Here is a 72,089-nt window from a genome sequence, read left to right as displayed (position 1 = left end):
CTCTCGGTTGATTACAAGATTCTTAGTAAGATCTTGGCCACACAACTGTTGGGTCATATGCGCTCTCTGGTTCATTCGGATCAATCGGGGTTCATCCCGACTAGGAACACTGCGACGTGCATTCGGCGGTTGGTGAGGATAATGGGAGATGAGGAGGAGGGGAGGTCGGATGCCGTGGTGCTGTCGGTGGACATTGAAAAGGCGTTCGACAGTGTGGAGTGGCCGTATTTGTTCCGGGTTTTGCGGGAGTTTGGCCTAGGTGATAACTTGGTGCGCTGGACCGAGCTGTTGTATAGCTCCGCTACGGCTCGGGTCCGTACGGGACGTACTATTTCGGCGGCGTGCCTGGTGGGGAGGGGCACACGTCTGGGTTGCTCTCTCTCCCACTGTTGTTCGCGTTGGCTGTGGAGCCCTTGGCGGCCCACGCCCGGCAGGGGCGGTATTACGGGGGGGTCTGGTTGCGCGAGGAATTCCATCACATCTCGTTGTATGCGGATGACCTCCTGTTATATCTGGCTGATATGGGGTGTTCCCTCCAGGGTGCCAGGACCTTGCTAGAGGAATTTGGTCGCTTGTCGGGGTTGCGGGTGAATTGGACTAAGACCTGCCTGTTTCCTTTGTCCCCGGGAACGCAACAGCCTTCGGAGCTGGCTGACCTGCGGTGGGAGCCTGTCTGCTTGCCGTACCTGGGCGTTCGTATATTCCACACCCCAATGACCTTTTCGAGGGGAATGTGGGGGGCGCGCTGAGGGGGCTCAGGGGTAGCATGGCGTTCTGGCACACCCTTCCCCTCTCGGTTGCTGGACGGGTGGCGCTGTTGAAGATGATAGCGCTGCCGCGCCTGCTCTATTATTTCCGTACTTTGCCGGTCTGGATTCCGGCCACCTTTTTCAAGACGCTTCGGTCATTGATGACAGGGTTCATTTGGGGAATTGGGAGGCGACGAGTGGCGCTGTCGACACTGATGAGGCCGCGGGAGGCGGGGGGGCTGGCGGCCCCAGATTTTGAATGGTACTATTTGGCGGCACAGCTGCAGTGGCTGACGCAAGCAGTGGCGCGTGAGTTTCGGGGCCCTGAGGGCCCGCAAGATAGGGTCATCCCGCGCCATGTGTTGTCGTTCATTGTGCTCCGGCAAAGGCTCAGATTGGATCAGCTTACCCTTGAGGAACGCACGCTTCGGCTATGCTGGATCCGTAGTCAGAAAAGGGCAGGGTTCGCTAGGCCGTATGCCCCGGAGATACCGCTGGGCATGTGCACGGCCCTCCCGCACGGCAGGAATTGGTCGGCCCTGGCTCACTGGGAGGAGTGTGGGGTACACATGATTGGGGACTTATACGGAGATGGCGTCTTGTTGTCGTTCCAGGATCTGCAGGGGGCATATGACCTACCGAGGGGGGACTACCTTTTGCATGCTGCCTTGGTACGTGGGATCCAGAAACAATGGAAGATGGGGCTGTCGGAACCCCCAATTTCCCAGGGATGTCAATACGTCACTATGGCGGCGGGTACAGTTAAGGCCATCACTTGTCTCTATAGACGGCTGTCCACGGAGAGGCTGGCAGCCTTGGATGTCTTGCGGAGTAAATGGGAGGGGGATCTTGGCAGGCCCATTCCTGAGATGACTTGGGCGCAGCTTTTGCGGCGGGCCTGGAAGGGCACGCGCAATGCTAGATTTCAGTTGATCCAATTTTACACCCTTCATAGGGCTTACCTCACTCCGGTCAAAATTCTGCGGTACTTTGGAGGCTCTCAGTCGCCATGCCCGCGGTGCGGGGTAGAGGGGGCTGATTTTGGTCACATGTTCTGGTCCTGTCGGGGCCTGGGCTCGTACTGGGCAGATGTGGTGGCGTGTCTGAATCAGGTGACTGAGCGTGAGTTGGAGGCGGAGATGGGGACTTGCCTTTTGTTGTGGTTTCCGCATACCCCCCGTACCAAAATCACGAGCAAGTTTTGCGATTTGGGTCTGATACTAGCGAAGCGGGAGCTCACCCTGCATTGGAAGGCCAAGCCCGGTCCGAGTTTTCGGAGATGGAGGGGGAGTTTCCTGGCCTGGGCGGGAAGCGAAGGGACGCTTCGGCTTCAGATGGCCAGGCGGACCGCTAATGATGAGGCGCTGGACGTGGCTAGGTCGTGGGGGGTGTTTGTGGAAGAGCTGCGCTCCTGGGAGACGAGGAATGTGGAGGATGGGGATTCTGTAGACATGGACGGGAGAGTAGAACCTGGGACGGGGTCGGCGGGGGCTTCGGGGGAGTTCATGCAGGGCGGGGTTACTTAGTTACACTCATGGAGGACTCGATATCTGCACTCTACCTTGACAGCTGATGAGGAGCACGGGTGGGTATAGGGCTGCGGAGGGAGGTCACTGCGGGGCCCCTTCTCTCGTGCAGAACACTGACAGGGGTTTGCCCGTTTCTCCGGAGCTGGGATATCTCAGGCCATAGGGCCCGATGGACGGCGATCGATGAGGGGTTGCTGCGGGCACACTGACTGGGGGGGGGTGGGGGTAGAGGGGGCGGTGGGTGGGGGATATAGGGTAGGTGCATAGCAGAATGGATTTCTCCTGATGTGTATTTTGCTGGGGGATTCCTAGTATGATGCTACCGTGTGTAATGTTGGTCCACAGGACTTTGGGTGTGAAAAAATCAATAAAAATCTTTTAACAAAAAAAAGATATCTGTTCATCCTACGGCAGATACTCAGGCTATATGATTAACTGGACGAAATTGGTGTTGTTTGTTCTCAACGGTTCCACCCCCCGCGCCTGCCCAAGGGAATAACGATACAACTCGGGAGAGATGGTTTTAAATACTTGGGCATCCACATCACACCTGACCATACTAAATTCCATGAGTGAAACCTTGTGCCCCCTTTCCTGAGACTTAAAAACGACGTGAAGCACTGGCATGCACTGCCCTTGACACTCCTGGGCCGGGCAGCTCTATTCAAAATGATGGCTCTCCTGCGGTTCCTTTACGTCTTACAAAATGCACCTACTCCGGTCCCCACCTCCTATTTTAAGGTCATTGAGGCTGAAGTGGGATTGATCCTCTGGGGCTATAAACCACCCGTATAGCCCTATCCAAACTCACTAGGAGCTGGTACGATGGAGGGATCGCCCTGCCAAGTATACAATTGTATTACTGGGCCTCGCAACTCATAATAATAAACCAATGGCTGCATGCTCCGCAGGAGGAACCAGCCCTCCTACTTGACAGGCACACTCTTGGGACCGATGAACCCCTGGTGGCACTTTACAATAAAAACAAAAAACACGCATGGATCGGCCCTACTGCACACACAGTAGGTACATGGTTTGCAGCGCAACGAGTGCTGGGCTGGGAGAGAGTCCTCACCCAACTCACACCCCTATGGGACACGCCAAAATTGGGTAGGCTCCGTTACAGTGAAGGTTTTGCTCAATGGGACCTTATTGGCATCTCCAGAATCGGGGATCTCTGGAAGAAGGGAGAGGTGGTGACATTTGCTCAACTGCGCACGACGTATCAAATGGCTGACTCAGAACAGCTGTGCTATTCACAAATTAAACACACACTCACCAAGGCCATACCCCAAGGTACTGATCTCCCCGAATCATCGCCGCTTGAGGACCGGCTCCTTACGGATCATCTCACTAAAAAGCGATTTCTCTCACCTAACGTAAACTAATTAACAATCAGAAAGACCCTGCACACACCCTACGAGACAAATGGCAGGCTGACCTGGGGGACATGGATGACCAGGACTGGCAGGAGGCTTTGGCGTCCCCACGGGAGGTAGCAATTCCGTCCCGACTACAATTGGTGCAATTGAAGATCTTACATAGGACGTACTACACGAGAAACGCTGCTCCACAAAATCGGTCGGACTGAGACATCTCATTGTCTACGGGGATGCGGGCAGGAGGGCACATTTTGCCACACGCTATGGGGCTGTCCTAACATAACACGCTACTGGGAGGTAGTCATTGAGACAATTACTCGTGTTTGTGGCTTCAAGGTTCCACCTGAGCCACGGAGGTGCTTGCTCAATATTTAGGAGCCCACAGACCTCAACCATGCAGCACAGGCCTGGGCGACCCTAGGGATTACGCTAGCTAAACGTAACATAGCGCAGCACTGGGGCACACACGCTACCCCCAACATCAGCGATGGTGTCAAGACCTAGATAGGGCGATGGTGGCAGAAAAAGCAGTCTTTATGCACAGAGGGTGTCCCAAGAAGTGGGAGAGGGTGTGGGGCAAGTGGAATTCGTACCGCAGTAACATTTGTGCCCCCCTACAGAGGAAAAAGACCCAGACCTAAGCGATTAACCCATACCAACCATTACAGAACCAATTACACACCAGGGATTGGGAACCCAGACATTCATAAATGTTATGTTATGGACTGAGGCAACTACGTACTTTGTATTTATTACCAGTGGAAATGATCCGTAATGAATGTACTATCTCAATGGACATTACAATGTGTACTCAGCAAGGTTTCAAATTCATGATAATATTTTATATTTAAAAACATTTTAAAAAAAGGAACACGTCTGCATGTGCAGCACTTGGCCACGCGCAGTGATCCGGTACAGGAGCCATGTTACGCAGGTACGGGGAAAAAGGCACTACAGTCCCTGCTGAGAAAGATATTGGACAGACATGACTGAGACGGATGCTAGAGAGGGAGGAATGCTTGAATTGTTGGTTAGTAATAGGGCATGCATTGGCAGCTGGGGCACCGCTGTGCTGGTGTCATTATGCCGCCACTTGTAATATCTCTGCCAAGAGTCGGGTCAAGATCCGAAGGTTGCAGCCTTCCTTAGCATCACCATGAGACGAAACTTGAGAGAAAGACTGAACGTAAACCAAGCGCGCCCATGCTGATTAAAAACAGATGGCTCCTGCGTGCCGCTGCTGGCTTCCGAGAGCACACGCTCTGGGAGTAAACCTTTGAAAAGAAGCTGGGACATCCTCACGCCTTTGGCCAATTGCGTACTGAAGCCAGACGCAAAGGCCAACAGCGTGTGAGCACAACATGCATGCGCTTTGAAGAAAGCTGAAGTGATTCCTAGAGGTCGATTTCCTATGCAGCGCATGCGCGCTGCCATAGGCTCGACCTAAAAATGAGTAATCTGTGAATACATGTTCAATCAGCCAGAGTTTACCTGTGAGTTTATAGAAAACACCTTTAGGTTATAAATAGTCTGATTAGTTTCTTTTATGCTCAGATTTATCGTTCTCTTGTTTTAAGTACAAAAAAGGGGTTTCCAGAATTCTCTCTCAGTTCCACTGGCCTTCAGGACTGATTTTGCCCTTCGGTAGAACATTTAAGAACAAGGTAAGTGGTCATATTTGTTTAATGTCGTATTCACCCCATTTTATGTTTCGCCTGCACAGCGCTTGAGAAATCTATTGTTTTTAACATACATCTTAAAAGGGGCTCACATCCCGCCACCTCGCTTTCCTGGCTTCTCATTAGTTCCTATGTGCGCCACTTTCTTTTACTCCATTTCTATTGGCTGTCACATATTTTCCTGCATTTACCAATGCTTGTTCCTCATCTGCTTCTCCTATCAGTTTACGGTTGCTGAAATAACAAGACACCCGAGGGTATTCGTGCGCTGTACAAATGTTATTAACATGAACAAATACTGTTAACATTCGCATAGGTGGAACTATTTATTCCATAAAGTTTTGCCTCTTAAAGCTTTTTAGGTCTCACGAGCCAAAGGCTCGAAGAGACATTTTATATGTGGGATTTTCAAAGTGCTACCCACAGTCTTTTGGCTGGCCTAAACCTTGAGTGCACGATCACATGCACGTGCACAGCTGCTCCTCTGCTAATTGCATTCCCCCCTCCCTTCTCACCCAGCCCTTTGATGCTCTGCTCGATTACTTTCACTTTTGCCGCTTTGATGTTTGATCGCAAACGCGATCACTTCCGCTATGCATAGCCTGTACTTGTTCTCTTTGTCATATGCTCTTCCCTCTGCAGTTTTCTTTTACTATTGCATGCGTCTTGCGTGTAGGATGCATTCCCTTCTATTGTTCACGTTTACCTTAATCTATTATCGGCGCGTGGGGCTTGTGGCGTTTTTGTTTTTAAGATTGCGTGTGTAGGCTTACCGAACCGCTTGTAACTTTACCTCACACGAAAAACAATCTTCCTTTACGTCCTACTTTTTCAAATTTTTATTTAATCATTGACCTTTCATTTATTTTCATATTTAATTAATGAATATTAATTGTCATCGCCGTTCCCCTTGTGTGCCGTTGCTCTGCGGTCTTCTTTGAAATGTGTGCTCTTCGTGTGGCTCCTGTCTTCTCCTCTCCTGTGAAGTCAGGTGTGTACTTCTGTTTCGCTATACCGGCTCCATAATGCGCTGCTGTTTGTTCCCTTGGCGTCAGTATTTCTCGGCGCCTTTTCTAGGATTTTCTTCCTCGCTTTCTGGTCACAGCTGCCCCCTGATGGTCCCTTCGATAATATCAAAACGGTTTTCAAACACAAGCCCACGTGGGCCCTGTAAGTTGGTCGGAGAATGGAGGGGGTTGAGGCCGACGTATATGCTCCATGCCCACTGTGCAAACAGATGTGACCCCTTTTAAGGATGCAGGGGCACCCCAAACCACACAGAGGCCTTGATTGACACCTAACTAAACTACTGAGGAGTGAAATTAGGGAACTGCTGTGTGTAAGCTAATGACGACTGTGGGCGACTGGGCGTGTGCCCGCCACCACGGACGGAGCCTCTTCTGGGGTCAAAGGTCAGCTCGCCCACCTTTAATCACTGGGCCCTCTCATCTCCACTCTCAAACTCGGATTAGTAGTTAGGTCCATTCCATCTAATCCATCACCTCTTGCGCGCCTAGGTTTTTATTTCAGAGCGCCGCAGTGCTGCAAAGATTTCTAGTTCTCCAGTGTTTGGTATGAATGGTTTTCTCAAGCCTCTTTTTATGACTTCATTGAGATGACGCAATTGCAGTACAGCGTTTGTCAAGAGAGAAACAAAACTACACTTCGGGTTGTTTCCGGGAAAGCTATGTTGTTTGATTTGCGTTGGCACATATTTCTTTTTTAATTCGCAAGAAGGCTTTTAAGATTGTTGTGCAGCTTGGAGATCGGGAGATACTGAGAAATTGTGCAAACAGAAGCTACTGGCCAGGATAGATTAGTCCTTTTAATTAAGGATAGAAACGATGTTGACACCGTCTGTGGCGCTTAACAGGAACCCAGGGGGAAACTCCTGCTGACTATTAAATGTTTTGCAGTGGAATAATTCATTTTGTATATGTTTTTGAAAAAAAGACGGGGATTTCCACTATTTCATATAAGAGAAAATTGAAACTAGCAGTCGCTAAAAGAAAGTGAATGTGTACATATAACTATACATATATATTTATATATGTCCGCATATATATGCAAATATATATATATATATATATTTACAAATATATATTAATACATATGTATGCATACATAAATATTTACACATATATATGCTAATAAATATATATATGCATACATATATGCAGATGTGTACATACATATGTATGTGTATATATATATATATGTGTGTATATATTAGTGCATATTTATAAATATGCATACATATATATGCATATATATACATAGATCTATGCATATATATATATATTTCCAAATATAAATGCATACATATATATGCATAGAAAAAAATATATACACATATATGCATATATATACATCAAAAACATACACTAATAAATACAAAACTAAAAAAACAATACCATTTACAAAACAAATTAATTTAACAAAGGCGAGACCTATTGCATTTCCAATGCTTGTGTTCTTTTTTCACCCCTTCTTAGAGCCCCTGCATCCTCCACTCTGTCTATTGCTGGATGAATTAGGCACCTCCTCCCCCCCGAAATTTTTATTACCCCCTCCCCCTGAAATTTGGCTCTAGTCCTTCCTCTGTCTTCCACCCTTGCACATCTGAAGTATTTTTGTTCGAACGAAGAGGGCGGTAATCAGTCTGGAAATCTGCACAGTATTTTCTGATCTGCAAACCCCACCCCCCCTAGGCTGTCTCCTTGTGTGTGACGAGTGGTGCAAACCCAGTGTCAGGGAATTACAGAGTGCCCCCCGGGCGCAGACTAAGATGTGTACGTTTCTCGCAGTTGCAGTCAGCTGGTTAACAAACAAGCATTGACAAAGGTAATAGAGAGTGTTTTTTTATGCGTCACTAACAGTGCAAGCGTCCCTCACCCACTGAACACATACAGCACAACGGCAGTTCAGCGAGTATAAGGGTTCCAGAAGGTGAAAAAAAACAGAACAAGCATTTACAGTGCATTAGGTCTCTTATTTATGAGAGTTTGAGCTATTGGCATTGTAAATGACAATGCCTTTTATTTATATGTTGTTTTTAAAACGGGTAAATGAAAGGCATTGTCATTTACAATGACAATAGCTTAAAATCTTGCAAATGCAAGACGTATTACATTGCAAATGTGTGCTATAAAAATAAAATAAGCTATTAGCATTGTAAAGGACAATGACTTTTATTTATGTTTTGGGTTTTAAAACATAAATAAAAGGCATTCTCAATTACAATTCTAATAGCTTAAACTCGTGTGAATGCGAGACCTATTGCATTGCAAATGCTTGTTTATCTTGTGGCAGATTTATATAGCGCAGTGTATCACCAGGAGAAATTAAATGGTTTGCCCAGAATCACAGGATGTTGCGCAGCCGAGACTCTTAACTGGGATACCCAAGTTGTGATTCAGCAGTTTTGGTCATTGCACCACCTCCTCTCGGCTCCCATTATACTTACTTGCTGAGCGGTTGTTCGTTCTTTTACTTATCCAGCTGATTTTAGTGATCCGCTAAATTTGTAGGGTTTCACTAGGAGCGCGCACCTGCACGCTTGGGCTGATAAAGGGGCGCACGGGTATAGTTTGATGTACTGGTTTGTGTGAGCTGGATTCGTGCCCGCTATGCACTGCCCATGTGTTCATGCCAGCTCACCTTCCAGTCCCTGCACCCCTCCCTTCCCACAACATGCTTCTGGCACGCTAAGCTTTTAACACTCCACTGCCAGCCACAGAGCAGCAGAAAACAAAGAAAATACACTGCCAGGCTTGGACTATGATGTATGTGTGCATGTATGTGTATAATGTGGGGAGTTCAGAGGAGTATCCAGTAGCCGGGAACAGCCCACTGGCCTAACAAAACTTGAGTGGGGCCCCCCTGCAAGGCATGTGGAGGGGCCCCTCCGGGCTCAATTAGGAGCTCTCCGGCCAGAGTACTGTCCTGAAGTGGCCCCTTGGTGCTTTGGGGCCCACACGCACCACGGGGGCTGCGGGGCCTGTGTTACACCACAGAAACAGCCCTGTCCTGCGCCACCACTCCTCTTGCAGTTACACGGTGCTCTGTCTCTCTCTACGTCTCGACGGTCAAGCCACACTTTATTCAAACTCCCTCTCCGTACTCTGTGCCTGCAGAGTGCCTCCGAGGCAACCACATCTGAAGCCCACATAGCCGAACGAAGGTGCAGATTTCTAGACGAATGCAAAAGAACAGTTGATGGACAGAATGCAGAACAATGTCATACATTCACCCCAGTACAGAGATCTGGGCCTAAATCCATCGTTTTTTTTGCTCCCCATGCCATTCCAGTTTCAACCCAGCCATATGCAAATCAGTCTTGACCCTGTGCCCAATGGGAACAGTCCAGCCCGAACTGCCAGGCCAAGTCCTCCCTGGACCGGAAACAAGCATCCTAGGACCGGTTTCGGGGTGAATGTTTGCCGCTGACCGCGGCCCCCGCAGGGGGCCACTCGGCGGTCGGCGCCTTAGTGGCCCCGGGGCCCCGGTCACCCCTCCCCACTCCCTCCTTCGGGGGGGGCGGGGGCAGGGATCCTGATTGTTGCCCCCCTTCGTGTCGGGGGCCGGAAGTGACGCGCAATGCGCGTCACTTCCGGGCCCAGGTGTGAGGGGAAGGCTATTTAGCCTTCCCCCACCCTCACTGGCGACCTCTTTGTCGCCCACCTCGCCTTGAACTCACCGCATCGGTCCGTCGTCCGCGCCGTCTTCGTGCGCCTCCGGCCCCCGCGGCACTGTTGTTTGTCGTCGCTCCCACGCTTCTTTCTGGTGAGTCTTGCAGCACCCACTCCGCCCCGGCCCTGTCCCTGGGCAGTACCAGGTCGACGGGGCCCTGTGGCAAGGATCGCCACGGGCGGAGGGGGCGCAAGATGGGTGCATGGGGGTTTGGAGAGGCGGGGTTGGGCTAACGAGCATGCGCAGTTGGGGAATTCGCTAGGACCGTTGCGGAATTTGGGGAGTGCGGGCCACGCATGGCTGATGCCATTGAGCTGCGGCCCCATCCCCTTGTGTCGATGGTCGTGCCCTGCAGCCTGCCTGCTCCCGGGCGTTGAAGAGCCTGGGGCGGGCCTCGGCCTGCGTCCTTTCGTTGAATCGGGGGAAACGGGGCGAGTAGTGCAGGGCTGCCCTCGCGAGGGCGGCGCCGCCCACCGGTGGGGGTTGGCGTCCAATGAGCTGCTGAGGCTCGCGATACTGACAACTGTATTGCCGGAAACGCAGGGGAAAGGGTTGTGGTCCGTCGGCTGCGCGGCCGCCTCTGGTGCAGTAATACAGAGGGGGCGAGACGCGAGGTCGCGTCCACATTCTGTGTCACTTAATCACTAATTGACTCAATTTCCCGTGCCTAATTATATGTACGTAAACATGAATTTAATTATGGTTCTATGTAGAGCGTTCGCTACGATGAGTTGGCCTAACGGCCAGGGCGCTCGACCTCGGACCTCGGGAACTAGGTAAAAGTCTCGGTAATGCCGCTGAACTTCCTGTGATTCGGGGCAAAACACTTAATCTCCCCGTGCCTTACAAAACGTGAATGTGGGTCCTCATGTAACGTAACGGGGGCTTTATAAGGCGCTGTAATACTTAATTGGTTTCGGGTCAAGTTCGCGCTATATAAAACTCGGCAAATATTGTCAATGCCTTCGGGTCGAGCTCGCGCTATCTACAATATGCGTAAAGGCGTAACCTATACATGAACCGAGGCTCATGTCCTCAAGGCCCGCTAGGAGCGGTGCCAGTTCACTGAGGCTCGGAGAATGGACGAGAGCGGTGGGAGCATCCCAGTCCCATGGTGTGTCCTCCTGTGCGGGACCCTAATCTCTAAAACGGTGTCTTTTTCACCAATATCAGCGTGAGAAAAGAGGTTGTGGCGTAACGGCCAGAGCTGCCGACATCGTAAATAGGAACCAGGTTCGAGCCTCGGCGTCGGCAAAACATCCCGTAATTCGGGGCAATTCACTTAATCTCCGCGTGCCCAACAAGAAACAAGCAACCTCGGAGCGGGGGACCAGGGTGCGAGAGTCGGTATTGTCTTTAATATTGAATGCGGAGACGATTCATAAAATATGCATAAAAGCATAATCTAGACATGAACCACGCCTCATGGCTTCAGGGTCCGAATCTGGTTTGTGTTTTCGCGGCTCGGGGCCGCTTTCGCATCGCGAGATAGGCCAGCCACTGATTCTACTAGGGCCTGTGTAATGTGACGCGCCTGGTTTGATCCCTGGTTCGGCAGACACCTTCATCCCCAGCGAACGGATATGGCCCAAGGGAGAGTGGGGAGCGGTGCCGGTTTCTGAGGCCGGGCGTATGGACGGGAGCGGTGGGAGCATCCCTGTCCCATGGTGTGTCCTCATGTGCAGGACCTTGCCCGCCTGTCGTGGCATCTCCTCACCCCCGCCGCACTGACTCAGGGGGTGCGAGGTCTTAGAGCTTCGGAGCCGCGTCCGCATCGCGAGTCGATAGGCCACCCTGATTCCACTCGTAGGGAGCAAATGCGTCTGTCGGCTTTTACATCGGTGCTCGGGTACAGCGCTTTCAGACCTTCGCGATGTACAACTATAGTTGGGTTGTGATTTGAATAGCGAATGGCCCTTGGCCCTGACAACGATACAGGGTACTTAACCAGGGGCGAGCCGCGAGGTCGCGTCCACATTCTGTGATTCGGGGCAAATCACTTAATCACTCCGTGCCCCAATGTGTATGTAAATACGGTGCTACGGGATATATGCATAAAGAGCGAAACGTATACAAGGACCGAGGCTCAGGTCCTCAATCTCAATCTGGTTGGTGTTTCGAGTCTCGGGGCCGCATTCTGTGATTCGGGGCACATCACTTAATCTTAATCCCCACATTAAATAGGGTAAGTGGCTACTGAGCTCCCCGTGCCGGGCGTAATACTAATACGGGCTCATGTAAACGCGCCCGAGGTCGGTTGCTTAATCTTTCTGTGCCCTGAAAGGGGTTTTAGAACTAACTTTCAGCCGTGCAAACACTTTCCTGCGACATAAAACAACATGTCACAGGATGCAAGGTGTTAGCGGCTTAAAAAGAATGACGCGCATAGTGCATAGCGACGGCAACCGGCCACTCGGCGGGGTGAAACATGTGACGGGGTGAATCGGTGTAGTTGGCCTACGGGCTCAGGCGGTCTTTATAGAATGGGGGGACCCGGTTGCAAGCCTCGGCAATGGCGCTGTACAACCCAGTGATCATGGGCAAATCACTTAATCTCCCTGTGCCGGATATAAAAGGAATGGTGTCCGCAACTGTGCTCCGCCTCGCTATGATACCCGATGTTCCTCCAAGCGCCTGAGCCCACCCCCACTCACTGCCTTATAAGATCTCATCTCACGTGGCGATAAAAGATGTAGTTAATAAATAGTGATTATTTGGCATATATCCTTTGTAAAGACCTAACTAAAACGTCAAACCTGGTAGCTAGAGGGCGTAGTGTTCAAACACTAGTACCATCAAACATATAAGGCGCTGAAAGGGCTGTGCAAAGGGGGTGACCAAGGATTGCCTGCATAGAAGGTGACATCGCTGTAATCTTTCTGGTCAACTCGGAACCCAATACACTTTAAATCTGCATCTGCACATGCATAATATTCAACTTTTTACGATGTGATGGTTGGACGCTAAGATGTACAATTTTGGGTCGTGGGTGAAATCAACAGTCTCCACTTTGTGATTTAATGCAGACTGTTGACGAGTCAGCCTGCAAAGGGACTAGTAGAAGTAGTAGTTATCGTTTATTCGATCATTTTTTGACCATTCCATAAAAGCAAATGAATCAGGGTGGTCCGCATGGGGGCCATGCCCATCCTTTTATGCCCATCTGCATTCGTGGTGCGCCCCATCCTTGGTGATTTCGGCCAGTATGACACCCCCTGCTCCGGAATGGGCGGTGCTAGTGCCCGGCGCTTTAGGGTTTTCGCGCACAGTACAGGTTTGAAGGAATTTCGGTATTCCACGCGGCTGGGGCGAGCGGGGGCAAGGGGTAGGCGTTGTAACCTGTGAGTTGGCTGTTGGTTAGGGTAACCAGTCCGGCCCGCAGGGTTGCGTCCGCATTCGGCCATTACTATACCCCCCGCACCTCACTGGATAATCGGGTGCGGTGCTCGTGTTATCTGTTACACTCGATCACGTAATATTGTATTTTGAATTAAGCGCCCAGTGCCTGGATGTGTAACGTAAATAGGGCACTCATGTAAAGCGCTCCAATACCTTCAGGTCGATCTCGCGCTATATAAATATGCAACATGTAATTGCGGGCTGCCTATATAGGCAGATCCATGATACCAGTACATGCATGGCTCGCAAGATTTTGCTCCATATACTCGAGCACGTAGGAGACTAGCGTGGGTTCACGGCCCCAAAACACCAGCACTGCACGGCTGGGAGCTGCCTGGGTCCCCGCTGATCGCGGGAGGTGCAACACATGTGGCGCTCCCTGGTTAAGGTTATCGCCCCCCCTCCCGTCGGCTACGCCGCCGTTGAGGGTGGGGGGGTATGCAGTGGGCTGCGTGCGGCAGGCGCAATGGACCTGGCACGGGGATCGTTTAGTATGATACGAATCTTGTAAGCTCCCCGTGCTTGAATGTGTAATGTAAATAGGGTGCTCAGGTAAGGCGCTCCAACACCTTCAGCTTGCGCTATATAATTATGCAACATGTATTGCTGGCTTCCTATAAGGCAGATAAATAATACAAGTGCATGCAATTTTCACATACGCGATTACTGGCATTAATAAACCCCCCCGCACCTCAATGGAGAATCTGGTGCGGGACTCGCGCGGTTCGGTCGGGGAGCGGGCAATATGGCATGAATGTCGTAAACACCCCCTGCCTGAAGAGGTAATATAAATACGGTGCTCATGTTAAAGTGCTCCAATGCCTTCCGGTCGAGTTCGCGCGATATAACTATTCATCATGTAATTGCAGGCTTCCTATAAGGCGGACACATGATACCAAGACATGCACTGTCCACATCACGCGATTACGGGTATTACTAATCCCCCCCGCTCCTCAAGGGTTAATCTGGTGCGGTGCTCGTGTGGCCGGGCACGGCGATCGTGTTATATGGTACGAATCCCCTATTCTCCCCGTGTCGGCTTGTGTAAGTACGGTGCTCCTATACAGCGCTAAATGCCTTTGGCGTCGAGTTTACGACTCCTCCTGCACCGGAACGGGTTATTTGGTCGGTGCTTGTGTCCGGCGCTCTAATTATTTGGTGCGCAGTACGGTTTGAGCTAATCACTAATCGACCGTACCCGAATAAGGTATGTAAATACGGGGCTCATGTTCTGCACTCCCAACACCTTCGGGCGGGTCACGCGGTGACTCTGGCCAGATAATTATTATCCACGTGCCTGATGATGTATGTATATACGGTGCTCATGAACGGCGCGCCATTACCTTCGGGTCGAGTTCGCGCGACATATAAGGGCTAATTACAGTAAGGGTCGCGCAGTCCGATCCTGACCACACGTGACCACGTGTCGCTCGTCTCCAACCTTTTGCTGAAAGGGGGCTTGGGTCGCTTGTCATTGTTGTTGTCTCGTTACCCACCCCCATTGCTTACGGCCTCGCCCTCCCAGGTGCATCAGTCCTTGGGCAGGGCGGACCAGTGTGGGGATAGTCCTAACGTAGAACTGTCATTGCCATGTTAGTAACAGTTAAACACGGGTCGCTGCCGACAGTCTAAAAGAGGTATGCTTAAGCCCGCAACTTGGCCCCGCCAACATGCTTATGTGGGCCGCCTTCAACGGTCACTGACATGGGGAACTCACACATATCTAACTGTAACCTAGACACCCGGGTGGGTGCCTAGTCGGGCAGGGCAACGCAACCGAGATAGAATGGTAGTTATTATCTAATGCTAAAGGAAGTCTGGATTGAGCCACTAGATGGGTTAGATATGGGTGCAGCTCAGCGCCCCAATCGCATTGAATTCGGGGACGCACTGACATAGCGGCAAAAGAATAAGTGGTCACCACATAGCGCATCACTAGGGCCTAAATCACGGCACAAGGTTACCGGCGTGATTGTCCAAGTGGTTGCGGGTGCGCCGCTCGCGAGCGGATTGCAACCCGTGGTTTACCTCTGTCTCAAATCGACCGATAGTTCATGGTTAAGCCGATTGGCCTGCAGAACACTGAGCTGGGCACCATAACCAAGAGTTAGGCCTGCAGGAGGAGTAGCTGAAGGAACCATATAGGAATAGGTCCAGATGTACTTTGGGGGGCATTCCCCTGCAACCAAAGACAGATTTCGGGTTGCTTCAATGAAGACCTTCCACCCGGCTGGTGGGTGGTATGGTTGTTATATAGCAAGTGTGCGGTCGTTCAAAGCTTGGTAAAGACCACGTAGAGCCCCAGGGCATCAGGGCATTATTGACCGTGCAGCACTCGCTACGCTCAGAATAGGGCCGGTATTTGCACCAAAGTTTCCGGTTGGTTCCCACAGACTTGTCTGTTCCAAGGTTATCGTCTAGGGGTAGAACTTGAGACTAAGGGGGCATGGCCTGCTTCGGCGGCACAAATAAGCGATAGCTACGCCGGGATGGAGTTACCATGCAGGTCCTGCCACCACTGGGTTCCCCCCAGGTGATGGGATCAAGTTAGGTGGGACCGCGAAGTCTACGGTTCTTGGGAAACTCCCTGCAGCAGGGCATTTAGCAACAGATAAGGTATCAGCGTGTGAGTATCAGATATCTGCTTTCCAGCAGCACCGTGCCCTGGGAGCACACGCGTTGCCCTAACTCTGTGGCCCTCCCACAAGGGAGCCGGGTAGCAAAACAAGTGAATAGGCTCCTTAGGCGGGCCTCTGACCTTCAGCTGGGTGTAATCACCATCAATTGGAGAGAGGCCCAGGTAAAAATGGGCTTTCCGTAATGCTTGGAGGACCATTGCGGTTGGTGGCACTCCCCACCGGAATCACTGGTCGCGTACGGCAGCTGCAGGAGACTGGTGCTGCTGTCCCAATATCTGGGGTGTCAGCGGGGCAAACACAAGGGGACATTATGACCGCGCGCAACGCTTAAGCCAAACAGATTCCCGTAGCTGGTATGCCTAAGGGATCATCACTGAGGGATCCGCAGTGGCATAATTCCTATAAGGTATAAGGGATGGTGGGCAGGGGCAAGAGTCGCCCCTTGCCCATGGTCACGCGCTGGCAGTGAGGTGCACTCCCGTGCCCCAGGTTAACTATCTGAGGGGACTGTACAAATGTTAAGTAACCCGTCTCGTCATAATAGTCAAAGCGGGCAGGCCCAGGATTGTGAATAGGTGTAACCTTCCCGCTGGGGGGCGAATAGTTATCGCACATCTTCACAGGCCCCTCTATTTCAACAGACCCTATCCGATTGGGATAGCTTCTAGGGATTGGGGACATAGATGGGGCCATCTACAATCCAGGAGCTATAGCTCACTGGTATGTGGGCCTGTGGTTATAAGGGATCTCACTGGGTTTGAGTCCCGCGAGCACTGTCAAACTGTCTTGAGGTGGCAGAATGTCAAACCCTTCTGTCTGCAGGGATGGTTCCCTTCCAGCTAGTTGCAGGAAGCCCCTGATAGGAGAGGTGCTGGTAAGACTATAGCGGGTTGGTGGGGGACCCTGGCTGCGACGGTTAGCCGCCTCCAGGGCTGTGGCGGAGTTACAGGGCGATCTGGAAGCAGGCCGGTACAAAGGGTACCTCTGCGCGGCACCACGTGGTGCCTGAGCCAAAACGAGGAGCCTCCAGAGAGGTCCCGGAAGCCGGTCGGCGCCCCGCTAGGCCTGCGGGCGGTTGTGGGCCTGAACAACCGGGGGCTTGCTATGCGACGCTCCGCCCCGAGAGGGGGGGTGTGAGTAGAATCTCAACGGCACGTGATCGAAAAAAGAATCACTTGGGGGGCAGCACTTGCGGGTCGTTCCCGTGCTGCCTGGCTCATCAGGCGGGGCAGGTGAAGTAGATGGCCGCCTGCCCTTGGATCGCCCGTAAGATAACCCACCTATTACATATCCTGGAATTATGTAATAAAACCTGCAGCATTTGTTACCCACTTACAACTGTTTCTTGTGTCTTCTTTGGGTAACCTAATTTGGGGGAGGGGGGAAAGCGGGGTACTATGCCGCTGACCGCGGCCCCCGCAGGGGGCCACTCGGCGGTCGGCGCCTTAGTGGCCCCGGGGCCCCGGTCACCCCTCCCCACTCCCTCCTTCGGGGGGGCAGGGGCAGGGATCCTGATTGTTGCCCCCCTTCGTGTCGGGGGCCGGAAGTGACGCGCAATGCGTGTCACTTCCGGGCCCAGGTGTGAGGGGAAGGCTATTTAGCCTTCCCCCACCCTCACTGGCGACCTCTTTGTCGCCCACCTCGCCTTTTTACCCTCCCTACCGCTTACCCGGCGTGGTGTGGTGGGGTGGGGTTTTTTGCTGAACGTTTTAATGTTTTCCTTTTCGTTGCAGGCGGAGTTACAGGGCGATCTGGAAGCAGGCCGGTACAAAGGGTACCTCTGCGCGGCACCACGTGGTGCCTGAGCCAAAACGAGGAGCCTCCAGAGAGGTCCCGGAAGCCGGTCGGCGCCCCGCTAGGCCTGCGGGCGGTTGTGGGCCTGAACAACCGGGGGCTTGCTATGCGACGCTCCGCCCCGAGAGGGGGGGTGTGAGTAGAATCTCAACGGCACGTGATCGAAAAAAGAATCACTTGGGGGGCAGCACTTGCGGGTCGTTCCCGTGCTGCCCGGCTCATCAGGCGGGGCAGGTGAAGTAGATGGCCGCCTGCCCTTGGATCGCCCGTAAGATAACCCACCTATTACATATCCTGGAATTATGTAATAAAACCTGCAGCATTTGTTACCCACTTACAACTGTTTCTTGTGTCTTCTTTGGGTAACCTAATTTGGGGGAGGGGGGAAAGCGGGGTGCCCCTGGGGGTACTATGCATTGTTCAACATTCTGTCCATCATGTGTTACTTTTGCCGATTTCTAGACAACAGGAAATCCTTTCCCCTTTCCTGTGAGGCTCAACCTCTCCAGGATTTGCTTACGGGAAATGAAACAGGCAGTGTCAGAATAGCCGTGGTTTACACTCCCACTGTCGGCGCATTTTCCCCGTTGCACGCCGCCCGCACCTTTCAGCGTCTAAATAAAGAACTGTGATAAGGCACGAGCTGTCAGTCCTGTGGCACCATTTTGCTTTTTGTTTCCAAGTCTAAAGTACAACTTCTCTAATGCGACGGCTTCGTGAGAGTTTCAGAATCATATTTAGAGCTGTGAGTGGTAATGCAGTATTTCCCAGGTCTGATGCTGCTTCAGGTAACAAAGCAAGTGTCAACTCAGTGAGAATACACTTTTTTCAATACATGGGCCCAAATGTTTTCTTAGTAGCCCACTGAATACCAAGGCCATGTTGTCTCGCTTTCACTCCGTGCCTTGTTCTTTCACCACACTGCACTACCTGTCACTTTATCACACTATGGTGCCAATTCCGATCCGGTAAAAAAATTCCCCGTCCGACTCGTATCCGGATTTTTTTCCGTCCGAATCGTCAAAGTAGCGTACAAACTGCCAAGTACGATTCGAACGGAAAAAAGTCCATACGAATCGCATTGGGAAGATTTCCCCACACGTCCTCGGGTCGGGAAAAGTCACCGACACGTCCCCGGGCGAGAAACCCACCGTGCGGAAAAATAAAGTCCGACTGCGCAAGTACGATCCCTCCCGTCCTCCCCATTTCACAACCGTACGCAAAAAACACCGTCCGAACCGAACTCCCATAGCAACCATGGAGACATGTGCCCGCATACGCGCCGAACACCCCACCACCCCCCGCCCGCGTATGTACGCCCCGAACCCCCACCCGTGTATGTACGGACCGAACCCCCACCCCAGCAGAGTATGTACGCCCCGAACCCCCACCCGTGTATGTACGCACCAAACACCCACCCGTGTATGTACGCCCCCGAACCCCCCCCCAGCCGTGTATGTATGCACCGAACCACCAGCCGTGTATGTACGCCCCCGAACCCCCCCCAGCCGTGTATGTACGCACCGAACCACCAGCCGTGTATGTACGCACCAAACCCCCCCCCAGCCGTGTATGTACGCACCGAACCACCAGCCGTGTATGTACGCCCCCGAACCCCCCCCAGCCGTGTATGTACGCACCGAACCACCAGCCGTGTATGTACGCACCAAACACCCACCCGTGTATGTACGCCCCCGAACCCCCCCCAGCCGTGTATGTACGCACCGAACCACCAGCCGTGTATGTACGGCCCCGAACCCCCCCCAGCCGTGTATGTACGCACCGAACCACCAGCCGTGTATGTACGCACCAAACCCCCACCCCAGCCGTGTATGTACGCACCAAACACCCACCCGTGTATGTACGCCCCCGAACCCCCCCCCAGCCGTGTATGTACGCACCGAACCACCAGCCGTGTATGTACGCACCAAACCCCCACCCCAGCCGTGTATGTACGCACCTAACCACCAGCCGTGTATGTACGCCCCCGAACCCCCCCCAGCCGTGTATGTACGCACCGAACCACCTGCCGTGTATGTACGCCCCCGAACCCCCCCCCAGCCGTGTATGTACGCACCGAACCACCAGCCGTGTATGTACGCACCAAACACCCACCCGTGTATGTACGCCCCCGAACCCCCCCCAGCCGTGTATGTACGCACCGAACCACCACCCGTGTATGTACGCCCCCGAACCCCCCCCAGCCGTGTATGTACGCACCGAACCACCACCCGTGTATGTACGCACCAAACACCCACCCCAGCCGTGTATGTACGCACCGAACCACCACCCCACCAGGGAATGTACGGACCGCACCCCCACCAGTGCATGTACGGACCGTACTGACGCCAAAAAAACACGTACTGAACCCGGACAAACCATATTTACACAAGGAGAGTCAAGTAGAGTTTCCCCACACCACCAAACAGGCCCAACAACCCCACAAACATCACATACACTCACCTGCAACTGCCAAACTGCCAAACAGAGGCCCAAAACTCAATCACTCCTCATAACACACCCACACAAATTTCAAACACAGCCACACCCACAAATGGACCAATAAAAATGGACCACACACACAAACCATGAGCCTTTGCAACAGACCCACTGCTGCCAGAGCCCACAGACGACCCACACCACCATACTTGAACCTCACACTTGCATACCTTCACACAACCACCTACACAAACACCCCCTCATCACATTCACACACACACCTCCACTACCACACCCACACACCCACAGCCATCCACACCCACACCCCCACAACCACACCCCACGCCATGTCCACCACCAAGAATCCAAAGTTCACAAAGGAGGAGCTGGAGATCCTTGTCGACGAAATCCTCAGAGTCGAGCCACAGCTCTTTGGGACATTGGTCAGACAGACCAGCATATCCGAAAAAACCGCCATGTGGCAGAGGATCGTCGATTCTGTGAATGCTGTTGGGACAACCAGAAGGACCAGGCACGAGTGCCAATCCAGGTGGTACGATCTGCGGAGGACGGTCAAGAGGAAGATGACTGACAATCACAACCAGGGGAACATCACTGGAGGAGGGCCGCCCCCCAGACCGGTACAATACCATCCCTGGGAGGAGAAGGTGATGTCCACGCTGGCGGTGGAGGGACTACACGGACTGCCAGGACTCCCAGACCCTGGTGAGTACACAAACAACTCACCTCACATGGGGGGGATGCCATACACAATCAATCATGCATGCCACCCCCCCCAAGCCACCACCGGACACAACAACACTCCACAAACACACACATGCCACTGGCGCCTCCATGCCCCATGCATCAATCAGGGCCATGCCAAGTCACAGGCCACACAAAACACCAACACAACACAGGATGTGGTCGATGCTGGGAGTGGGGGCAGCAAAACTAACATTGAGCAACTCACAAGCACACAACAATGCCCTCAGCCCATATGGCCCAGGGCACAGCCATACAAACTGTGTGTACCCACACAGTACTGTCTTGCCTGCAAATGATGGCTGCCATGCAGGATGCCATGGGTCTGAAGGCACAATTTGCACATAACAGCAGACAATGAAGATGCATCGCTCTGATAGAGTCTCAGCACACACCGCCACAGCAGCAGCCTACACTCAGACACACTGCCCAATGGGTGCCCGGAGAACAGGGACTAACTCACATGAACAAGCCAATGGCCATTCAAAGACCGGCTAACTGTGTGTGCCCAGGAAGCTGGCCTGAGGTGACAGAGAGTGACAAAGAGAGGGAGGGAGAGGGGGAATGAGAGGGAAGGAGACAGAGGGGGGACACAGGGAGACAGACAGAGGGAGGGAGTAGGGTGACAGAGGGAGACCGACAGAGGGAGGGAGGAGGGTGACAGAGGGAGGGAGGAAGGGAGACACAGGGAGACTAAATCACCCTTGGGTGGTGTGGCCATGTCCACTCGTCAGCCGGTGGACTGTGTGCATGCAGACCAGGTCTGGCAGTGCCTCAACCCCCCCTTCCGTAGATGAAGACCGGTCCATGTGTCAATCTGTGCACGAGTCCATCCGTGCTGCAGGCACAGACCTAACCACACACCCAGTATACCCACCCACCGTGTCGGTAAGAACCCTGTCACAAATGCTTCAGTCCCCTACCTGCAACATCAAATTGCCTTGCCAAAACACCATTTGGCCACGTACAGTGCAACACGTAAGGCGCCTCTGCATGGCTCGCTACGCCCGCACACCACACTGCTGACTGTGTACCCAAATAGATGCATCAACTAAGATTGTGTCTCACACATGCGTAAAGCCCTGACAGCTGTGGCCAAGGGACATAGCCATGCACAAGTGCACTGTGAGAGGAATGCAGGACAGATCCAACTACCCAGAGGAAGAGTGCCAAATCAGAAATGCATGCAACATGGATGCCACATGTGACACTGTTAACATTGTCTCTCTCACACACAGGTCAACGTCGACGAACACCCCCCAACACTGGGGGGGAAGTCACACAGGACCAGGCTCCGCGGGATGATGACCCCACCGCCAGCGATGACTCTCACCACTCCGTGGATGACCCAGACCAACCTGGCCTCTCTGGTGTCCAACCACCTGCAGCACCTGCGTCAGGTACAACTGTGCCAACCACCACCCCCATTCCTGCCACATCCCAGGAGACGTCCAGGAGCCCTGCCCGCACACGACCACCCAGCCAGTCTGCCCAGGAGGGACACGGTCCTCCGGGCACCCAGGAGGAGGCAGGCGGCAACGCAGATGCCATCCCTCAGGGGTCCCGGAGACCCGATGCACCCACAACGGCAGGCCAGGTGCACGTGGGCAGGGGTGGCGGGAGTGGAGGACGGCGGAGGCGCGAACCTGACCAGGCAGCTCAGGACCCGGTAGTGTCCCAGGTCAGCAACATCCTGGATACATACCGGCGTGACACCAGGGGCATGGACCAGATTGCGTCCACCCTCAATGACATCAAGGGGACCCTCCAGGAGATGAAGACCCTGCAGTCCCAGCAACATGCCTGTCAACTGCAACACCAAGGAAGGATGGAGGATAGACAGGCTGAGCTCATGGCGGTGCAAACCCAAATGACCGGTGTACTCCGTCGGATTGCCGACAACATGGGCAACCCTCCCTGTGGCACCAGGCGAAGGCCATTACCAGACACAGGGAGGGATCAGGAGGAGGAGGATTCATCCGACGGAGCGTCACAGACATCGTCACGGACTGCTTCCGAGGGTCCCCGCAGGAAGGTGGGTCGTCCACGAAAAAGACTGTGAGAGTCAGCAGAACATCACCATCTCCCAGGTCACCTGGCCTGGCACCTGGCCCTCTGGCCCAATAGCAGCACATGACATTCTCTGCCACATGGACTTGCTGGTCACTGTCTGACCTATGTTGACGAAGACTGTGGCATGGACTCTGACATTTTGCTACGACAAGGATACCAACTCCCCCAGTGAACTTTGGATTCTACACTCCCGCTGTGCACCTCTTGTCATCCCCACAAACCCGTACCCCACCACAAATAAATTAATCACACTTACAAGATGATGCCGTGATTCTACATTATTACAATACATGTGTGTGTCGTACAGTCAAAGCATGCCTGATCTCAGAATTAACTCCAACCATCCAAACCGTGGGGTCGCAGTCTTGCCCAGGACACACATGGGTCCCAATGTCTCATCTGATACAGACATGGAGTACCAAACTCACCTGTGCTGGGCCCAACCAGCTGAGTGGTTCCCGCACAACTGTGGCTACAGACACATTCAGGGGAGCAACAGTCATGCGCAGAGGTCAGGGATCATGTTGAGTGACCTGGCTTGCCGCTCCCAGGTATGTCTAGACATGTGTCCCTACAATGTGCAGCATGCTTGCGTCAGGCGGATGTTGAGAATGGTGGCTAGGCCAAGGTTGGATGCATGGAGATGCCAGAATGCAGTTTAGGATCACTGTGCCACATGGTTGTGTTGGGGTTGTGGGCTGCATCATGAGTGTGGGCGTGGATCTAGAAGGTCATCCTGCAGCTGGCTGTGAAACATTCCCCCCATCCCGTTAGGACGTTGATGTGGCCTGGTTGCCCGACGCAGTAGCAGAGCTGTGCAGATGCACTCCGGATATGGACAAGTACCATGGGAGTCGTGAGGCACATGTCCGTAGACTGCAGGGTAGGATTCGACACGGATGTTGTAGTTGCCCTGGGGGATGGTCTCTCTTGCCTTGAGGTGGATGGAACTGTGCATCTTGTGCATAATACAGTTCCCACTCCCTGACAAACCCCTAGCATCTTGTCACTCTACACATAGACACATATGCACCACCTATGAAAACTATGCCAGACCTGCGGCACGCACAGTGGCAACAGGGCACCATTGACAGGGAAGAGGCACCTTGGAGACAGAGGGACAAATTTATTAGTCATGTGTGTTGGAATGACAATGATACTCTGTCAACACATACACAGGTCATGTGGATGTACATGTGGGAGCAACACTGGCACCCCCCATTGCAACACAGATGCTGGCATCCCATTGACCTGGCACACAAGTGACGGATAACAGCTAAACACCCCCTGCTGCCACGGAGAGGCCGCTATACACCATTGAGGCCCTGATGGGGCAATCACACACCATGTCAACCCGGTGCAACCTGTATGTTTCCGAGGCCAGTGTTACACACAATGATGGCCTCATCACAATCCCCAATCCCCTGCCACATGACAGTCACCAAGTCTGAGCATGGCTCCAGGTGAAGCCTGCCCCATGTCATGTTCCCCATGTAGGATCACCATGTATGCAAATGGAACACACATGAACCGGAGAAGTGCACACAGACTACAAACAATTCACACACCCAAAACGACGTGAGGCATCCCTTACCCTGAGGAGATTTCAACACTTGCCCGTGCATGTGACGCTGAATCAGCACATGTCGCTGTGTTCATGAGGAGTAGCAGGAGCACAACAATGCCACCAGCAGACAGCATGCACATGGACCTGTGGAAGAGAGACACACAAGGATTCAGCACAAAGGAGCACATCCGCAAGCATGTACTTAACACGTATCATGTTGTTAACATGACAGGTGACAATGATGACCCTCAGACAACATCCTTCCATTGCGCCATCACTTGAGTGACACTTCAATACACACCACTGACTCACTTGGCAGACATGCAGATGGACACACACATTGCAACACATGCCACACACGGCCCAATGCGTGCACACTCAGACACTGGAACTCACCACTAAGCAAAGAAGTTGCGTATGAGCCGACTCCGCATGTCCTCCACAGCCTCCTCCTCCTCCACATCACTTGCCCCGTCACCAAGCCCTTCATCCTCCACGGGTGGATGGTCCTGGTCATCTTGATCCAGTATGAGTGGAACAGCTTCCTCCACTGCCATGTTGTGCAGCATGCAGCAGACGATGATGATCTTGCACACCTTCACCGGGGCATATGGGAGTGCTCCGCCGGTCTTGTGGAGGCACCGGAATCGGCTCTTCAGAAGTCCAAACGTCCTCTCAATGACTCTCCTGGTCCGCCCATGTGCGTTGTTGTAGCGGTGCTCGGCAGCCGTGCTGGGGTTGCGGACAGGCGTCATCAGCCATGGCATGTTGGGATAGCCAGCGTCCCCTACAAGGAAACATCATGGACAGAAGTGTGTCAGCACAGGCAGTGAGATTGGAAGATGACGCCAAACACTGAACTGCCAGAGTCTACCCACCAACAATACATGCTCGCTCGTTCCGCAGCTGCAGCATCAGTTCTGGCACCCTGCTACGCCTCATGATGAAGGCATCGTGTGCTGATCCTGGAAAGCGAACACAGACATGTGAAATCACCATGTTGGACAGACACACCACAAGGGCATTAATGGAGTGATAATGTTTGCGATTCCTATACACCACCTCCTGTGCCTGTGGTGGTACCAACGCAACATGTGTCCCATCTATGGACCCAATGACATGGGGCATCCCTCCCAGGGCATAGAACTCACGCTTGACATCTGTCAACTGCTCACGATTTGGGAATTTAATGTACTCATCCAGGTGAACCAACATGGCCTCTAAGAAATCATGCAGAACACGGCTGAACATCGTCTGGGACATGCCCCGGACATCAGCAATGGTATGTTGGAACGTACCCGTGGCAAGGAAATGTAGGGCTGCCATCACCTTCAACTTGGGTGTCAGTGCACTTGGATACCTGTGGCGCGGGAGGAGTTGTGCTTCCAGCCGGCCAGTCAACTCATCAATCAACCGTTGGCTGAATCTGTAGCGGCGTATACAGTCCCGTTCATGCAGGGCAGCAATGTCTGGCATACGTCGAGGGAGAGGCGGAGCCCTGCAGTGAAATGGAAGGAACACCTAAGAGTGAGCACTGTACAACAACATCGTCAATGCACTGAGCACATGTTACACAGCCAATACACATATGCCACGTTGTGAGTCAGGTCTGTGCCACAGTTCCTGGACACGTACGCCAGTCAGGTTACACTCCTACCAAGGGACAGCCACTAACGGAGGGGGGCAAGATCACGATGACATGGCATGAGACTAGCTGTGGGCCAGTGTAAGTGAACATGCACACGCATCACAGGATTCACAGACATCCACACATGTGCAGAAGTAGTATGCGTATGGTACAGACAGGTAGTTGGATGCGATATGCACTGGTCACATGTCATAGGAATAGGACAGGCCACACACATTGCCTTTGAGGAGTACATGTCGAGACAGAACATACATAGGGAGCATGTGGATATGTACTTGTGTTGATACTCCGTGTAGTTGGATACATACACACCTCATGGCAAATCACATATGTGGGCTGGTGTGCGGAACAGTGTGCCATGCCCATCGACACACAGACACATGTTGGCAGCAGCAACTGCTGACGCATTGAACCACACACCTACAGCAAAATCATGGAAAGACATGCCACACACATGACATGGTTGCAGCATGCAACGCAGCCATACACGTGTCATATGTAATATTCCGTGTACCTGGCATCAGGGGACAGGTGCGGGTGTCCGTGACTGGGACATGCAAGTGACTCATGGCTCCACTAGTGTGTACGACATGCACACATGTCAAAGGAGTGCAGGGGATGTGTGGTACAATGCGCACCATCACACACGACATGTGTACACAGCTCATCGTACATGTGCTTTGCCCACACCTCAGGGGTAAAGTGCCACATCACATCCTGACACACCTGTGTCACACACAGGTGGTATTGCACAGACAATGCATTTGTGTCCACCCTTGGCAATACCTGTCCGCTCCATTCCTGTCTGTGTGCCGCCTGTCACCACTGACAGTTGTTATACGCACCGTACATACGCTCGGAGCGCGTGTATAGGGTCCCTGGGCCAATATTGCTGCTGGCGTATGCGTACGCCACAGTAGTACGGACTGTACACGCGCTTGTGCGGTCCGGATCACAATATGGGCGCTGGCGTATGCGTACGCCACAGTAGTACGGACTGTACACGCGCTTGTACGGTCCGGATCACAATATGGGCGCTGGCGTATGCGTACGCCACAGTAGTACGGACTGTACACGCGCTTGTGCGGTCCGGATCACAATATGGGCGCTGGCGTATGCGTACGCCACAGTAGTACGGACTGTACACGCGCTTGTGCGGTCCGGATCACAATAAGGGCGCTGGCGTATGCGTACGCCACAGTAGTACGGACTGTACACGCGCTTGTACGGTCCGTACTACTGTGGCGTACGCATACGCCAGCGCCCATATTGTGATCCGGACCGCACAAGCGCGTGTACAGTCCGTACTACTGTGGCGTACGCATACGCCAGCGCCCTTATTGTGATCCGGACCGCACAAGCGCGTGTACAGTCCGTACTACTGTGGCGTACGCATACGCCAGCGCCAATATTGTGATCCGGACCGTACAAGCGCATGTACGGTCGGTATCACTGCTTGTGGGGTGCCCTAGGGCGTGGAACGCACCGTACCTGTGTGTAAATGTATGAAAACACATAGGGGACACATGAGGGACAAGTATAAGGGCCTAAATGCCTGATGGTTGCCATGGAGACTGAGTTAAATTTTTGAATTTGAGCACCAGGTGCACAGCAGAAGTCAGTTTGAAAGAATCTACATTGTTGCAATGTGGATGTTGACTTGACATCATTATCAAAACTGAAACCATGCAAAGCCACACACTGGGGTAGGTTTGAAGGGATTGGATGAAACGTAGGATGCTAATGTGACTGACCAATCAATCTGTACTCCTATACATGAACAGGCCAGCCAGGCATATATAAGGCAGCCAGGTCCCATGAGAGAGCACTTGCCTGCACATCCATTCATCCATGACCACTGCTGCTGATAGTGATTCCTCTGGCACCATGTCCAGGACTGTGGAGAGGTCACAGCCATTCACCCAGGAGGAGAACCTTGCCCTGATAGATGTGATCCTCCCACAGTTCCAGAGCCTGTATGGTCGACCAGGGGTTCAGGTGAGTGCAGACTCCACTAGCTTAGACTGTGCCCCTTTTGTGTGACAGTGACTTCTGGCATTGTGTCCATGTGTGACAGACATGCACTGTTGTTTGGAGTGGGTCCCAGGGTGTGGAAGGCCTCATGTCACCCATGCAGAGCATGCTGTGTTTCCTGTGTGCACTCCTCACTTGCATAGTGCCTACTGTGACAATGAATGCAAGGTGCATGCCACATTCTGCCTGCATACTCCTCCTGGGGATGTTGTTTCCACAGTCCTGATGTGATCCTGTGTTCCCCCCAGTGTGACAGGTGTCAGTACCCATGGATGTGTGTTTGTTCAGTGTACCTGTGCTGTGAGTGTCCAAAGGCCGTGTTCGTCCCCTGCACATTGGTGTGTGTGTTAGTCCCCTGTCATGTGGGTGAGTGCATATGGGGAGTGTTGCACACAAGCAGCATGAGGGATGGATATGGCCTGGCCATCGGATGTGAGCAGGGAGCAGTGCTGTGTGCATGCCGTGCTGAGCCAGCCCCACACCTGTGACACCCCCGTCTACTGGCACATGGGCAGAGTGAGGTGTGTACCCGCAGTTGGCAATGCCATGTGATTGTCCTGTACCTGTGTGTGTCTGTGTACTCTGCTGAGGTAGCATCAGTGTGCTGGGGCAGGTGACTGCTGTGAGGTGCTGTACATAATCCTGGTGTAGCCTGTGAGGCACAGTGTGATCCCTGGTCAGTGAGTGTGTGGTACCCCTCATGCCACCCGTGTGCTTCCACTGGCACGTAGTGCATTTGGCCTTCCACAGTGGATAATGTCCCTATGACAAAGGTGCAATTAGTTGCATGCATACCATGGCCTGTTCATAATGAGGATTGTTCTATATGTGTGTCTCTGTGTCTTTGCTCATGTGGATTAATGTATTCTCTCTTTTGCATCCTCACAGGTAGGCGCCATTGCCAAGGGGGAGATCTGGAGGGAAGCCGTCAGTGCCGTGAGGGGTACAGAGGGTCGGAGGCGGAGCCTGTCTCAGGTGAGGAAACGCTGGCAGGACATCCGGTGCTGGACGAGGAGGATTGCACGGCTCCTGCTGGGGGACTCACCTGAGAGCCGTAAGAACCGTGGCCGCCGTCGTCTGACCCACATCCAGAAGCGTGTGCTGGCGGTGGTCTTCCCCGATATGGACAGGCGCCTACAGGAGAGGCAGCAGCAGGAAGGGGGTAGGTACATGTGTGTCAGTTGTGTGTCCCCAGCCAATGTAAGTGTGCAGTTGCATGGATACACTGCCAGGGTTTGATTGTGCAGTGCGTCAACTTCTCCACAAAGTAGCACAGTGCTGTTCTCACTCCCTCCCTTCCCCTCCTTGCAATGTGTTCCCTGGTCTGTCGCCACTCTTGCACACGGTTATTTAGGCAGGCAGTTCATGCAGGTGCCCTATGCTATCAGCATCATGTGTGGGGGTGATGTGCCACAGGTATGGGGACCTTGCGTGTGCCATGGCCAATTTCAGTCATTGTGGTGTCCATGTCACTTGGCACTGATTGTGAATCACGACATAGGGGTGTGTCTCCAAAATGTACAGCCTTCCAGCATGCATGTCCAATTGTGTGCCCTCTGACATGATGTGCCTGAGTGGGAGGCCTGCTAAGTGCAGGGACGGTTGCTTAATTTGCAGTCATGTCCATCCTGGACCATGGAGGAGTGTGGGCACTACTGTGCCCTGGGGCACCTCTTCCTAGGTATCATGTGCGTCATCCAACAATATGGCCATTCACTGTGTCTTTGCCATGGGTTGCGTAGGGTGGCATTGTACCCTGGGCTCAACTGTTAGGACCTACAGGTTGCTACACGTGTCCACTGTACAGGGGGACCCATTTTGCTTGTGCATACTCACAGTGGGCATTACCTGTGTGTGTTGTTGAGACAATCTGATGATGTTTGCCTGTCAATGATGTGTGGACATGGCCACCAGGGGCTGTGTGTGTACAGTCATGAATTAGTGGAGGCCATGTGTTTCCATCCCAGAGTAAGAGGTGTACATACTTTCTCCGTCTCAATGAGATTGTCTCAGGTGTGGGTGGTTTGTGCGTACAAGGCCTACATGTCAGAAGCTTCATCCTCCTTGCTGGGTTTAGCCTGTGTGTGATGTTTGACTGGACATACGCTCAAGGTGCAGTGACCCTGTCATGTGTGGCCTGGTTTCATGTATTGCCTTTGCAGCATGCGGCAAGAGTAAATGGATATGATTCATGCTCATCCCTTTTTGACGACGCAGTGTGGTGCAGGTGCTGTGCACATTTGTCCCCAGAGGCTGACTCCTCTCTAAAATTTCAGGTGCAGTGATTTGCTGTTGTGTCATGATCTCCATTGTGTCTCAGTGGCATGGTGGGTAGAAAAACTGTGTGTTCCATGGCCTACATGTGTACATTGTTTTGTAGGTGTTACTCCTGTTGCTTTTCAGGCTATGCAATGTGACCTATGTATATTTGACTCATGTGACATAAGTGTACAGGTGTCTGATTTTCTCCTGTCTCTTCACCTTGCCCACAGCATCGCCGGGGGACACGGAAGGAGACACTAGCACGGACCGGGAGGAGAGATTGAGCACCAGTACCAGCAGTGCTGTCCTGTCTGGCACATGGAGTGGCACGGAGGCCGAAGGGAGTGAGGCGGAGGACCTGTTGACTGCCAACACAGACTATGACGCAGACGGGTCCGAGGCTGAGCTCCCAGAGGTGGCGGAGTCTGCCCCCCCAGCTGATGGCAGCCCTCCACATCCCCCCGCCACCTCAGGTTCCATCACCGGCCTCCCACATGCTCGTGGCCCTTCCCTCCGTGCTCGGTCCCCACATGTCTCCTTCCTGCCAGGCACCGCACCCCCTGCCCCTGTCACCACTGCTGCGGTGAGTGCGGAGTCTGTGGACATCCTGAGGCAGTTGCAGGTTGGTCAGACTGCGATGCTAAATGTCCTCCATGCCCACACCCAGGTGCTGACCCAGATGGAGGCATACATGGAGGGCATGTCGGCTGCGCAGTCTGACCAACGGCAGTTGCTGAGGTCCATAGACTCCACACTGACTGCAGCACTGGATCTCCTGCAGCGCTGCGTAACACCCCCTACCCCTGCCCCATCCACAATTCCCACTCCCGTGCCTGTCCCACGCACATCCAGACGTCAGCGTGCACGCACCCCAACAGACACAGGCACCACACCACCAGGGAAGTCGAAGCGCACACCTCCTGTCACGCACACACAGGGTGAGGAAGGCACACCCACTGGGTCGGGGGGGAAACGTAGAACACGCAGCCACAGTGGGAGTCCGCATTCCACACAACCCACTCCCTCCAAATCCACTCCCCTTAGCTCTCCTGGCCAACAGTCAGTGACAGCATCATCCACTGCGAGTGTGCCCCCCAGCCCCAGGATGACACCACCCCGCAAGCGGTGGAGGCGGGACCCGGCCAGGGGAGTTGAGTCCCCCACCCTGTCCACACCCTCCCCCAGTGGCGCTGCGACCCATCCCTTTGCCCCCCCCCCCTCCTTGGGGCCTGTGGTTGGATTGGGTACGGGGGAGTCGCTGGGGGAACTTGCCGACGTGTGCAGCGCCATTCTGTCCTCCACCTTTGGCGCTGGCACCCCCCCTGTGGCAGATTCATCCCTCCCTGCACCCACAACACCTACCCTTTCCCCTCCTGTCCCTGCGGTGCCTGTTTCCACCCTCCACCCTGATGCCCCCTCTTCTGTGGATGAAATGGACTTGTGAACTGTGCAGGCAAGCTAGGGGACACACGTCCCGATGTGTACCCCCCCCCCCCGGACATTGCTGCTGGGCTGGCCCATGGCCCTTGTACATAGTGGACATTTTCTCTGATATATTTTCCTGCTGAATAAAGCCTTTTCTTTTTGTTTTGCACACTGATGCTTTCCTGGACTTGCTGTTGGTGCTGGTGCTCCCTGCGTTGGGGTGGTGATAATGTGTTAGGGGTCTGTGAAATGTTGGAGTGTGCTGCTCATGGGGTGTACCCTGCCATCTGCGTGCCATCACAAAGGTCTCTGCAAATGGTATTTGGTCATGTTTGCTCTCACTGTATGGTGACATTGTCCCAAGGTGTGTTCCATCCTCTGTGGCCCAGGCCATTTTTCCTGCAGGGTGTCTCCCAAATGCTGTGCTGTGCTGTGTCTACATTTCCTGGATGTGTGAGGGTTGCCTTTCAATATAGCCATGCTGGCTCAGCGATGGCTCCGCCTGCATCTGGGGTATCACCCTTGTAGGTCACTGAACTTGTTGATGGGGTATATTGTCCGATGTCTGGGCACTGCTGGGAGTGATAGGTACACACCCCTCCTGTGTCTGGGCACTGCTGGGAGTGATAGGCACACACCCCTCCTGTGTCTGGGCACTGCTGGGAGGACCCTGCACCCACCCCTCCTGTGTCTGGGCACTGCTGGGGGTGTTTTGCACACCCCATTCTTATAGCAGGTTCGGTGCGTACATGCACGGGTGGGGGTTGGGTGCGTACATACACGGGTGGGGGTTCGGTCCGTACATACACGGGTGGGGGTTCGGGGCGTACATACTCTGCTGGGGTGGGGGTTCGGTCCGTACATACACGGGTGGTGGTTCGGTGCGTACATACACGGCTGGGGTGGGTGTTAGGTGCGTACATACACGGGTGGGGGTTTGGTGCGTACATACACGGCTGGTGGTTCGGTGCGTACATACACGGCTGGGGGGGGTTCGGGGGCGTACATACACGGGTGGTGGTTTGGTGCGTACATACACGGCTGGGGTGGGGGTTCGGTCCGTACATACACGGGTGGGGGTTCGGGGCGTACATACTCTGCTGGGGTGGGGGTTCGGTCCGTACATACACGGGTGGGGGTTCGGGGCGTACATACTCTGCTGGGGTGGGTGTTAGGTGCGTACATACACGGGTGGGGGTTTGGTGCGTACATACACGGCTGGTGGTTCGGTGCGTACATACACGGCTGGGGGGGGTTCGGGGGCGTACATACACGGGTGGTGGTTTGGTGCGTACATACACGGCTGGGGTGGGGGTTCGGTCCGTACATAAACGGGTGGGGGTTCGGGGCGTATATACTCTGCTGGGGTGGGGGTTCGGTCCGTACATACAAGGGTGGTGGTTCGGTGCGTACATACACGGCTGGGGTGGGTGTTAGGTGCGTACATACACGGGTGGGAGTTTGGTGCGTACATACACGGCTGGTGGTTCGGTGCGTACATACACGGCTGGGGTGGGGGTTGGGTGCGTACATACACGGGTGGGGGTTCGGTCCGTACATACACGGGTGGGGGTTCGGGGCGTACATACTCTGCTGGGGTGGGGGTTCGGTCCGTACATACACGGGTGGGGGTTCGGGGCGTACATACTCTGCTGGGGTGGGTGTTAGGTGCGTACATACACGGGTGGTGGTTTGGTGCGTACATACACGGCTGGTGGTTCGGTGCGTACATACACGGCTGGGGGGGGTTCGGGGGCGTACATACACGGGTGGTGGTTTGGTGCGTACATACACGGCTGGGGTGGGGGTTCGGTCCGTACATACACGGGTGGGGGTTCGGGGCGTACATACTCTGCTGGGGTGGGGGTTCGGTGCGTACATACACGGGTGGTGGTTCGGTGCGTACATACACGGCTGGGGTGGGTGTTAGGTGCGTACATACACGGGTGGGGGTTTGGTGCGTACATACACGGCTGGTGGTTCGGTGCGTACATACACGGCTGGGGTGGGGGTTGGGTGCGTACATACACGGGTGGGGGTTCGGTCCGTACATACACGGGTGGGGGTTCGGGGCGTACATACTCTGCTGGGGTGGGGGTTCGGTCCGTACATACACGGGTGGGGGTTCGGGGCGTACATACTCTGCTGGGGTGGGTGTTAGGTGCGTACATACACGGGTGGTGGTTTGGTGCGTACATACACGGCTGGGGTGGGGGTTTGGTGCGTACATACACGGCTGGTGGTTCGGTGCGTACATACACGGCTGGGGGGGGTTCGGGGGCGTACATACACGGGTGGTGGTTTGGTGCGTACATACACGGCTGGGGTGGGGGTTCGGTCCGTACATACACGGGTGGGGGTTCGGGGCGTACATACTCTGCTGGGGTGGGGGTTCGGTGCGTACATACACGGGTGGTGGTTCGGTGCGTACATACACGGCTGGGGTGGGTGTTAGGTGCGTACATACACGGGTGGGGGTTTGGTGCGTACATACACGGCTGGTGGTTCGGTGCGTACATACACGGCTGGGGTGGGGGTTGGGTGCGTACATACACGGGTGGGGGTTCGGTCCGTACATACACGGGTGGGGGTTCGGGGCGTACATACTCTGCTGGGGTGGGGGTTCGGTCCGTACATACACGGGTGGGGGTTTGGTGCGTACATACACGGCTGGTGGTTCGGTGCGTACATACACGGCTGGGGTGGGGGTTTGGTGCGTACATACACGGCTGGTGTGGTGGTTTGGTGCGTACATACACGGGTGGGGGTTTGGTGCGTACATACACGGCTGGGGGTTCGGGGCGTACATACCAGGGTGGGGTGGGGGTTCGGGGCGTACATACACGGGTGGCGCTTGGGTGCGTACATACACGGGTGGCGGTTCGGGGCGTACATACACGGGTGGGGGTTCGGGGCGTACATACACGAGTGGGGGTTCGGGGCGTACATGCACGGGTGGGGGTACGGGCCGTACTTCCACGGGTGGGGGTACGGTCCGTACATACCCCTGCCCACGCTCTGCGTGCCTGGGTACGGGCCGTACCCATGCCTTTGGTGGGTGGGTACGGTGCGTCCCACCATTGTTGCGGGGCCGTGGGGTCCGCACCGTACACAGGCCTTGGGGGCGTGGCTACGGGTCGTACCACGCGTACCCCTACATGACCCCAGCAATGCTGGTACGAGCTGTACCAAGGCCTTTCTGACGTGGGTACGGGCCGTACCGCTATTGTTGGAGTGACGTAGGGGGACGCGTGGTACGTTCCGTACCCACGCTCTTGCGGCCTGGGTAGGGTACGTACCGGTTCGCGTGACCATCCACTTCCGTTGTGGCGGACGCTTGCGTTGCTGGCCTCGCCCCCACCCCCTGGAAGTGACCAGGCCCTGATGGTCAGGTATGTCCAGGCCATGTGTGATTTGGTACCATGTGTTGGTGTTGTGTGTCCTGCCCCTGCCCCCCCCTTTGCCCCTGGTTGTTGTGCTGACCTTCTGCGGCGTCTGCGTCGGTTCCTGTACGCCAGGTGGACTGCTAGGAGGGCAGGGATGGCACGTAGGTTCGGGTCCATGTCTGTTCGTCGCGTCCAGCTGCTCCTTGCGTGTGTCGTCCTGATTTCCCGGCAGTTTTTGGCAGCCGGTAAATATTTTCCGTGCGGGATGACGTCGGTTCGAATCGTACTTCCTGGTTCGTGAAACGTAGGCTGGATGCGTACCGACGTCACGTCAGCTCCTTTCAGGATCGGAATTGTGTTTAGTTTCTGTTCGGTCGGTGTTTTGTTCGAATCGTACGGAAATGGTGTTTCCGTATGAATCGTACTTGCATTTTCGGATGGATTTCGCACCGGGTACGAGTCGGACGGAGAAAAGGCTCCGTCCGACGGTTCGTACCCGGTTTTTACCGGATCGGAATTGGCACCTATGTGTGATCTTGTGGATGCCAGTGGAGAGTTTAAGCCAAACTCTTTTACCAATGCTTGTTTTCTTTCTTTTCTTTCTTCTTATTCCCAATTCTTCTCTGAAAGAAATAAGTCTCGGCCTTTTCCTTACGGACCTTTCTTTCCTCTTGATCCTAAGGTTCTCATAAAAGAAAAATGATTCTGTCTCTTACTAGCTTTCCTCTTTTCTGCTGGTCAAGATACAATGTAGTTATGGACTTTGTTCGCGGGGTTCCATGGTTTAAAAGGACTTGCCTTTTGGCCCCCATTCGGTGCTTGCTCCAGGGTATCGCCCTCTGATCCTGGGAGTATTATGTATCTGTTGCGCCCTCCCACTCTGGGAACGGCGTCCCCAAATTGCACTCCTCTACAGGGAACTCCCCCAAACTCCTTTAAATAAATTAAATAAAGATTCTTCAATGGCATGATGTCGTATCTTTTAATCATTATTCATGATACATGGGTGTTCATCCAAGGATATATATAATCAATAACAATGATAGCCACATATTATTTCATCGTGTTACTTCGTCAATCCCAATGCATTTCGGTCTGTGCCCTTCTTTCAGGGGATGCAATCTCATAGGAAGCGATACATAAACAATGGTCCAGGGTATCACCCTCTGATCCTGGGTGTATTATGTATCTGTTGTGCCCTCCCACTCTGGGAACGGCGTCCCCAAAGTGCACTCCTCTACAGGGAACTCCCTCGAACTCCTTTAAGTAAATTAAATAAAGATTCTTCAATGGCATGATGTCGTATCTTTTAATCATTATTCATGATACATGGGTATTCATCCAAGGATGTTCGATGTCCACATATTATTTCATCATGTTACTTCGTCAATCCCAATGCATTTCGGTCTGTGCCCTTCTTTCAGGGGATGCAATCTCATAGGAAGCGATACATAAACAATGGAATGCACAAAATGGAAGGTCAACACAGGGTGCCGTTTACTAAATGATAATTAAAAATGATACCAAACATCTATGACTAGGTATTTTTTGACAAACAAAATGCCTTTGCTCAGATTTCATTTTTGACCACTGCGGTCTTTAGTGTTTGTTGTGTCAAAACTTTTTGTATTCCCTAATATTTCTACCATTTCTATCCTATCCGCGGACTTTTTTTTTGTTGCTTTTAAGAGTTGTGCTGATAAAAATGTCCATTAGCCACGCAGCCTTTGTTGACCAGGGTTGATAGACCATGGGAAGCTACTGTTCCAGTGAGAAACCAGTAGCCATTCCCTGTAAAGTAGGGGGAAAGGTTATTCTACCACTCAGGACCAAACCCCTCTGGCCTTGCTCCTCCTCGACCTGGCTACTGTGCCCCAGCCTGCATGGGTCATGTGTGGTTGAGCAGGGCACCATCTCCATAAATCATCATATGAATTATTCTGCTATCATGCCAGGACGTGTGCACATTCGCTAGTGGGCAAAGCACTGAGCTCTGCAGTGGTTCAATTTTAAAGGCACAATGCAGCATCTGTCGGAGCGACGGGACCTCACTATAGATGTTGATTTTTTTCATTTCACTCAGCACCAGACAGTTCAACTTCACTCATTTTCATTCCACACTACATATTTGGACAAACCACATAATTCAACTCAACAGCACAATTATTCAACACACCACATAAATCCAATCCACACCATAGAATTCCACATCATGCTACAAAATTCAACAGCGCACCACATAATTAAACACTACTTCATACCACTCCAAAACACAAAATGCCAATCCTCTTCATTACACTCCATGACACACAATCCCAATCCACATAATCCCAGTACATCAAAACCACATAATTGCAATCAAGACATTTCCCCTGCACACAGTACCACATAACTCGATTCAACTCTGCACAATTCCACAACAAACAATTCCAATCCAGCCCACAGAATTCCACTCCACGTACATTCACTCCATAACACATAGCTAAAAGATATTGACAATGCCAATAGCTCTCGGATTGCCGATACCTAATGGCTTTGCCAATGCTTGATATTTACAGGGCATTTAGACTTGTGTTGATCTGAGAAACCAAGAACGACTCACTCTCGCTATTTTCATGAGCATTTAGTACTCCTTTTCACCGGCGCAATCTCAGAATTTTTTTTAATTTACAGTGCACACCACACTGATTGTTACATGTTTGGAAATGTTGGAGCCAATTAACACACAGTCCTAGGGGTTTGGTATAGTTTTTTTTAATGTTCATTTAGTAAGCAGTACCCTGTGCTGATGTTTTTCTGTGCATTCCATTGTTTATGTATTTCATCATAGGAGATTGTATCCCCCTGAAGACAGGCACTTCCTGAAATGCATTGAGATTGACGAAGTAACACTACGAAATAACATGAGGTATCATTATTACTGATCATACATCCTTGGATGAATACCCATGTATCACGAATAATGATTAAAAGATCAAGACATCGTACCATTTAAAAATCTTTTTTTAATTTACCTAAAGGAGTTCGAGGGAGTTCTCCATCTAAGAGTACACTTTGGAGCAAGAGTAAGAAAACATGGCTGATGCATGTTACGGTTACAATAATGCCTATTCGAGCAGAGTTCTACGCTTTCACATTTCCTCCGTCATGCACTATTTCATCAGTCTACTTAATACACTAAGATTCACCAGGATATTTGCTTCATATTCGACATCACTTTCACAGGATTATGAGGTTTCATAATCAAATTTCCCATCATCGTATTCATTCTGAATGGAGGCCCGATATGAGGGGGAGGCAGCATTGCCTCAGGTGAGGTTTGAGATGGAGGTAATATAAACTTGGACAAGGATGGAAATCAGTATAATTTAAAAATCATCAAGATAGCTTTGAGTACCTTAATTCCCCATCCTCCAAGAACACTTTTTTTTAATCCTTACCAGAAGTTTCATCCTTCAATATTCATGTCATCATCAATAGTCTGTAAATTCCTGGCACTGTCATGCATTTCATCTATCTGTTCAAGTATACTGGCAAACATTTTCCGAGTAACGGTACAACATGCATTACCAATTATGGCACAGACACCTCCCGTCATCCAGGTCTAAAAACAAGAGCCATTCTATTTCCCAAATAACAGTTCATTGGACAACCAATTCTGTGGAAATTAACGATAGGGCTGTTGAAGTTGAGTTCCCTACCTCTTTCAGGCAACTTAACTGATTTCAGGGGTTTACAATCCCATACATTAGCTAAGGAACAAGATGACAAGTGATTGGACAATCTCAGAAATGTCTCTGGGCAGTCTCATACACAAAGATGGTGATTGTGATGGAAAGAAATTGGATGAGAGGTACAATGTAAGTCGGGTAACAATGCAGACCATTCTTTGGGCACCTAAAAAAAAGCTGTTTCCACATGCATTAAAAAGTTCCAGCTGTGATGCTGTGCATGGGAAGGATAGATGGTCTGTGGGAACTCAACTTGAGAAAAGATTGGGCAAGAACTAGAATGAGTACACGTAGGAATGGACAAATTGCATTCTTTATGCCCCATGACGATACTGCCATTTCCGACTTCACAAACCAGTCCATGGGCAGTAGCCGCTAAATGAACGTCAGGCTGCTAAACTATTAGGCAGGTAATGGCATTGCTTGATTCACAAGAGAGACAAGTAAGGTAGTTGTTTTATTCGGTCATGAAAAGCCCATGGACATGTTAGTCGTCAGATTGTTTTTTTTACTCATACGGGATGGGGGATCATGGGAACTCTGCCGCTGGAACCAGCATGCAAGTTAGTACACTTCTATCCAACCAAAGTACCAAAAATGCTTATAAAAGAGTGCCGGTGTAGAAAAGTAGGATCTGCTTGTTATGGTTACTCCCACTTTTTGCTTGATGTAAAAACGTTTTTGAATAGTCTGACCGGGATCCTACTTATCAGGACCCCAGTCTATCTAGTTTCTCCCTAAACTGTTATGACGTGTACTTAGGTACACCCCAGATTGGATACTGGGTTACCCTAGTCAGTCCCCAGAGGTCCCCCATGGACTGAAGCATGTATTATACCACACGAGGGACTATTCAAAATAGAACTACAGGCCTGCCATTGCAGACTGTGTAAGCTGGTGCTTTCACCACTTACGAAAATTATAAGTTTACTATCTCTAAGGGTCACTGCACTTAAAACCTATAAGTCACCCCTGTAGCAGGCCTTAACAATCCCGAAGGCAGGGTGCTTGGTTCCAAGTGAGGGAGTGCCCCTGCATGAGCAGGAAACCCCTCGAGCCTACATAGTTCATGCTCTCGGGATATCAGTAGATCAACCATACAGAGGAACGCAATGTAATTACACGATGACCATCTAAAAAACAGCTGAAACAAATCCTATCATGTTTAGTATCAAACATGTTGGAATCATACCCCCACACCATAAGAGGTATGATTCCAAACACTGGAAGAGCCCTCTGTTAGGCTCTCGGTGCTCCTGGTACCAGCCTTCTTGATCGGACAACACAAAATGGTTGCTGCTGACCAGAGGCCCATTTCTGCCCTCATGCTGCTGAGCCAAGCTCGAGCAGAGGAAGGCGGAACAATAGGTATCCTGCCACAGGGAGGTGTGACCTCGTCCCAGACAGGATCTAGTGTATCGGGGCAGGGTGGGTGCACTTACCAGCGCCAGAAAGTCTGCATGAGGGGCACATTTGGTGTCCCTGTGCATAGTCCATTCCAATCCAGTACTGGGAGCCAGTGGCTCACGCTCTGGCATGAAACTGGACATGGGAGTAACCTCCCCCCTGTCCAGACCCTCCCCTGGGAGAGTCCCCTGAATCTTCCCAACCCTTTCCCTAGGGAACTTAAGGGATTACCTGGGCGTAGGTCCCTAGATTCATCATGGGATAACATTCAGATCAGAAACCACTGCACTTCTACGGTCTGGGCACTCTGGACTTCATTTGGGCCAGACTTAGTTTCCCTTTCAGTTTGCTGCATCATCTGTGCCTGTGCATCATACAGGAACATTCCAAGGCCTGTGCAGTATCAAGGACTACTGAAGTAACGTCCCTTGGAGTCACTCACCTGCATTCACAGAAACCGTAACACTGCTGACCGGTCTGCTGATCCCAAGCTCCTGCGGACTCCGAAGTGTTCAAAAACACAGGTGGTGGCTTTCTATGTAACTTGAGGCCTGAGCTTTCCTCTCAGAGTTTGAGGCCAGTATCCCTCGTGGGGGCTGCAACAACCAAACCACTGTGCACCGCATACTTTTGCAAGGGCAAAGGCTTGTTGGCATCTTTGCAACAAGTGCATCGGGCTCCAAGTAGCCCCAACCTCTGGCAATTTCATCCACCAAGATCTTCAGTCACATCACATCGTGTACACAGTGGTCTGCTGCTTTGGTAAGCTGCCAGAGTTCCTCCTGCAACTCCTGTGCCTTTGGCCTGTGGTGGGGGGGGGGGGTCATCTTAGCCTTCCCCTGATTGCTCAGGGCCTGCCCTGACTCACCTGCTTGTGGTGAATCCCATGGACCTTGCAGGTCCAAACGTTGTGCTTTCTTGACTTCCTGATTGTGTTGTGCTTGCCAAAGCTTGTTGGTGCTCCCGCCAGACAGCAACCCCTCAGCATGTGACATCCTTCATGGGACAGCCCATATCCAGCTCCTGGTCATCCTCAGCATCACCTGGTCTCCACAGCTGCAGAGTCAAGGTCACCGTCATCTCTCCTGAAGCATCAGACATTGGTAGGCATTTGTCTACCAAGACTCCTGGTCACTCCTGAGTGACAAACTCTGTCCCCTCTGCTTTCAGGTACTCTTCATCCAGAATCCACGTTTGGATTCCCACAGACACTTGTTCCTCTTCCAGAAGCAGCACTTTCCTGAAGTCCTCCATTGGATTAGACCACAGTTTACAACACCACTTCACTTCTATGCACCCGGCTTCCCTGGGTTAGTTCACGTGGGTATCCTAGTATCCACAAGTGGGGTGGCTCTCCAACTGTCTGTCTCCCACACGGTTTCTTCAGAGTCCACTGGGAAGGGTCCTTATTCTCTAAAACTTCAACTGCGACTTACAAATAGAGTTGTACGGAGCCTGTGGTTGTGTTCACACACTGCAAACATCCTCCGTGGGGTCCCCATCTGCTCACCTTGGGTGGTTCCTTGGGGTCCCAGTACTTCTACACCCTCTTGACCCTGTCTTGACCAGAGTCGTGGTTCTTATACCACTTCTTTAGTATATGGTGCGACCCCCCCCCCGGGTCCACTGTGTATTTTGTGCCATTTACTGTTTTGCATTGCTATATTTTTGTGTGTATTGTGTTTATCTCTGTGTAGGAGATACTGTAACATACTAGAGGGTATTAGAAAATAAATACATGTTTTTATGAATACTTTGTGTGGTTCTTTCTCATTTAATCTATACCATAAGATTGTACTCTATTAAAACAAGCTGCTTTGCCCTCCTTCAAGACTAAGTCTGAAGGCTATGTTCCACAGCTACCACTTAGAGAGATTTCAAAGGTTGTCTAAGACCACTAAAATCACCATAAGCTTTGTCTGGACTTGTGCAAGTTGCCCACTTACATTAGTGGACATCATATACCAGGCCAGCCTCTCACAGCCAGCCAGACCCAAAGAGTGTTCAGGTAGCTGGAAGAGTTACAAATACTGGGGGTCTCAAGCTTTAGCCATGTGGAGGGGATGCAGGTTGAGGAAGTCTCTGCAGTCTGCTGCATGAGCAACTGGTCTGAAATCTCTCAGTTCATGGTTTTCTTGCAATACGACTACCTAGAGCCATGCTTCAATCTGCAACATTTCACAGGATGGTTTGTGGTAACCAAGATCTGCTATGGTTGTGCCGCAAGGGCTGAAGTACTGGCTTGGAGTTGTGGCCCTTAGCATGTGTCCAGTTGCTACGCTGGCGGTAGTGGCAGGTTTTGGTCAGACTGGTGGCGGCGCAGCTTGTACCAGAGAAAGGAAGCTGCTAAACACTGAATCAGTGGTTTGTAGTATTCCTAAAGCCACATCATAATTCTTGTGCAGATCAAGTAAAGCTGGAGACCCTGGAGGAATAGCAAGAAGATTTTGCATTCCACTCATTAGGATTTCACAAGGACTCAAATCTAGTGTTTTGGCTAGGGTGGCTCAGGTTGACCAGAGTGCCGAGACTATAAACAATCCATCTCCCTTCATATTTTAGAAATCGTGTTTTTCTAAGTCCTTGGAACCCTTCAACTTTCTAATAACACTCTGTGTTAGGCAAATTGGAAATATTGTTCAATCCCTAGAGCTTTGCACTGTTCTTGACCAACAGTAAACACAAAGTTCCTTTGTAAGTGCCAAACTGAAGCAGGATTCTAAACCTGGAGAGAAGTCATGGAATAATTGCTTGGCTGCAACAATAGCATCAGCGCGGGCACATGGGTTTCTTTAATCCATATTAGGGAACTTACAAAGTAGCACTAGTGCGTAAACATAGGAACCGCGTTGGGTGTCAGATTGAAATCAATCTGACTGTGCACAGATGGGCCTTATAGAGGAGGGGGGCAGCTGCAGTAGTTCTTCCACCCTTACCAACACTGTAGGGTGTGTACATCACAAGTGTGTAGGGTTCAGTGATGGGCAGTGTTACGGTGTATTATTAGGATGCAGTTAGATACATTAAAGCAGGCTTCTCCAACCGGTAGCTCTCCAGCTACCTGCAAGTAGCTCTCCTACATGCAGCCCAGCCTACTAAATTAGAAGCGTTTGCTTGGTTGACTTAATATATGCATCCCAAATTTGAAAAATGTGTGTTCAAGATGAAGCGTTTGTATTTTAGGAACCCATAGGCTGATATTTGGAGAGAGAGAAAAAAATGGATGGCTTTGTAAAATATATTCACAGCCTATATTTGAATGATACGTCAAATGGTGCTGGGGAGACGCATTACTAATTACCTTGGTACCAGGAGCCTTACAGCAATGGCTATTATTTATTACCCATTTAGGGGCATTTTAAATTGATAAATCCTTTTTTGCAGTACTAGGGGCCACTCTAAGGGACTGAATTGGTCACTGCTGGTAATCTTACATGGGGTGGCCACTAATGTAATCATGTCTGATATGCTCAGTAATAACAGTAGCTCAGGATTATATTCACTCAACCAAAGAAACTCCTATTTCAGAAAAGGTTGGAGACCCCTGCATTGAAGAATGCATGGCATAAAAGTGACATTTTGCAATTTTCATAGGTAAATAGTTAAGACACATTAATACCTCAACAATTTCAACGGATCTTTAATGTAGCTGACATTCTGAAAGTCAATTTTTATACATACAACCCTGTAAACAGTGGATTCTGGGATAGAGGAGTATTGTCAAACTGTTGCAAGATTTTGTAAGGAATAAAAACAAAAGCAGTTAAGAACACAACACATCAGCTGTATAGCAGGGTATGGTCCATCTCTGTGTCTGAGATCACTAAGGTGGGACATGGAGGAATGAGCCTCTTGTATGGACATTGCAGGATGTAATTGATTGTACAAAGCCTACTACAAACAGAGTTTGTGTCACTTTTTATGGCGCTGTGGGTCGCACAGGTGCCATTTGAGTTGGTCTTCAGTTGCACTCTCGAGCAGCAGATGGTTTTGTGAATGCAGGGAAGTCAAATTTTACAAATCCAACTCCAATCCTAGAATGAGAGGAAATGTGTTCGGTATTAGTGGTTACAATTATCGCACCTTGTATAGAAGGAACAAAATACACTGTGGATGAAGTCATTTCAGAAAGAAAATGAAGATATACTGGTGGTGCTTTAGTGGTTAAAGCACCCTACTACCAAAAGGTACATATACACACTGGAGAAAACCCAGTGCGTTCAACTTAAAACACATGGAGGTGGGCGGGGGGGGACTCTTACCCATATTTAGACAAAAAAGTAAAATATCCAAACAGTACGGATTTGTAAAAATAAATACACCATTTGTAATTTATTCTGATGCAAAGTATGGTCTTCAAATTCAAATGATTGCCAGACTTGTATTCTTCAGAGATGAACAGCCAACACGTGTTTCGTCACTAGTGACTTTTTTCAAGGCTGGAGCAAAAATATATGCAGTGGAATCCAATCTCTAGTCCACAGTACGATTCTACAATATTATTATACGTATTCACTTAATTCCACAGGGGGAAATAACTTCTGGAAGTAAGCGAAGGACCAGGCCTAGTAGACAGGGAGTCCATGGTAAGTGCCACTGGCCTCAGTGGATCCAGCTGAAACGACATCTCTTCTGCGTGACTACCCCGAGCAGAACCAATGCAACTTCACTGCTGTGTGGATCTTTTCCACCACAAAGGTGCACATCAGAGCATGTCGCATCTTCAGAACCACCGCTTGGTGACATCCTCAGCGCAGGCAGCCTCAACACCACCCAAACCTGCATTGCAGCTCCTCTGAACCCAGGCATGCCGCCGCCGCCCCCAATTGCATGATGCATCCTTGCCACTCAACTAGAATCACAAACGCTCATCGATGGGATTCTTGATGACCTCAGCCTCTCAAATAGAGACATTTTCGACCCAGAGCCTCACAACACTCCGCAAAGCAGGATTTGAGGTACTTCGTACAATGGCCCTAACTGGGTCCCTGTATCCAGCCCATGCTCCATCATGGTCGGCCTAAACTTGTGACTTTGTCCCAGTACGGCACACCCAGATATCCACAAGTTGGCTCTTTTTTATGCTATTTTTTTGCAGAAATCTTTAAAATCTCCAGTTGAACTGATTGTTGTGGTCTTGTTTTATGGATTTAAAAGCTACTAATTTTCTTATCTGGTTTGGGATCTTTTGTGGTCGGTTTTCAATGGGTTACTGTTTGAAGTGTTGCACAAATACTTTACTCATTGCCTTCGGGTTAAGCCTGGATGCTCAGTGCCAGGATACCAGAGGGTTGAGCAGAGTATAATTTGGGGTTTGTCTGACTGCAACTGGAGAAGAATGGTTGCTGCTTGACCAGTAATCCAATTTCTTATACCTTTTATTGTAGACACTGTTCTTCAGGAGTCTAAAAGTACTTGGGCCAAATGACCAATTAAAACTGATGAAAATAGGAAAAGAAAAAAAAATATATCTTTCGGCGAGTCTATGTAAAATTACAAGTGCCTGTGATAAAAGAGCCATAGATGCATTTTCCCCCAATAGGGTGGCACAAGAGGTCTTTAGAGTAAATCATGTTAACAAAGACGCCAATGAAACAGAATTATTCATCTGAAAGTAAGCCTCTAGGACCTATGTCGAGAAAAATGCCAGTGGATACAGCAATATTGGAATCTCATGTAAAAGCAGAATTTAATTATCAGTTAAGGATTATTCCTTAAACTTATTAGGATGTTAAGGTAAACGCATGGACGAGAAAAAACCTTTACAAATGTTTGATTTCCTTCACTGCGCACCCCTTCTCCCCCCCCCCCCCAAATAAATACTGTACAACTCCTGACGAGTCACCAAATGCATGGAGGCAGACCAGATGTTCAGCTATAACCTACTGAGACTCCATGGGTTTGTAATACAAAGCGGCATGGTGTTCCGCTTTGGAGTACGTTTTACAAGGCGCTTCCCTGATTACAAACATGTTCAGTCTGCTGACTGCTCCATCACCTGCTTTGAATAGCATGTCAAATCTAGACTGCAGTCTATGCCAGAGGCTCCAGAGTGCACAACTGTATCTGAAAGGAACCACGTGACCAAGTTCCTTAGACATACGGCGCACCTTGTTTAAGGCGCCTTATACTATTAAGACTTTGTAATAGTACTATTTGAACACATCAGAACTTGCTACTAATAACCGTAATGTGCACGAGCGATTGGACCACATCTGGAAACAGACATGGTCCTTTCAACTGAGAATCTGGAGACCGGTCTGAATTGGTTTCAGGGATGCACTAGCTCAGTGGATGCAATTACCAGTTCACTATGGACTCTCCAGATTCAGGAGCAGGAGTAGATTTACTTGAAGTAGTGCAGGGTGCATATAGCATCTCAAGCCCCACTGAAGATCTTAGGTTCCCATCTCTTGACTCTTCAGAGTGTCAGGCTGGAAGGATGTAGCATGTTCTGCATGGGTAGGTGTTGGTTACGGGCGATTCAAAGAGCTCCTTCAAACATGCATAAAGGATGGCATCCTGAACTAGAACAAAGTGTCAAAAGCCAGTAAAAGATTCACAAGCATCAGTACAGGATACCTGGCTTGAATGCTTCTGTGAACCATGCGCCAGAGTGCCAAATTATATTTTTAATGTCACTGCATTACAGGATAGTCCAATAACCCCAAGGCACATTTCCTAGTTGGCCCCTTACCAGCCTGGAATTTGTGGGGCGGTGGTGAAAGAATGGGATCAGGTAGAGTGCGGCACACATTTATGATATTTAAGTAAACTCTTTATTCCAAGTCATAATGTATGCAGTTATAGCTTTGCAAACATTAATTCGTAAACAGGAGAGTGCATAGTAAACGAATGGACTCCACAAGCAGTCTTGTATTGCTCCATTTCCCACACTCATGCAGACTAGGAAAGCAAGAAACACCTCAGGATATCACCCCTTAACTATCAACCATGTGATGGACTCACTTGCCAAGACAAACATTGTTGGAAATGACACTTTTTTGCAGGTTATCCCCAAATGTTTTGCTTCTTCCTCCTATTTTTTTCCCTGACCCGCTGTTGGTTTTAGGACTCTGGGCACTTTACAACTGCTAGTCAGTGCTTAAGTGCATATGCTCTGTGTAAATTGTGTTGTGGATTGGGGTCTCCACGATAGGCATATTTGATCTACTAATCAGCCCCTAGTAGCGTGTGCCAGGGCCTGTAAATCAAATGCTACTAGTGGGCCTGCCGCACGGATTGTGCCACCCCACATAAGTAGCCCTGAAAAGGTAGCTCAGACCTGCCGCTGCAGACTCTGCATGCAGTTTGCAACTGCCATGTCAACTTGGCAAGTGCACCCACTTGCCAGGCCCTAACATTCTCTTACATATCAGGCACCCCTAAGGTAGGCCCAAGGTACCCCTGTGGGCAGGGTGCTGTGTATATTAAGGTATGACAAGTACTGGTGTGTGTGACATGTCCTGGTAGTGAATTACAGTGCATTTAGTTTCTCACTATTGAAAGGCTATCTGTTCCATAGGAAAGCATGAGAGTTATAACATCTTATAACTCTATCTTCCCATTGGGAAGAGTTAGGAAAATAAATTTTATTATGCCTGAACTCAGAATCTAAAGATGAATATTTTAGTAAAGGTGATTTTTACATTCTATGTTTGAATGTACCACTTTTAGAAAGTGGTCATTATTACGTAGCTATCCTGTGTGCCTCGTCTAGGATGTGTATTGACTGTGTGGCTTTGGAGTGAGAGGGGATGGGAAATAGCAGTGGCTCCAGAGAGTATAGCTGTGTCAGGGCTGGGCTGAATAGAACTGGGCTGCATTCAGAGTAGTGGGAGGAGTTGTCACTAGCACCTGAATAGGCCCGGTCTGCATTTAGAGTGGTGGGAGGCGATTTACCCTGCACCTGAATAAGACCCATCTGCCTTGGACAATGCAGTCGCTGCCTCCTGCTGGGAAGCTGGGCCAGAGAGGACAGAACTGGTTTGGAGTAAGCACAGAAACTCTGCCTTAGAGGACAAAGGATTTTGAGGTATACATATTGGGACCAAGGCCTTTAGAACTCTGTGGGACCAAGAAGACTGCTAAGGAGAAGAGCTGGAGAAGCTGCGAGGAGGAACTACCACTTTGCTTGTTGGCCTGCAGTGGCTGCTTCTGTCATGTGCAGGGAAAGGACTGGCTAGACTTTCAGCAATCTATTCTTGTGAGTTTCTCCAATGATTTGAGGTAGAGCTTGCCCCCCTGTTCAAGAATTCTCAGGAATAGCAGAGACTTCCAGTTCTTCTGCCATCACCACTGGGGACTATGTTTTGTGCTGCAACAGAAGAAAAAAACCCACCAAACCTTCTAGGATGCTGTTGCCGACTGTGTCCTGAAGGCACCGCCGCACTGCGACCCTAGTCTCACCGATGCCACCACAGAGCCACTGACCTGTGGGCACCACACTCCGCATCACTTCGACACCGCCTTGGTATCCCAGACAACGCTTCACACCAAAATACACACCGCTGCTTGCACTGTGGTTCGAGCGCACTGCTTATTAAGTTATACGACACCGCCCTCATCCCGCACTGCAGCCTTGGCCTACCAACACCAGTTGGTCAGTCGACAACAGCACTTAACAACGATGTCGTCCCTGCTGCTTGCGCTGTGACCTGCCAGGACTGCAACGAGTACTGCATCACTTTGGACCACGACCCTGGTCTCACAGACGCTGCCGTCACCTAGCCGTTGCTCGCACGGCAACCTGAGGGCATCGCACGCTGCACTGCAGCTCGTTGCACCAGACTTCAACCGCGAGGAGCTCAATCTGCAACGCATGTGAATTCAAGGGCCAGACGACTCCTGCACCAACCTCCGGGAACCAACACCTGTGGATGCCGCACTTATGGAAGCTCAACTAGAGGTTGCTTATGCCCTGCATTTCTAAAAGGTACTGTTTTGCAGGTCTTCCCGACACCGTACCGGTCCTGCGACGCCGGAGCCAGCCACAACTGTTTGGATTGGTTTGTTCATGACGCCGTGATAACCCTAGAGTTATTTTGTTCACTGAAGATTTCAAATTACTGTATAGTTTTTAGGTCTCGCCTGACCCAGTGCATGCGCTGGCCTGGGGAGACATTTTGTGAGGGCTCCAAAAAGTGCTACCAGGCCAGCATAGAGCTACAGTGCATTTGATGTTCTCAATGAGGCTTCAATAGATTGCAGCAGTTAAAACAAGCATTGGCATAGCCAAGGGGTCTCGCTTTTGGGACCTTATAAGTGTTTATTTATGCAACTGTTACATGGCTAAACACTTATAAGGTCCCAAAGGCAAGACCTCTTGGCTATGCCAATGCTTGTTGGTCTTGTCTTGAGTATATCTAAATGTTGGATATTTTTCTAAATTGGTGTGGTGTCCTTTTGTAGTGCTCACACTGTATTACTGTTGGTTATGTGCAAATGCTTTACACACTGCCTCCAAGATAAGCTGGACTGTTCCTGCCAAGGGGGTGAGCAGGGGTTATTTTAGGAGTGTAACTCATTTATCCTGACTAGAAAGAAAGGTCCCTACTTGGACAAGGTGCAAAACATTGCCAACTAGAGACACCCCATTTTCAACAGACATCTTATTGGAAAGAGGAACAAACAAAATGCCATACCCTTTTTTTTATTAAACTGGGAAAAATATAGTTTTGATCAGGATTCACATTCCTCCATTAGCATACTTAGAAATGCTAAAAATATGGCAAACTCTTTGAAGGAAACCTTCTGGTCACCATCCAAGTCCATAAGTTTCATCACCTCTTTCACCATGTCCTCGTCTTTTCCAGAGACCTGTAGAATGAAGAGGGAATAAACATGAGAACATTTTTTTTTTTAATGAATTACATTGTGTTCAGAACATTCTACTTTCCTGCTTGAGCAGCTTCCCTCTCAACACCCCCCCCCGCCCTTCAATATTTGCATTATTCTCTACACAGATTTGTCATGCTCCGTACAACCGTTAAACTATGTTTAGAATACCATTCTCCAGAAATCAATGTTACCCAGATATTGCTTTGGACCAGATAAGCTAGCCAACAAGGGGGATGGCAATTAGTACTGGTTGATCAAACCCTATACCATGGCAGACTGTTGCACGTGAGGCACACACCCTTCAAGTGGAAGTTCTATGAATTATTAACTAACAAAACCCTTCCCAGGGCAGCAGTCCAGCTTCTGATCTCCTAGAATGCAGTGAGGGCCCCAAAGCTCCAACCTTGGGGTAGCTGCATCTGCTACCTGCTGTCTTAAGGAAGAACCTTCTCAGACGAAAGACAGGGGGCAGAGAGTAGCTTGATTTACAGCATCATTCTCTAGAGATAGAAAGAGCTGCAGAGACAACGTGCAGTTGAGAAAATTCTTTAGTACAGAAATGGCCTGGTGTATTTGCTTGTTCTGCAACACCTTACAGCAGCCATGGTGTCCCACGGCCTTCAAGCAACGGCCCTCAGCCTCAAGCACTGGAGGAGTGTTACGAGCCATGCAAGAACACCTACCTGGAACCTCCAGTGCAATCATCAAGTCTGTCCTTCTGCCCTCAATTTGAAAACTTGTGGATTGAACTAAGAGTCACATTTGTGTTTGGACTTGTATCCCTCCTTTCATAGAGATTGACTAAATACAGACCTAGCGGCCTGTTGATGTTGCATGAAACCCAAGAGCTAAAAATATCCCAGGGGTTTTAGATTTCAGACTTTGAAACCAACACCAGGGAAATTGGGTCATGCTCCTCCTGCCTTCTATTTCATCAGAACAACCCGACAACCACAGCCCTCCTCCAGACATGAACTAGGAGAAGAAAAAGAAAATGCAGAGGTTTAGAGGGCAGGGTAATAAAGGAGACTTTTTTGGGTACTTCAGATAGAGCAGTCTTCTAGCAACCACCATAGGGGGCTAAACTTTTCCTCAGCCATTAGTCATTTGACGAGTGTAGAGGTAAGTTGGTCAAGTACTGGGCCAGCTCCTATACCGCAATCATGGTAGTTTGAGCGTTGGCCATCTTTACCCATCAGCATTCATAGAAAGTAGGTTCTTTAAGGCTCAAACTAACCCATATTTTCCCCTTAATTTGGGATACAAAAGTGCTTTCATCCATGCGGGTAGCTGACAATCCTACCCATCCTTTCAAGCAAGGCTACTGGAAAGGTGTCTTTGGGTGCCCAAGCTTATAGTGTCTGTAGGATTTTAAATTTAATAAACGTAATCAAGACAATGCCTGACCTTCCAGAAGCTATTATTTTCTTGGTCACAAGCTCTCCTTGCCAAATATATTTTTGATCGTAAAACATGGTTAAAGTACATACAACACCCTAGACATTCAAACTATACCAAAGTGTTGCTTGTCTGAAACAAATATGGTAGACCGGATGTTGTCCATATACCATGGCAGAAGACGTGCTCTGTCTACAAGGCTCAAGTGCTAGCACTCTGGAATTTTATTCTAAGCATCTTCTCACTCAAAGCTTCAGGCTCATTAGGTTAAAGAGGGCACTTGTGCTTTCCAAACACCCCTATTGAGGTCATCCGGAAGATGGACATTTAGCCAGCTGTGCATCCCTTCTGTAAGAGCCAAGCAATAAAGATTACATCTTGAGGAGACAACGCTCACTATGCACAGCTAGGATGCAAACATTTACTGAAGCGAAGCAAGAAGGGATTGAGAGAAGATATACACACACACACATACTATTGCAAGTCAGTGGTGAAAGGGGACTTCACTACTGTCTCTATAACGATTATCCTGTACTTGGCCCCAACTCCATCTGCCCTCAAGGCCTTAAGTGTACATAGACAATCCATCTTCGTGGAAAGTACCAATAAAGAATAACCAGACTAGCATGGCATGGTCAAGCCAACACCCAACCAGAGACCTGAATAGGAACTCCGGAAGCACCAAATTGCAAGCAGCCTTGTGACGGTCCAGGTATACATTGGGCTATTAAGCGCTATAATAAATAGGGGAGAGAATACATAACCATTAACACTGCCATATGGGCCTATATTGCCATCAAGCAGCTCGTGAGATTTACAAAACACAAGGCTGAAAGTAGAGTTTTATAAATGAAACCTGAATGACGCCCCTCCCCCCCCCCCCCATTATTCATGTTTGACTGACACTGCAGGCAAGTCTTAATGTGGGCTTTGTTTGGGGCATAGTATTGAAATATTCTAAATATTTACAAAATAGTATCATAAATCAGATTTTAAATGCAAAGAGCATTGGAAGGAAATTAAACAAGCAATTTAAACTGAGTTTTAGGACAATGACAGAAGTTTTAACAAGACATGAAAATAAAGTGCAATGAGGGACAGGACTTTTTTGTAGACGGGGACGTTGGTTTCCATATTTTCACACACAAGGGAGGACTCATTGTTAAATATTTGCATCGGGTGGGGCTTGTCTGGTAATGAAGGTTCTAAGAACAGCACTAGAATTCTGAAAGCATGACAATATACCTACCTTTAACTTTGTTTTGGAAAGGTAAATAAGGCAAAACAGGAGAGGTACGGAGCCTGAAACTCTAGACACTCACCCCCAGTCACAGATCTGGGTTGAATCAATCATCCTTTCACTGACTTCACCACCCCAGTTCATACCCAGCTATAAGCAAATCAGTCTTGACCCTGTGCCTCATGGGAACAGTCTAGACCGAACTGCCAAGCCAGGTCTTCCCTGGACCAGGAACAGGCATCCAGGGACTGGTTTCTGTGGTAACAGGAGGCACAGGTTCAAGACTGATTTGCATATGGGTGGGGCTGAACTGCAGTGGTGAAGTGAGCTAAAAAAACGATGAATTCCACCCAGATCTGTGACTGGGGGTGAAGATCTGAAAAGTTTCAATGCTCCGTCTATCATTCCCTTGCGTTTGCTTTGGAAAGTGTTAGACCTGGCACATTGGCGCGAGTCTCCCTTCCATTTTTTGCTGTGCCTCATATGTTTTTGCTGTGTTAGTTGCTCAGGGCACTGTGCCACTGCTGTCCAGTGCCAGTGCTCCCTATTGTAAATTAATGTACGTTTTGTGATTCCATGATTGGTTGGTTTGGTTTACCTGTCAGACCCTAGTACAGTGCACCAGGAGTGCCCAGGGCTTGTAATCCAAATACTGCTGATGGACTTGCAGCACTGGTTGTGCCACCCACAGAAGCAGCCTGTAAAAGTGTGTCTAAGGTCTGCCATTGCAGAGCCTGCGGGCAGTCTGGTACTGTCATGCTGACTGGGCAATTGCACCTACTTGCCAGGCCCTAAACCTTCCCTTTTCTTCATATCAGACACCCCTATGGTAGGCCCAAGGGCAGGGTGCACTGTAAGGATAAGGTAGGACATGCCTGTGTGTTTGTAGCATGTTCTAATAGTGAATTACAGCCATTTTCGTTTTTTCACTATTGCAAGGCTACCTGTTCTCCATAGGCCAGAATGGGCAGTTTGGTTATTACATTTTATAATCCTAACTGACTCAGGGAACATGGTAGAAATTCGAATTTAGTATGCCTGAACTCAGGATGATAATACATCTTATAGTAACGTTGGTTTTAACATTCTGGGTTTGAAAATGCCACTTCTAGAAAGTAAGCATTTTCTTGTCTAACCATTCAAACCTGCCTCTGCTAGGCTGTGTGTATTCCTTTGTCTGGAGTTTGAGTGACAGGGATGGGGAATTCCAGGAGACAGGGTGAGGTGCCACAGTGGTGAATAGAGAGGTCTGCATCTAGATGGGTGGGAGTTGTTGCACCCAAGACCTGATAAGGGCTGTGCCTGCCCTCCACTATGCCGGCTCCACCTCCTGTGGGGCGTCTAATGTTTCTGCCCTGCACTGTGAAAGGGAAGGAGAAGTCTGGTTAACAGTGCTCAGGAACTGGTTTGGACGGGGCATCTAATGTTTCTGCCCTGCACTGTGAAAGGGAAGGAGAAGTCTGGTTAACAGTGCTCAGGAACTGGTTTGGACGGGGCAAAGGTCCCTCTGCCTTCAGAGGACAAAGGATTTCTGGGTATAAATATTGGGACCCTGATCCCAAGAATTTAGATCACTTTGGGAAGACAAGAAGAACCTCTGCTGAGAGAGGAAGCAGAAGTAGCTGAACCTGGGGGAATTGGCCTGCAGTGGTTGCCTTACTGCCAAAGAGAGGAGAAAGGAACTTTGTGTGCACTTTTGCTCAACTTGAAGGATCTCCAAGGGCTTGGAAAAGAGCTTGCCTCCTGCTGAAGTCTCAGGAACAACAGACTTCACCCCCCCCCCCCCCCCCAGCTACCCAGAGCTCTTTGGAAGTGCCTGCTGCTGTTGTTGGGCCTTCTGAGGGACTGCGTGTCGCAAGGAGCTGGAAGCGCGACTCAAGAAGGAGAAGCGTGCCGCCGGAGCTGTTGTCGTCGCATCTCGTAAAGTGTCACCGCTGCAGCATCGCACGGAAGCGTCTCGCATCATCCAGGAAGTGTGTCACCATCGCAGTTGTCGCATTGCACTGCATCAAGAAAAGCGCCTTGCATCCACGGAGAAGCGTGCTGCCCTCGTCGCATCGCGTATGGGGGGGGGGGGTGTCACCACTGCAACATCGCATTGAGCGGAAGCATCTCGCAAACGTCGAAGAAGAGTGTCGCTGCCAAGGCCGCTGTCGTCGCATCGCATAAAGTGTCGCCGCTGCAGATGAAGAATCGAGGAGTCTTCTCGCAACATCGGACAAGCGTGCCGCATCTGGAAGATCTTCACGTCTTTATTTCTTTGCACCAAAAGCAATCGCATCAACATCGTTGCAACACTTTCGTTGCCCTGTGTGTCGCATCTAAAAGGTACATTGACTTAAAGTGTCCCATTTAAGAACTTAAGAGAACTAAGCAAAATTCTACCATCTAAAGTAACAGTATTGTGTGTGTCGTTTAATGGTCTTGTGGTAAATCTATATAAAGATTACTTATTTTTGATATAAAACCTGTGTGGTGTCCCATTTGTAGTGTTGTCACTTGGTTACTGTATGTGTTCACGAATGCTTTACACACTGCCTCTGAATTAAGCCCGTCTGCTCGTGCCAAGCTACCAAGGGGGTGAGCAGGGGTTATTTTAGGAGTGTACCCCCTTACTCTGACTAGAGGAGAGGGTCCCTATTTGTCACAAGTGCATACCTGTGCCAACTAGAGACCCCCAAGTCTAACAGAAAGTTAAATATTCTGCAAATGAATTCAGCACTAAATTATGGGAAAGAATTCTCATCAAGACCTTTTCTGTAAATCACGCTCTTTGAAACCACTGGCAAACATTCAATAGGTATATATTTTAAAGATAAACATAGGTTGTACTCACGACTAGACTTGGGAACTCCTCCTTCAGAAGCGTGGACAGCTCCTCCTGGTTCAGCTCTCCATCCCGACCATCAGCCCCAGAGTACTTCTTGAAGGTCTGGATCATAGCCCCACACAGCTCTTCCAGATGCATCTTGACTGTTGCAATCTGTAAAGAATGTACAGAAACCCTCAGTCTAGTTCCAAACTATTCCAACTTCAAAAATGACGAGTCCCTCTCTCTAGGGGACAGGGACCAGTGGCCATCAGGTGCCAGAATTTCTACAGACTCCCCAGCCCCTCAGTAATGTTTGTCCAAGCCAAACATGAGGCCTGTGGTGCTGCTCCAGATGGTTCCAAGGAGGATTGCTCTTCACCATTACCAGCCAGTGCCAACAACAGCATCCCTTTCATTTAGGTTACCCTGTAGTTTTGATCTGGTCTTAGGATGGTCAAAAGTAACCAAAATGCTGCATATTGGCTCTGCACCAAGAACAAACATGCATTCTGATCCCAATATTGGACCTACAGAAACACATTCTGATCCCACTCATGCACTCTGGCCAGCTAGCTCCAAGATGGCCTCCTCTGTGCTGTCTTGGTCTCGCATAGTTCTATTTTACTCAGCGGCCATCAACCTTTCTTAAGGTTCTCCATATAGAGTGTTAACAGATCTACTGCGGGTCAGAGGTCAGTATACATGCAGCAAGGACTCTAGCTTACCCAGTTCAAGTTGGACCTGAGGGGTGGCAGTTACTGGAGCAACAGCATCTGGGTTGTGAAGGGAGGTATGCAAGCAAGATCTGGGCTCTTTCACCCCGATGGGGCTGATAAGATTGGTGTTAGGAGTGGTTGCTATAGAGACCGCGTTTCTCACCTTTACTTTGCGAGTTGATAGCTGCAGGAAGGATAGCAGGCACTGATCGGTGAGTCCATTACAATCAAAATGCTGATCAGCAAGTTATGGAGTCAACAAAGCTTAATTTGAGCCAGTGTGGCCAATCAGCAAGGCTGAACGTACCAAGTGTTTCTGCCGGGCAGCTGGAAGTGCTACGCTGGTTTCGTTCTGGGGGGGGGGGGGAGGGGGGGCGGTTCATCCCTTAGATAGGGCCACTGTGCTTTGTAAATTGTTTTAGGTTTGAGAGCATCCACTGCAGAGTTCCTTTTATATCCAGCTGTTTTCAACAACATTAAGTGTCAAGATCTCTGGGGATTAATATCCCTGCTGGAGAGGGGGCGGAGTTGTCTCTAGAGGCAGTTTTGACTTATCTAAAGTAGTGCAAAAAAACATGTACCATGCAGAACACAACTCTTGATTTATGTGGATAGCTCAGTAGGATGCCGATTTTGCCATAGTTACTTGCAGTTCATTACATAAGTTACAATTGTAACTTACACAGTGACATATGAACTGCCGGAGATTCATGCATACTGCATGCACGTGTTAGAAACGTTACTCCCTAGTCTCATTATTCAAACTTTGCTTAAAAAAAAAAAAAATAAGCTTTGATTGGGCAGAAATAACTCAGCATGTGTGTGCACGACTGGGTATCCTGGCGCACTATACCGTCATCGGTTACTGTGCTTTAAAAGCTAATGAAAGACTAGATTATGAAAAGTGTCGTAAAAGGCACCATTTCCCCACAAATTCTTGGGGGCGGGGGAACACCCCCACTGACCTTGTTGTGGTCAGTCAAATAGATCAATTTGAAGAAATGTGTACATCTAAGACTTTCATTAGAGACCTCAGGCGCAGGGGGGGGGGGGGGGGGCGGCTTCTCAGAACTACGACTGTAGCGTCGCTCCACCGCGCTGTGATGGTTTAAGGAACTATGGTAGTTAAACTGCGGCTCCCTGGAGATGGTTCTCTAGATTACAAAGAAACGGTTTAACAACTTTTTATAACAGAAATTTAGGTCGGGGATGCAAAGTGTAGGCCGGGGGGAAGCTCCTGGGCGAGTCAGAGCAATAAAGCGGTATAGGGTAAAGAAACATTGGTGAAAAGGGGGGGGGGGGAAAGAAATAAGAGGGGACTGAAGCTCAAAGTAAGGTGGACTGTGAGCTGCACAAAATCTGCACCACTCCCACTCACCCCGTCGGACTGTCACGTCTTTGTTAATGTATGCGAGTTCGTGGGTCTTTTAGTTAAAGACAAATCTTGAAAAAAATAGTCATTGTCCGGCACCATCAACTGTGAGGGTTCCCTCCTCTGTCCCACCTTTGTCGCAGCCCGTAGAGTGCTCAGATACGGGGTGTCCAGGGAAGCCACTGGTGCCTCACTCCCCTTTACTGTTGTGATGTTTCAGTAACCCCCGTATTTGCTGGGAATTTTAAGGTGTTAAATAAAGTCTTTGTGCAAAGGTAGGTCGCACACTGCTCGTCACACCAGCAAGTTGCCCCAAGGAACTGTGGTAAATGTAGTGGCGACGGCGAGTATGCCTATGCCACGATGTATAAAGAACAGTATGTGTTGCGTTAGCCATCCCTGGACACGTGCGCGCCATGAGAGGTACTCAACCTGTTTTAATTACACTTTGGCAGTCCACGCGGCACCCCTTTACACTGACCTGCTCCCTGCTGACGAGAGGCAACTACCTCGAAACACGTGTCCAGGGATGGCTAATGCGACACATACTTCTTTTCTAACACTGTGGCATAGGCGTACTCGCCGTCGCCACTACATCTACCAGAGTTCCTTGGGGCTACTTACTGGTGTGACGAGCAGTGTGCGGCCAATTCGATTTGTTACATAAAGGCTCCCTTGAGCCATTCGGGCTGACGAGCTCTGGACCTGCACCTGCGCGCCATGAGAGGTACTCAACCTGTTTTAATTACACTTTGGCAGTCCACGCGGCACCCCTTTACACGGACCTGCTCCCTGCTGACGAGAGGCAACTACCTCGAAACACGTGTCCAGGGATGGCTAATGCGACACATACTTTTCTAACACTGTGGCATAGGCGTACTCGCCGTCGCCACTACATCTACCAGAGTTCCTTGGGGCTACTTACTGGTGTGACGAGCAGTGTGCGGCCAATTCGATTTGTTAAATAAAGTCTTCACAGCCCAACAAACTCTCTCGTGGCCAATTGCTGCCCTGGTCCATCAAATTGATTTTCAACTCCTACACCGATGGTCTCAGGGTGTTTGCCTGATAAGAGTTTAGGCAGAGCCCCGACTCCAGGGACTGTGGCAGCCCTTCGAGTGCCCGTCTAATGAGGGGTGAAACCTTTGCCACCCTCACCAGGGTGAATGTATTTGTTTCAGAGAAGCACCAGCCTGAAGCCTCCGTACAGGACCTTGTGCCCTTCTTCCTAAAAATAGGGCGTAGCAACCGATGGCGGTCTCCGGCCAATCGGAGGCAACAGCACAGAAGACTTAGCCAAGAATCCTTATACTAAAAGCAGCCGCAGGGTGCTGCTCGGTCCTTGCAGGCCCATGCTGGATTAAAATCCTGTAAGGCACATGAACAGTTTTCCTACGTGCCTAGACTGAAAGCGCCTCAGGTAGGTAGGGGGGGACTTTTCCCGGGATGTAAGGAGTCCGGCGCTGTTGTGTTAGTTGTAACGGAGAGAGGCTCCATCCTTTTCATAGGAGATGGCCCGAACCTGCCTCGTCACTGCTTGTGTCCAGGCAGTCACCGGAAGCTCGATAAGGTCAGGCTTTCTGCTGCCATCTTCAGGTTACCAAGTGAAGGGCTCAACTAAACCTGCCAGGGGGATCCACACCCTGAAGATCGCACCCAGTTGGTGTTGAGAGTGCTGTCCGAGGCTTTGAGGAGCCTGACGTAACACTCGATTAGATCCCCTGTAATGCCAGCCTGGGTCTATTGAGGCTGAATTTCAACTGTAGCCTGGCTTTTCTGGCTTGTTGCGACATTGCTTTGTAGGTTTTTGTCTGGGCCATCCCTATTCTTTCACCCAAAGCCCCAGGAACAGCCAGATGGCCACAGTGGATGGCCGGGATTAGTTTAGCCGTGAGGACTGTCAGCATGGGCTCCGCAGTTCAACTAGTCAAGTGTCGGCTTAAACGACTTAATGCGAAAATTACTCTGTTGATCTTTGTGTTTCGATAAATCGCGAGCAGGGGAGGGAGCCAGGTGACAGAGGTAAAGAGCGAGGTAAGGGCAGGAAGAGACTAAAGTAACCTCAACGCATGGATAGATAAACCTCAGGTCGCTGCTCAGAAGCCACATTTTCTTGAGACAACACGATTAGTGACCACACCGTCATCCGCTCCACACCGTCATCCGCTCCACACAACACGCATGCACAGATGTCACCCAAAGATTGCACTGACACTTTCATTATGGGTGAAGAACTGTCGCAGGTTTATTTCATACAACATAAGTATGACGATAAGTGGGTTATCTTACGGGCGATCCAGGGCAAGCAGCCCCTCGCTGCTCTGCCCGCCTTGCGAGCCAGCACGCACGGTGGGTCGATGCCCTGCAGTGCAGCACATTTTTCCAGATCCTCCTTTGGATCACGTGATCTGTCTAATACTACCGCCCCTTTTAACGGGGGCAGAGCGTGTTGTGGCACACCCCCGGTTGGTCAGGCCCCCCAACCGCCCGAAGGACTAACGGGGCGCCGTCGTGGTCTTCCCAGAACCTCCTTCGGCTCCCGGACCTTGGCTCGGGCACCCTTACTGTGCCGGACAGGGGTACCCTTACTGTACCGCCTGTCGCAGAGGTACCCTTACTGTACACTTCTGCCTCCATATCGCCCTGTAACTCCGCCACAGCTCTGGGGAGGCTCCCGTCGATGCCAGAGCCCCCCCTTCCCTCTATTGCTGCTACTGATGCCCTGCCCCTGCGAGCGCCTCTTGCACGCCCTGCAAGAACATGTCCATCCCTACCCTGGACAGGTGTACCCCATCAGGCTCATAGAACCCCTCCACCTTCTCTTGGAGCAATGCATGTCTGATGAAAACCCATGCCCCAAGTGATGTATTGAGAGTGTCATGGTTCCCAAATTGCTGCTGCTTCGAGGTTTGCATGATGTCTCGACAGGGCAAAACATTTAACGTAACTGCTATATGGACGCCGTTTATCATGGCTCCGGATGAAGCTACTATGACTGACTGAGCTGCTGAAGAATACGTATCTCTCAGCTCGAGGACCAAGATTTGCGAACGTTTCCCAACTCCCTGGCTCCAAGGAAAGGCTGAGCGAGAAGGGCCACACCTACATCTGTTTCCCAGGCTTGAAAATATGGCATTGGTACCAAGGCATGGCGAAATAGGCGCTTATGGACCTGCAATCCGATTATGATTTTCAATTGCAAATTAGGGGCCTTCCTGCCTTAAAAGTGTTTCCAAACAGCTACAGCACAATAAAGCAAGGTAAGGTAACGGGAGAGTAACCACCTGCCCTACGTATATAAACACAAGCTGACATCACAGGTATCTCATGAGGGGGGCGGGTCCTTGAAAGCCGTGAGCATCAGACAGTATGGGGGGCAACAGCCTCTGTCTTTGTACTCTCACCCAGCACACGGGAACATATGCTCACTGTCCCTGGCTGCATCATTTCACTGTCTCTGGATGGTTAATGCCACAACCTTAGCTGGTGACAGCATTGTTGGCAAATGTGTCGTAGAGACAATCTCACCTTCCTACAGCATGCCAGTGCAAATAACTGAAAATTCAATAAAACTGCTAAATCTGCCACGTTTACCTTTTTGGTCATTAACCCCCTACTTTTGGTTCCTTTCACATTGTATTATTCTATTGTTTACTGCAAACCAACCCGTATCTTAGCAACATCTCCTTGTTTTAGCCTTTCTACTTGCAAATTAAGTTGCATTAATTTGGATGATAGGGTCTTCAACTAGTCCCGCTGTTCATCCCAATCTTTTCTTGCTCTCCACTGGGACAGCGAATACAGTTTCGTTGCCGGTTGAACATGAGCTAGATCTAAACTTTATTGCTGCTGCAAGGAGTTAATGGTTTGCCTACAGACCTTGTTATACCAGCGTTGTTGCGTTATGTTAATTCATGGCACCAACATAGTGGCTTGAAAAATAAACCTCGTATTTTATCAAATAATTAGTTTGGAGCCCCAGTTATGATTTCATGTACATCTTCATGGTTGGCAGTGTCTCTATCTTGCCAATACCTGGGTCACGTCTGCCTTAATTGATGACTATACATCTGGCTTTACCGCTAGCTTTGCCCATTTAACCTGTCAAATGTCGTTGGAAGGCAACACATCTCTGGTCATGCTCATTTCAGAAGGTGTTAAACTTTCTAATAATGGAAAGGGCTCAAGTGCAAAGTCCAAGGGGTATGGTCGCTCTCTACTCTCTCAATTATGACCATGTAGATGAGGGCATGCCATTCTGGGGAGTCTGGTTGAAGTATGCACAGGTAGTGGACACTCTCCCCCGTGTAGTGCTGTGAAACGTGTGAACTAGTTCATCAAATTCAGCCAGCCACCCCCCTAGGCGGGGGCTTGCACTCCCTAACTTCTGCTAGTGTAGAATCCGGTCACACCTCCAGTTCAGTAGAATTTAGTAATTCACGACGTTGACGACCCCCAGGGGCCTGATACTGGGTTGTGTACATGCGGCCCAATATCACCTTGGACACTTAGCTTGGATGGGTGTTAACCTAGACTGGCTGGAGTGCAATACCTATGACAATCGCTCCTGACAAGATGTGCCAACGCAGGTAGAAGTAAGGGTTATCAAGCCCGCCTTGCTTCCTTTCCCAGTTCAACACAGGTCGAAAAAGATGCCCCTTCCAGTCACTGGTTTTAGGCCCTGGAAGGATAGCCGGCAGACAAGTCTGTTGGAACTGGCGGTGAACCATATCCCCTGGCAGGATATCGGGAATGCCAGCTGGTCTATAACCCCTTGTCATTATTTGTGCTCTAACGCTGTGTTTACCAAACTTCTTGCATCGCAGTTACACTTACTGGGGGATTAGTGTGCTCCTCGCGTGTTTGCTCGCAATTGGTGATGGTCCCTCGAGGGGTGAAAGGTCAGGGCCTTATCCCTGAAGCTTAGCCATACGGCATTCTACAGGAAATCTACAGCATTGCTTTGTAACGCTGTCCCTGGTTCCACTGTGAATTATGGTCGATATGCTCTCCCTCAGTTTGGACAAATCTCAGCTAATCGTACGCCTGCCTAATTCCCCAGGGCTGACTGGTTTAATGCTTTACACATGGAATTGCCCCACCAAATGTGGCCGTGCACTGAAACTTAACTGGGTTGTCTCAACTTTCTTTTAGTGCTAGAAACGCCCCCCGTGCTCCATGTGCTTCCCAAAATGGACCCGTTCCTTAGTTTCCAGCACACAATGCACTTAAATGTCATCTGGCCCTGTTGCCTGTCAAACAACAGTGACAGCCTCTGTCACCTTCATACGATACATAAACAGACCTCCCAAGGTCGCAGAAAAGGCAAGCCAGGCAAAGTCTCGGTAAACCCTGTCACTCTGTGCTTTCCCTGGCCTCCCTGTGAAACAGGGAGAATAACCTCCAAGATGTTAAGTATGACACACCAACCCAGGCCTTCCGCATGTCTCAAAACAGCTCAGGCAGCTGCCTTTCCTGTATAGACTAAGCTGCCACTATGAGTTGCAGAAAACATTACCCCAGCTGCTTCCAAATAGCAAGGCTAAAGATGAAAGGCAGCCGCATCTCTTGACTTAAGCGTGGAACTCACAATAATAAATACCTTCAAGATGTTATGTATATGACACACAAACCCAGGTCTACAACTTGTCTCAAAACAGCTCAGGCTGCAGACTTTTCTGTATAGACTAAGCAGCCACTATGACTGATTTGAAAGAGACCTTAACCCAGCTGTTTTTCGAATAGCAAGGCAAAGATGAAAGACAGCAGCATCTCTTGACTCAAGCGTTGAACTCACAATAATAACATAGGTAGATCGATTTCTGTGTTACGCCTTTCCACAAGCTGACCATTGCATTATGGTTGAGACTGGGTTTTGGGCTGAACCTTGACATATTTGTACTCCTGCTACCAAGATAACATATCTATATATACTCCCTTATCCTGTTGCACCACTTGGGACCCATAACTTCGTCCCTTCAGGCATTGAACTAATGCCAATGAGATTCCCCCCTTGTACCGGATAACCCTAATAAATGCTGGATTTTGGGACAAAGATACCAGGGAATAAATGTAAAGGGGCCTTCCAGTGCGTGTGAACCCATGTCATTGCGGTTAGTAACTGTCGCTCAGTTTGAGCTAAAACATGCGACTTCATTCATTTAATCAATTAATCAGCAAAGCATGCTGGAGATGAAGGAATGTGTGGCCAGCCCAAGGATATACAAAATGAGCCACGGCATAGCATGGTTCCAGAGACATGGCTGAGTGAAGCGGCCTCACGACTTTTGTGACCGTGCAGTGTAGGTACGACTGCCCCTCACAATTTAATTTAACTGACAACACAAAGAAGAAGCCCTACATGTGTACATACGGACAGCTGCTGTATTGCCGGCGGCGCCGGAGTCTGCATAAGACACTGCATAGGGGCAAAAGCAATGTGGGTTTTTATTCCTATAGACTTGTAGTGATACACAACACCTGCTGCAACCCTGGGATATTGTTGCACTTTGATGACCAATTCCTTCTCATTGAAGATCTAGTTTGCTTTCATTTCAAAGATGCTCAGGATCTAATGACCCACCACTTATCATATACTACCGTCCCCATGGTCTATGGAAGTCTAGGGCACCCTATAGTCGCCACGATTTCATTATATATGTCTTAGCCTCTTCCTCCGCCATGAAACACGGTTTCATAATATGCAAAGTCACCAAGGTCACTTTCGCACGAAAGGCAGGTAAGGTATAACACCTGGTAATATGAAAGCAAAGTGCTGTAGAGAGTATGAGCAAGGCCAGGGTATCCCTAGAAAATTATACTTAGTTGCCGGAAATAATTTGGTTTGTATCCTGCGCTATGCTGGTTATGATTAATGTAATTCGGCACGCCCCTAACAGTGTTGTTGAACTCACGCACTTTCACGGTAAATGGCGATGCCGGCATTGGCGATTGTGGCGCCCTGTGCAAGAAGGTTGTTGGCGCCCCCCCAATGCCGCCTCCCCCACGGATTCTCTCACTAGCCCCCTTTAACAGTTGACCAAGTTTCCATAACCACACTCCCAGATGCATTGAATTAGTTATATAGCGCCACTCCTACCAGTGTAGGGTGTCCGAGAACTTTGCATCTCACACAAAAACCGCCGAGCCAATCAATCATATGCATGTGAATCAGTGTACAGGAAATGTTACCTGAGCCAAAGGCCTCAAAGTGTAGGAGACTCATGTCATCCCTGCTGGCAGGCAGTATAGTTTAAGGCTGCTTGGTATGGAGCTCTAGGATGAGCGTTCGTAGCTCACTTGACTATTAGGGCTCGAGATATACATTGCAAGTAACAAAAGGATGCCTCTTTTGAACACAGTAACCTGTTGACCTATTTACATCATACGCACTCTGAAATCTACTTGGCACACGTTCTTTGCAGCGGGCATATTAACCCTCTGCACTAACTACAACGAAGTCAAAACCTCCACTATACCAATTCACCAATTCCTGATCTCTCTCCATGAATCATACGAGTTATCTTGACATTTATGTGCCTGGAATTGCCGCGGAAAGAAACGCAGCAACTTTTTTTTTTTTTTTTTTTTTTTATCACTGGCACTGCGAGGCACCACCTGTGTCCCGTGCGATAATTAGCCCCCACCACCGGCACCAGACAAGAAACCCCTTTCACTTTAATTACGGGGGGGGGTTCACAAGTCGGACCGGGGCTGCAGCAGCACTGAAGCCAGACTCACAGGATGGGAACGCGCCCGCGAGGCTCGAACCCCGGTTTCCCGCACAGTATTCAGCAGGATAGTATCCAACTGTTCCAAAAATCGTGAACCGCCACTGGGCGCGGGCAGGAGCTTCGCGCACCCGAGCCCAGCAACCCGACGCTCATTACACCACAACCAAAATATAATAGCATAGCGATACACAAAGCCTGCCAGGGACAAAGCACACATCCCACCATTCCCAACTGTGCATGAGACCTCCAACGGCAAGGAGTACTGCCCTAGAGAGACCTGCTCCCGTTCTCAGCTCACACCAAGTTTCCGCTACCATCGGCTGCTGTATCCCGCCTGTTTCGTGTGAGCTCGCAAAGGGGCTCCAATGGGTTCTGAATACCATACCCCAGCCGCGAGCAGCCCTTACCCCTCCCCCCATACAGGAGAGACTTCTGTGCGCTGAACCGTGAAAGTAATTCACGTGAAGTCAATTTAAACGAAAAAGTAATGCCTCCATTACTAAGGATTCGCAGTACACTGCCTCCCGTGGCACACAAGCGTCGATCGCACCTACACATTACTAATCACGAAATGCGAGAAACAAAGTTGGTTTGTTTAAGTTACACCACAAACAACGCAAGTCTCCAACCCCAAATCTGAGCATTGCACCTACAACGTGAAACTTTTTTCCCGCTGCTCCGAACGAAAGCGACACCCCGCACCTTTATTACCATCAATGGCAAAAGGCAATAATAGTACCACTTAAGACTGCCCAATGCCTTTGACAGGCCCCCCTCACACCCACCGCACAACCCGCCACCAGCTACAACGACGCCGGCTGCAGCTTGCCTTGCGGCATGCCCCACGGGAACAAAGGGTGTCATTTGAATTGCCGACAACAGGCAGAGTGGCACCCATCTAGCGAGGAAACTCACCGCGAAAAGCCCAGCAGGAACGAAACTATGCATGGCGCACAACGATGCGGAAACGTCCTCGCATTGAATGACCCCGTTCATCCCTGCGGTCCCCTCCCCCGGGCAGACCAAGGGCCCATGCAGCTGCGGCAGAGATGGGTGCAGACTCCAGAGACAGCCCGCTGGCCACAGTATCCACCCCACTGCGATGTGGAGCCTTCCCGACTTGAGCTGGCCCCCAAAACATACGGACCCTCTCTAGACTGGTCCCAATAGAGGTAGGCGAACGCCCAAAACAGCTGCAGGCACCCCGCGTGCCGGTCCGAATACCCACTTCGTTCCGGGACCAAAGAAAAGAAAACGTGCAGCAATGCCCCTGATAGGAAACTGCATGAGCTGCAGACCGCATCCAGGCCAGGAAACAAACGCCCAGTCTACCCTGCCTTGCACACAACCGGGACGACTGAAGGCCCAACGCCCAAATGAAGGACAATGGCCAGTCGCAACGAAAGGCCCAAGGGGCCCTACTATCCCCAAAAATTCACCACGCGGACCACTTGGTCTTCAATACCCCGCGCTCCCTTCCTCCCACCAGACAGGAGGCCCGACAACATTCCCGAGCTGCAGAAACGCGACCATCAAGTGCAAAACTAACCGCAACAACAACGGTGAAACGGCATCCCGACCTGGACCCGACGTGCCTGCCAACATGTCCGGTGGAGGATAAAGAGACAGCAAGGGGGCACCGGCGCACCCAAACGACGTCAGGTCAGCAGAACAAAGAGGTCGACCAGTGGTCGCGTGGCCAGGAGCGCAGGAAGCAGAGGAAGATCTGAGGGGGTGAGGCGCTTAAGAGGGGGGTCTAGCCTCGCAGCATGCCTCCCCCAAGACAAACCCATTGGGGCCTCCCCTCCCCGAGGCCTCGCTAGAGAGGCGGAGCAGGGGGGGGGGGGGGGGGGGAGGGGGGGGCTCCGACAGGCGGCCACTACAGGGCTGCCCTGCTGATGTCCCCCTGCGTGGGACGCGGGCAGCGGCAGTCTCAATCTCATATATACACAGAGCAGAGATTGTGACAGAAAAGAGATACCACATCTACATGGATAGAGATTGTTTAGATTGGGAGGAGACAGCCTGGAGGGACCAGCAATACCGTCGGGTTCCAAAGGATCGCAAAAAGTCGCCGAACAAGATGTGCAAGCGGCTCCATGGAGGAACCACGCAAGGAAAATTACGGCTCATAAGCACAACACATTTGAAAAAGACGAACAGAAGTGCTCGCAAAAGGGACTTGATTTGGTCTCCCTTCCAAGGGAGATAGCCATGAAGAGTGCAGTGTGATAACCAGGGGCGGACTGGCCGTAGCAGGCACCGGGAGTTTCCCCGGTGGGCTGGAAGTAGGGGCGGTTTTAGAGCCCTGGGGCCGGTTTTGCAGTAGTGCTGCAATATTGGCTACTTGTAACAAAAGCGGCAGCGGTGCTTTCCACTCACCCTGCCCTTGGGAGGCTGGCTGAGCTGATTGCCAGGGCTGGTTTCAGTTCCAAAGTCCAGCCGTGGTGATAACTAATGAGACACCTAACCTGTAAAGAAGCACGGACTACGAGGTGGGGATGCTAACATGGAGAAGTGGGGAGTGGGAGGAGGAAAGAAGAAACAGAAAAGGGGGCAAGACCCGAATCACAGCTGGAGCAGTGGAGAGAGACAAGGTGGGGATGCTAACATGGAGAAGTGGGGAGTGGGAGGAGGAAAGAAGAAATAGAAAAGGGGGCAAGACCCGAATCACAGCTGGAGCAGTGGAGAGAGACAAAGCACAATCAATCTTTGGGGGGGGGGGGGGGGGGGGAGGGAGGAGAAGAGAGAAACACCATGAAGTGATGGTTGCCTGGGCTGCCCAATTAGGAGGCAGCAAAAAAGAAGTGACACCGGTACAAATGAATGTTAGACAATGGGCGGGCTCCAAGTCCTTTTTGTAAGCAATAGTGTCTTTCAAGCGCGACCCTAAAAACGGAGAAAAGGAAAGTAAATATAGGAAAAAACTGAAGAAAAAAAATATAAGTTTAAAAAGAACCATCAGCGTTAAAAAGGCTAGCAGTGCATGATGGTGGATAAAAGGAGGCATGAAGTGGAAATTATGCCTGGACAGCCTTGGGATTTAGCAACCCTGGCATTAGGCAGGGGTTTTCTGAGAGGATTTTTGCCGCAGGCCTTATTCTTTCAAGAATTGAGCACAGAGTCATCCTCAGCTCTACGCCTTTGTTTATGAGACGCAGACACCAGTTGAAAACATGTGGTTTGAACACAGTTTTGCGGATCCGTTTTAGCCAAAACCACAGGAGCGAGTCACTCGAATTGCTGTTCAAGGCACACGGGTGACTGTCCAGGGTCTCTTCGCATTCGAATAGAGCAACTAAAAGCAAAATGGGATGAGTGAATACATCAGCTTTGTCAAATTCCAGACAAGGAGTCCCTAAAGGTCAGCCACGCAAAGCTGCCGAGGGGTCAACTTTCATGACATCATAAGCTGCACTCAGTCACGGTCATTCCATAGCGGCCTCGGATAATCAGCTGCCCCAACACAGGTCGCTTGCATTCTGGGACATTTATCATCTGCCACAAGCCCCAGATTGGAGAGGAAACAGGAGCGATCGGGTCCAGTCAAGCAGATCAGAGTGCATTCCAGTTCAGACAACAATCTTAAGAGCTCTCACGCCTTTCTGGGTCAGTGCACGAGCAGCACCTTCAGGCCCATCTTCCTTTGCATAATAAAGCTTGCAATGTTCGTCACAGCCCATAAAATATGTACCCCCCACCCCCTAATAAAACCAGGGCACAACCCCCAAAAGGCAAAGAGACGAGGCCTGGACCGGAGCAACTCATCACTCGTGGGCATGGGACACTCAGCAGCTATGAGACAATTCATCCGTGGAGCTTTTTGAAAAGTTAATATCCGTGAAAAGCACTCGTTAACCCTCCCGCGAACGCATTGTAGTCACCCAGACCAGACATTAAACCACCATACCGCGAGTATCACGTGATCACCCAGAACGAGCCACATGCCTTTTCATGCCACACAAAAGAGACCACAAACCACGCATTCCGCGGCTAGTCACGCTGTTGTCACCCATAACAACCCACACACCGCGGCTAGTCACGCTGTTGTCACCCAGAACAGACCACACACCGCAGGGTTGCCACCGAGAACAAGCCACAGCCCGCGGCTAATCACCCTGTGTCACCCAGAACAGACCGCAAACACCCCTGTCCCAGCCTCTTACCGCAAGTATCAGATCACAAGGGGTGAGCGCCGGAGCCTGGAAGGAGAAGCGTAGCAGACGGTCGGTCTCATTGGCCTCTTTAAAGCCCCCCAGCCCCTCCCCTTTACTCCAGGTGAGGACCGCGCACGGCCGGCTTCAAACACAGGCTCGGACTCACTCAAAGGGCAGTCAGTCAGTGCTCGACGGGCTTGTCCGGTATGCCAGTGGACCTGTTAGGTTTGTCATCTCTCTCACCTTGACACAAGAAGGAGGATTTCCAGGGCTCTCCAGTTCCCGTATCCATGCGTAACTCACCTCGTTCATGTCTGTACTGAGCATTGTGGGATTTGTAGTCCCGTTTATCCCATTAGACTAGAGAGACTACAAATCTCAGAGTGCAGAGAACAGTTCTGGGTTTGATGAGCCACTGACTATGGACCTGGGAAACTCGGGAGCTCCGGGGTTTCTTATTCACCCACGGCGCCTTAAAACACAAACAGGCGAATTGGTTGTCCTCGGGGGCGTTTTACTGTTTTCCTTCCAAACACATCTCATAGATGCTTACTAAAGAAATGTTTGACCTTATTTCGTTGTGGGAGTAACTAAACCCTCTGTAATGCACGTACGGATACATTTTATAAAGCACCTACTCTGGACTGAACGGCTTCCAGGCACTTGAGAGAACATTGTGTTTGTATAATTGGATTCTGTGTAAAGGCAGCGCTGGATCCTGAAGTCCTCGACACAAAGACCAGCTTCTCACTCTGCCCAACACAGACCATCGAGGTCCGCAGAAGTGCTGGAGTCCAACCTCCCACGCCCATTCAGTACTTGACCTCTCCGCTGAGATGGCTACCGGGGTGGGAGTTTAGAAACCATTGTTTTTTCCGAGATCCGAGATGGTGCCACGTCAGGTGTCAGATGAGCTGTCAGTTTCCAGAAAGAGGCCCCACTGTCCAAGCAGGAAGCCCCTTTGAGGCATTAGCAGATGATCAGGGCGATGCCACTGGACGACCAAGGAAACCATCATCTCCTGTAGCAGCCACCCTTTCCTTTAAATGCCAGTGTAAAATTCCAACATTAGACGTCAGCAGTAGACTTAATGGGTTAATTGACAAAAATAAAAATGAGAAATCTGTGAATACAAGTTCAATCAGCCAGAGTTTACCTGTGAGTTTATAGAAAACACCTTTAGGTTATAAATAGTCTGATTAGTTTATTTTATGCTAAAGTTTATCGTTCTCTTGTTTTAAGTGCAAAAAGGGGTTTCCAGAATTCTCTCTCAGTTCTCGAAAGTCTTTTTTTTCGTTTGGTAGTTCCTGCGGTAACTAAGGCTGGATGTTGTTCAATGTTTTCCACTGGCCTTCAGGACTGATTTTACCCTTCCGTAGAACATACAAGAACAAGGTAAGTAGTCATATTTGTTTAATGTCGTATTCACCCCTTTTTAGGTTTCGCCTGCACAGTGCTTGCGAAATCTATTGTTTTTAATATAAATCTTAAAAGGGACTTACATCCCGCCCCCTCGCATTCCTGGCTTTTTATTGGTTCCTGTGCTTGCCACTTTCTTTTACTCCATTTCTTTTGGCTGTTGCATATTTTCCTGCATCTACTAATGCTTGTTCCACGTCTGCTTCCCTAATCAGTTTCCGTTCCCAAATACTGGTAATATCCGTGTTGGTGGAACTATTTTCCATAAAGTTTTGCCTCTAAATGCTTTTTCATCTTGCAGCAGATTTATATAGCGCAGTGTATCACCAGGAGAAATTAAATGGTTTGCCCAGAATCACAGGATGTTGCGCTGCCGAGACTTGAACCGGGATCTCCAGCTCGCGAGTCAGTAGCTCTGCCATTTCGCCACATCCTCTCAAGTCCCATTATCCTTGCTTGCTGAGCAGTTGTTAGTTTTTTTACTTCTCCCGCTGATTTGAGTGTTCCGCTAAATGTGTAGCGTTTTACTAGGGAGCGCGCACATGCACGCTTTGCTGATAAAGTGGTGAGAGGCAGGGCCGGACTGGGAACAGCAACCAGCCCTGGCAGATTACGCTCCACCGGCCATGGGGGGATGGGAGCAGTGGTGCTAGCGAGAAGCACCGCTCCCGCTTTTATTACAGGGGGCCATTATTGCATCACTGCAGCAAAACTGGCTCCCGGTGACAAAACCGGCCCCCACTGGCACAAAACCGGCCCCCCACCTCTCCAGCCCACCGGGGAAATGGCCGTTACCCTCTAC

The 72,089-nt window shown here is 50.4% G+C and overlaps 1 protein-coding gene across 1 annotated transcript; it reads right to left on the bottom strand.

Moving 5' to 3' along the window:
* Window positions 1–44,223: 44,223 nt before the first annotated feature.
* LOC146772829 (protein S100-P-like) lies at window positions 44,224–70,031 on the bottom strand. Its single transcript, XM_085636699.1, has 4 exons — window positions 69,878–70,031; window positions 55,915–56,061; window positions 50,245–50,419; window positions 44,224–44,634 (listed from the first exon to the last, which is right to left on the bottom strand). The coding sequence occupies exons 2-3, from the start codon at window positions 56,044–56,046 to the stop codon at window positions 50,282–50,284; spliced, it is 270 nt and encodes an 89-aa protein (XP_085492825.1). The 5' UTR covers window positions 56,047–56,061; window positions 69,878–70,031; the 3' UTR covers window positions 44,224–44,634; window positions 50,245–50,281.
* Window positions 70,032–72,089: the final 2,058 nt, after the last annotated feature.

This window comes from Triturus cristatus, chromosome 12 (assembly GCF_964204655.1).
Source record: "Triturus cristatus chromosome 12, aTriCri1.1, whole genome shotgun sequence".
In the NCBI taxonomy this organism is placed as follows: Eukaryota; Metazoa; Chordata; class Amphibia; order Caudata; family Salamandridae; genus Triturus; species Triturus cristatus.
Note: the sequence above shows the minus strand (reverse complement) of the source record. Positions and strands in the feature narration are given on the sequence as shown.

Coding starts and splice junctions, on each gene's coding strand:
- LOC146772829 (XM_085636699.1), bottom strand. CDS start 56,046: ATGCATCTGGAAGAGCTGTGTGGGGCTATGATCCAGACCTTCAAGAAG. Junction 50,420..55,914: donor AGGAGTTCCCAAGTCTAGTC/GTGAGTACAACC, acceptor TTCATTCTACAG/GTCTCTGGAAAAGACGAGGA.